At 36.6% G+C, this 72,089-nt stretch overlaps 1 protein-coding gene and 1 pseudogene across 3 annotated transcripts; one reads left to right on the top strand and one right to left on the bottom strand.

Annotated features, from left to right (window-relative positions):
• Window positions 1-20,127: 20,127 nt before the first annotated feature.
• LOC143673674 (centrosomal protein of 78 kDa-like) lies at window positions 20,128-71,471 on the bottom strand. Of its 3 annotated transcripts, XM_077148484.1 has the most exons (17): window positions 71,108-71,471; window positions 68,048-68,220; window positions 67,884-67,956; window positions 66,654-66,757; window positions 62,714-62,888; window positions 62,277-62,390; window positions 60,721-60,785; window positions 60,356-60,467; window positions 38,698-38,833; window positions 37,080-37,125; window positions 35,443-35,571; window positions 30,214-30,291; window positions 28,123-28,289; window positions 27,049-27,220; window positions 26,680-26,727; window positions 25,856-26,114; window positions 20,128-23,768 (listed from the first exon to the last, which is right to left on the bottom strand). In XM_077148484.1, the coding sequence occupies exons 1-17, from the start codon at window positions 71,358-71,360 to the stop codon at window positions 23,758-23,760; spliced, it is 2,115 nt and encodes a 704-aa protein (XP_077004599.1). In that variant the 5' UTR covers window positions 71,361-71,471; the 3' UTR covers window positions 20,128-23,757. The 3 variants fall into 3 exon arrangements, with proteins under 3 accessions (XP_077004599.1, XP_077004596.1, XP_077004597.1); XM_077148481.1 differs by lacking the exon at window positions 20,128-23,768 and having other exon boundaries at window positions 25,500-26,114; XM_077148482.1 differs by lacking the exons at window positions 20,128-23,768; window positions 26,680-26,727 and having other exon boundaries at window positions 25,500-26,114.
• On the top strand, window positions 55,377-58,494 carry LOC143675112 (suppressor of cytokine signaling 5-like; annotated as a pseudogene).
• Window positions 71,472-72,089: the final 618 nt, after the last annotated feature.

Genomic DNA, 72,089 nt, shown 5'->3' with positions numbered 1-72,089 from the left:
GTAGGGGTTATAGTTCCACAATTTTAGGTTTTTCCTTCTAGCTGCTCCAAGACACTGGAGGCTAAAAAGAAATATCAATATAATAATCCAGGAGTCATACTCATTTGTTAAATCCTATCTTTCCTGTTATAACTCCACCTTCTCCTTTGAGTCTTCTCCCAATCTTTAGGAGTATTTGGGCTATCCCCATTCTAACTTTTTCATGTTGGAAAGGAGTGTCATCAATAGGGGATTGGGGGATAGAACTAGTTGATATTCTTAGAGAGGCTGGCCCCTCTGGGTTTCAGGACTTACCCGGCCTAGAAACTCATCTGGAGGTTGTAGGTTTCTGCAAAGTAAACTTGGTGCATGGAACCCTTGTACAAACTCAGAGAACACTCAGAACTAGGTGTTCTTTAGGGTTGGCAAGAATGGTTTTGGTTGGGGTTTGGCAAACCGTGGTGTTCCAGTTTGCAAGCTGCCAGAATGCGATATACCAGAAATGGAATGGCTTTTAAAAGGGGGAATTTATTAAGTTGCAAGTTTATAGCTCTAAGTCAGTGAAAATGTCCAAATTAAAGCAAGGCTATAGAAATGTCCAACTGAAGGCATCCAGAAAAAGATAACTTGGTTCAAGATGGCAGATGATATTCAGGGTTTCTCTCTCAACTGGAAAGGCACATGGCAAACATGGCAACATCTGCTAGCTTTCTCTCTAGGGTTCTTGTTTCATGAAGCTCCTTCTTCAGCTCCAAAAGTCTCTGGCTGCATGGGCTCTCAAGGTTCTAAAGCTTTTTCCAAAATGGTTCCCTCTTAAAGGGCTCCAGTAAGCAACCCCACCTTGAATGGGTAGAGACATATCTCCATGGAAAGTATCTATTCAGAAGTTACCACCCACAATTGGATGGGTCACATCTCCATGGATAATCAAAAAGTTCTCAACTAGCAATATTGAATGAGGATTAAAGGATATGGCTTTTCTGGGGGATACCACAGATTCAAACTAGTACACATGGTAAATAGCAATATCTAGCTGAAGCCTTGTAAGAGTAGCCTCCAGAATTGCCTCTTGCACCTTGCCTGTTCTACAAAGGACTCTGAGGTCCCTAAAGAATTGAAGATGCTTTTATGTTCTCTAGATCTGCCCTGACTCAGGCCTACTGAGCTAAAGTCCCTGAGGAGGCCTCTGGCTGTGGAGACCAGCTTGCGGGGGCTAGTAAGTTACCACAGACATAGAAGGCCAAAGGCCAGACAGGTCAATGGTTTCTAGCCTAAAGTCAAAGATACTAGACTTTCCTTCAAGAAAGTATGAGTATGGAGAAGCAGTCAGGTGGAAAAAAATATTTTTATCTTAAAGAGGAATCATGGGTTTCAAGTTGACCAAATATAGAGAGATATCCTAAACGATTATAATCTCTCTTTGTAAATTGTGAAGAATTGCCGCAGGTTAGTGGGAAGTTTGACCCTAGTCCTCTCTGCAAAAGCAATCTCTTGAAAGAGGTGGCAAAATCATGAGCAATTGAGGGCTTTAGGCCTGAAGATCTATTTTAACATAAAATAAAGATTTAAAATGGTTAAGCCCAATTAAAAGATTTAGAGCAAATTTACCCTATCAGTGAGACGTAATATCACACTGTATCTTGTCAATTGTGTTCAAAATCTAGGCCTTAAAAGCTATGGAATTCACTCTGTTTAAGATGAGCAATTTCAGCAAAAAAAAAAAAAATTATTAAACAATTTCTCATATTGCATTTTTTAAAACACAAAAATAAATGGAAAACTATACTAAATTTCTTTGAGACCTTAGCCAATTTAAACTTAGTTATTATATTCATTAAACTGGGGCAATTATAGAAATTGATATAAGCCAAATTGTCCATAAAGAACAGAAAACCAAGAAAGAAATGTTCATAGCCTCTTATTTGCTGTTTTCTAGCCACCATCCTCTGGATAGAAACAGTGAGCAGTTGACAAGACTATGAAAAGCAACTCGTACCAGGGTATGACTTATTGCTGCAGCCTCTCTGATGCTTGCTTAGCTCCATTCCTTTGCTATAGTCAGTGACAATAAATATTTGTGGAATAAATATTTGTGCAGGAGGGAAGGCAAAAGGCCACACCACAGAGTGTAGGGAGAAAATGGGTTTGAAAGTAAAGAACTCCTACCCTTTATCTGATGCAAACTGAGCCATCTGAACAACTGGATTAACATCCCTTGGGCCTCATCTTTAAAACAAAGAAAAAATAAATAAAAAAAGTAAATAAAGAGAACGCCTTCTACCCCTTACAGGCTTGCAAGACTCAGAATAATGTATGAAAGCAACTTCTTTCAGGTATGCAACAAGGTCCTTGATTCTGAGGGCAGGCTTAGGTCAAATCTGACTTTGGGATAAGGAAATTAGAGCTGATTTTAGTGAATTGATTGAGGTGTTATCAAACTCTACTCAAATTTTATCATTGAGGATACTGAACTGGGATTCTCTAGTTTTAAGATTTTGTGGAGCTGGGGTTTTTGTTTGTTTGATTATTTGTGTTTAAGCCTCCTCCACCTTTCAGGGACTTTGAGGGCTGTCTTTGTAAGACTTTCAATAACCCAACGAATCCTTACTGGACATTGGGGAGCAAAGTTAATGATTGTTTAATCTATAGATGCCCCTATCTACTTCTAAACTACCTGATTTGTTTAGTTTTGTTTTTTAATCCACACTAGTTTAAAATTCACAAACTGGACCAAGAGGACATGGGCACAAGGTTGAGCCCTTTCAACTACTGCAGTACGTCATGTGCCTTTGTGAGCAGCCGAGCCTGCAGTCATTACCTTAAACCACAGGGATGGTAAACCAGGCCTTTTTTTTTTTTTTAAAAATCTTTGATCAACTTAAATCTTAAAATTCTCAGGTATTTGTGTCAGTTAGAAAACTCGGGCTTTCAGGGTAACAAAAGTGTTTTTAAAGGAGGGGAGGAGGAAATTTACTATAAACTACCTTAAGACCATTGCAGATTAAAGAGCTCAAAAACACTAGGCTTTAGAGGAGTTGTACAAATGGGAAAGGCTTGTATTCTATGACCCATAGCAGTTTTATCAGGAAGAAACAAAACAAATGTTTGAAAAATTTTCAAACAGTGGGATAACCCATTAGTGGATTATGAAACCTAACCAGTGGATTGCAAACAGGATTTTCTTTAAAGAAAATTAATAGACCGTATCAGAGTGAGTCACTGGAAGTACAGTAAGAACTATTCTATGAGACTTTTCATTCAACTCGTGTACCCATAGGTTATGTGTATGCCCATTCAATTACATCTACTTTGCATAAAGTATAATTTTTACTGTGGGTAGTGCTTCTTAAAAAAAGTTGGAATAGATCTGAAGTCTGTCTGAAGTAAACTCAAGCTTCAGACCCCCTGAGCCCGTCTGTGTCTTTCTTTCTTTCTTCCTTTCTTTTTTTCTCATCATTCCTTAATATCCTTCGAGCTCCGTTTCAATAGGAAGCAACATTTGGCGCCCAGCATGGGGCTAGAAGAAGAAGACTCCAAATCAATATTAAGGAACCAAGGAAAAGTCTCATTAGAGGCACGTGTGTCCAGCCGATAGAAGAGGACTCGAGTCATATTGGTAAAGTAAGCATTTTCCTTGGATCATCAGGGAAACGGGTAATCATAATAGGCGGCTGGAGGAGTATGTGTGTGTGTTAAAGCTACTGGGGTGCCTGTTAAAACATCTGAATTAGTAAGCTTATTTGAGCTCATTCAAAAACATTGTTGTTGATTTCAGCCTTAAGGCCATAATGTTTTAAATCTTAAGTAATGGAAATTCGTTATGAAGGCTTTGCAGTGAATATAAGACGGGGAAAATATTCCTGTTTCTATTTGGTTATTGTGTTCAGTCAGGCAATGAACTACCTGGCTCATGCTTTGTCTTAAACTCTAAGTTGTGTTTCTTCTCAATCTCCCACTACCACTTCTTACCCTGTTTCGACAGTTGCTTGAGCCGGACTCGGCAATTGGTGCCCAAACAGGGACCTAATAAGGGAACTCTTAAAGCATAAAGTGAGGAGATGCTCCAGGGACATCCACTACAAATACTACAGGCGGGCCTTTTTGAGTTGAGCAGTGGCCCTTATCTGTAGAGAGGTTTGAGGCTCTGACTCGGTTGATTTGGGAACAGTTTGGAGCAGGATGTTTAGAGGAGTCTCGTGGTTCTTGGAATTCTCCAATATTTATTGCAGGAGGGAGGTCAGGAGAATGGAGAATGTTGACTGATTTGATAAAAGTTGATACTGTGGTTCAGCCTATGGAGTCATTGCAGCCTGGCTTGCCCACACCAGTTGTAATTTCTAAGAACTGATTTATTATGATAGATTTTAAAAATTGCTTCTTTGCCTTGCCTTTGGCAGAGCAGGATAAAGAAAGATTGGTTTCTGGGCTTGTTCTTGATGGGCTGCCTTTATATAGGGATTCATGTACACGTGAGTCAGAAAGTATTCAGTGAGAAAGGTGCCATACCAAATGGGGGTCAGTGCTCATTGATGGTTCCTGTGGCAAGTTGGTCCCCAAGTGGGTATGCAGTTTGGGATTGTAGTTCTGACTCAAGGTATTCTGTTAGGTTACCTTTGTTTAGTTTGAATGATTATTCTATGAGATTTATACCAATGCAACAGGTAAAGTCTTGTGACGGAGAGTGGGAATGGTAGCCCCATCTTCTTTTGTTGGCTTAAATTCTTGATGGGCAGTGGTTTGGAAACTGGCCATGAGTTTAGCTCCTATTCATATTTTAAAAAGAAATATATTTTAAGAACTTTAAAACTAAAAATTCTTGTTAAAAACTATATATTGATAGTTAATGCATATTTGAAACATTAACTAAAGTATTTTAAGTATTTAACATTCTAACAAATTTAATTTTGATGGTAATTACATATGTGGTAAAATATTTGTTCAAAGTAATGATTTAAGTATGAAAAATATGAAAGATGTATTTTTATTAATAGGAAAACAGAATAGTTTTATCCTAAAATGAATAACTGTTACTAAGCGAGAAAAATATAGGACAAAGCCTAAACTAATATAATAAGTGCTGAGGGTTTGTAAAAATAGAAATTATGGTTAAAATCAAGAAAGATTTAATGAGTCTAAAATGACAATGTTTTCTTGGACTTTTAGCCTGTTCTAATGAAAAGATATAAAAAAAAAATGTTGGAATAAACTACCTAGACTATACCAACACCTCAGAGGAACACAGCTGTGAGAGGAAACCACATAGTGAAGCCTATTTCCATTAATATATATAAGAAAACAAAGATAGGCCTGTCACTGAGGAGTTAGGGTTTAAGGGATGATTATAACTACTGAATCATTATATAGATTTTCCTTTTTTCTTTCTGGTGGAGTAGACAGAGAAGAAATACCTGAAATCTCTGAATTGCAATCCAGTTGCCCTGATCCCTGAGAATGCTTATAAAAACCTTTATCTTGTACCTTTGTCCATTTTTTTTCTTTAGAAATTTCTAAGGGAAAATGCCCTAATGCTAATGAAGGAAACTGAGTCAGCCATTAACTGGTTCCAGCCCCAGTTTTACTTCCTTAGTTTGTAAATTGTTTCAGCCTATGCCTGCTACTGAAATGATTACCCTGTCTCTCTTCCTCTCTGCTTACGTAGTGAAATTGTAATGACTTCATCTGCCCTTGTTAGAATCCATAATAACCTTGAACCCCTAGACTTGGGGGGAGAGATTTTGGGGCTCCTAGGCCATCTGCTCTCCTGTTTCATACTTAGCAATAAACTCTTTCTCTCTTTGAACCCCTGGTGTCTCAGGAATTGGTCATTAGAGCCATTGGGCAGAGAATTCACTGCCTTGTGTGACTTTGGTGGGATCAAAAGGTCCTAAGAAGCAAGGAGTCCATCTGTCCAAGGTTCTTGGGCTCCGGAAGAACAGGTTAGAACAGTAACCAAACCTTTTGTGGCTACTAGACATTTTTTAGTCTAGAGGCTCATCAGTCAGATTTTTCTCTGTTCTGCAGGCACTCCAGACCGTTTCAGTGTCTTGAAAAGCTTCAAAGAGAGACATCATTTCCAATTTCAAGTCTAGACATCTTACTGGTGAGTGGGTCAACAAGGAGTAAAAGTGGATTGGGAAAGGGGGAAAAGAAGTGTAAAAAATAAGGTATCAGTGGCTGAGAGAATTCAAATAGAGTCAAGAAGGTACTCTGGAGGTCACTCTTAAGCAATCTTCAGTTAGACATTGCTACCTATCATAACTTGCTAAATCCCAACCAAAACCATTCCTGCCAATCCTAAAGAATACCTAGGGCATTAAAGAATACCTAGAGGTTCCATGCACTAGGGTGGCTTTCCAAAAACCTACAACCTCCAGATGGGTCACTGGACCACATAAGTCCTGCAACCTAGAGGGCCCAGCCTTTCCAGAACATCAGCGAGTTTCATCTCCCTACCCCTTACTACTGACAGCTCTTCCAACATGAAAAAGTTAGAATAGGCATAGCCCAAATATCTCTAAAGAGAGGGATACAAAGATCAAAGGTGGTGGTGCAGTTATACAGAGAAGGTCAGGTTAACAAATGAGTATGAAAGCTGAATCATTATACTGATATTTCTTTTAGCCTCCAGTACCTTAGAGTAGCTAAATATAAGAACCTAAAATTGTGGAATTGTAATCCATACATAACTGTGAAATCTGATCTACAACTAATTGTTGCGGTGTACTTTGAAATTTATTGCTTTTATGGGTATGTTATTTAAAGAGAGACGGAGGTGTATAATAGAGAAGATAGGATTTAACAAATGAGTATGACTGCTAAATCATCATATTGATATTTCCGTTGGTCTTCAGTTCTTGGAGCAGATAGAAGAAAAAATGAAAAATTGTGGAACTATAACCTATACCAAACTTTAGTTTGTCCTATAACTATTTGTTAAAATGTATTTGAAAATTTCTTGCTTTTTTGGTATATATGTTATATTTCACAATAAAAAAATGAAGAAAAAAGGCAGTCTATGCCATGGGAGACAGTATTTGGAAACCAAATTTCAGATGAGGGTTTAGTATCCAGAGTATATAGAGATTCTTCAACTTAACAACAAAAAGACAGCCCAATTGAAAAATGGGCAAAAGACACGAGCAGACACTTCTCAGAAGAGAAAATACAAATGGCTAAAAGGCACATGAAAAGATGTTCAACTTAACTGGCTATTAGGGAAAAGCAAATCAAAACCACAGTGACATATCAGCTGATACCCACTAGAATGGCCATTATAAAAAACAAAAACAAAAATAGAAAATGACAAGTGCTGGAGAGGATGTGGAAAAAGAGGCACACTTATTCACTGTTGGTAGGAATGTAAAATGGTACAATCTTTGTGTCAAATCATGTATTCATACAAAACTAAAGTTTAGTTTTCTCCCTGTTAAAATAATGTGGATTGTTAGTCTGCTTCTTTTTTTTTTATCCGCATGGGCAGGCACCAGGAATCAAACCCAGGTCTCCAGCATGGTAGGAGAGAACTCTGCCTGCTGAGTCACCGTGGCCCACCTGAGTCTGCTTTTAATGAAAAGTTTTACAAATTTTCCTTAATCATCTGAGTACATCCCAGAGTATGTTGGGCAAATAATTGAAAATATAGTCAAAACATCTGTCTAGTTTGCTAGCTGCTGGAATGCAATATACCAGAGACAGAATGGCTTTTTAAAAGGGGAATTTAATAAGTTGCTAGTTTACAGTTCTAAGGCCAAGAAAATGTCCCAATTAGAACAAGTCTATAGAAATGTCCAATCTAAGGCAGCCATCCAGGGAAAGATACCTTGGTTCAAGAAGGCCGATGAAGTTCAGGGTTTCTCTCTCATCCGAGAAGGCACATGGCAAACACAGAGTTTCTCTCTCATCTGTAAGAGTGCATGGCAAGCACAGCGTCATCTGTTAGCTTCTTCTCATGGCTTCCTGTTTCATGAAGCTCCCCGGGAGGCATGTTCCTTCTTCATCTCCAAAGGTCACTGAATGGTAGACTCTCTGCTTCTCGTGGCTATGTCGTTCTGCTCTGCTCTCTGAATCTCTCATTCTCCAAAATATTTCCTCTTTTATACGACTTCAGAACTAATCAAGACCCACCCAAATGGTTGGAGACATGTCATCACCTAATCCACTTTAACAACCACTCTCGATATATCACATCTCCAGGGAGATTATCTAATTGCAGTTTCAAACATACGATGCTGAATAGGGATTAGAAGAAATGGCTGCCTTTACAAAATGGGATTAGGATTAAAACATGGCTTTTCTAGCGTATATACATCATTTCAAACCAGCACAACATCTATTGTGGTATGTCCATATAAGACAACTGTCAAATATTTCTGAAATTGGCTTCATTTAAAAATGATTATTAGAAATTTAAGGCTTAAACTGTAAGCTCTTATAGCAGTTAATTCACTTCTAAACTTTAACTGTTATTTCTAAATCCTGAGGTGCTTTACTTTTTGTATAACCTGGCAATTCCCTGGAAATTTAAGTATCTGTGTGACACCTGAGACTCAAAATTAGCGTTCTCCTGCTCTGAGAGTTAGCATTACTCCATATGGCAACTGTTAAACTGAAAAAGAGATCAAACTTCAATTAAAAATGCAAATGAAGCTTATCTGTTAAGACTAAGGTAAATCAGAATACAGGGTAAAAGATAATATTGTCTGTATTTTAGAAGTTCAATATTGTGTGAGAAAAAAATGTTTATTTTGTCAGTTTATTTAAACAACCTAATTCAGCTTAACTTGATGTGGGACCTACAATAAGGAATAAAATTTTAATATTCCATACAAGTTAATGTTATACCCTGACGCATTTCAGAGTATGTGGGGCAGAAAATGAAAAAGTATTTGCAATCCCTTGAGGAACCTGAGAAAAGTAAAACTATTATACTTTCCCACCTGGTAAATTCTTTATATTCTCTTAAGCAATGAAGGCTTCCAATTTAATAAGCCAAGCCATTGATCTTGAAACTTGCCCTTATAAAATTTATTTCTGAAAGTTAAAGTGAGCATAGCCTGAATATCCCTAAAAATTGGGAGAAGAATGAAAGAAGGTGAATTTATAACAGAGAAGATAGGATTCAACAATCGAGTATGAGTGCTGAATCATTGCACTGACATTTCTTTTTAGTTTTCAGTGTCTTGGGCCAGCTAGAAGGAAAAACCTGAAAATGTGGAACTGTAACCCATATCAAATTTTGAAACTGTTCTTTAACTTTTTTGTATATATGTTATATTTCACAATAAAAAATGGTTTAGAAAACCTTATTTCTGAAATGCAAAGCTGAGCCTACTTATAATTAATGCCTATGAGTCATCCCCAGAGAGCATCTTTGGTTGCTCAAATGTGATCTCTCTCTCTAAGCCAAATTCTAACCTTCACCCTATGTGGCATGACTTCCAGGGGTGTAAGTCTCTCTGGCAATGTGGGACATAACTCCCAGGGAAGAGCCTGGCCCTGGCACCATGGGATTGGTTGACCAAAAGGGGGAAAAGAAAAAGTGTTTCAATGGCTAAGAGATTTCAAATTGTGTCAAGGAATTGGTAATTTGAGCTACAAGGCAGAAAATTCACAACCTTTGTCTGGTATCAGGCCTACTTTGAAAAAAAAATGGATACAAAGAATAGGGATAACACATTACACATTTGCATTTTCTATGATAAATAATTTCATAAGTTACCTTAAGTCATAGATGACAGCATCCTTATTAAAAAAATTCAATGCTCTCCCCTGAGCCTGCCCTTCCCCCTTTGTTGAGGGAAATAGGCATCTGGAGGAACAAGGGGACAGTGTGGGGGTGAGGAGGAGGCAGTGGGAGGAGCATTGTGGCTCAGCCACAGATACAAAAGTGGGGGAGGAGGAGAGAGCTGCCCACTCACCAGATGCACTACCCTGGGGTGGAAAGAGGCTCCTTGGCTGTTGGTCCCATGTTTGCTTAATCCCTTCACTTTTTCCTGTCACCTGTATAAGGAGGAAACCAGACCCAGTTTACTGAAATGCACCCAACCAGCCAGTGATGGAGTCAGGCTGAGGTGTTTGGTTCCTCATCCTGTGCCCTTTTGCCCATTCCACACTACCTCTGACATAAATGGAAAAGCCAGTTATCAAATTTATATAGAAGAGTAAGGTGGCATGTATAGCCAATGCCATCTTACAAAAGAACCAAGTTTGAGGACTCACACTTCCTGATCTAAAACTTATTGCAAAGCTATTGTAATCAAAAGAGCATATTATGGCATAAGGACAGACATATAAACCAATAGAATTGAGAGTTCAGAAATCAACCCTCCATTTATGGCCAACTGATTTTTGACAAGGGGTCAAAGATCACACAATTGGAAAAGAATAGTCTCTTCAACAAATGGTGCTGAGAAATCTGAATCTACATCTTCAAAGGAAAGGGGGGACCTATCTCACACCTTATAAAAAATTTAATTAAAAATGGTTCAGAGACCTAATATAAGAGCTAGAACTATCAAACACCTAGAAGAAAATATAGGGAAACTTCAGGACCTTGTGTTAGGCAATGGTTTCTTAGACTTTACACCCAGAGCACAACCAACAAAAGATAAAGTAAATAGGACCTTATCAAAATTAAAAACTTTTGTTCATCAAAGGACTTTATCATGAGTGTCAAATGACCTCCTACATATTGGGAAAAAATATTTGGAAACCACATGTGCTGGTTTGAAAGGATTATACACCCTCCAAAACCCATATTTTAATCCTGATCTTGTGGAGGCAGCTGTTTCTTTTAATCTTTATAATCAGTACTGTAGGTTGGAAACTTAGAGCTGTGACATGCCCAATGGTGGGTTAGTAACCTTTGATTAGAGGGAGATGTGACTCCACCTATTCCAGGTGGGTCCTGATTAGTTTAATGGAATCCTTTAAGAGAGGAACCATTTTGGAGAGAGCCATGAAAACCATGAGAGCCTACACAGCCAGAGACCTTTGGAGATGAAGAAGGAATATGCCCCTGAGGGAGCCTGGAGAGAAAGTTAGCAGATGTTGCCATGTTTGCCTTTCCAGTTGAGGGAGAAGCCCTGAATGTCACGGCCTTCTTGAACTAAGGTATCTTTCCCTGGACACCTTACATTGGACATTTCTATAGCCCTGCTTTAATTTGGACATTTTCACGGACTTAGAACTGTAAACTTGGAACTTAATAAATTCCCCTTTTTAAAAGCCATTCCATTTTTTGGTATATCACATTCCAGGAGCTAGTAAACTAGAATACCACATATCTGATAAAGACTTAATATCCAAAATATAAAAAGAAATCCTTCAACTTAATAAAGACAAACACAATTAAAACATGGGCAAAACTTGAATAAAAATCTCTCTAAAGAAAATATACAAATGGCCAAAAAGCACATGAAAAGATGCTCAACATAATTAGACATCAGAGAAATGCAAATCAGAACCACAGTGAGATGCAACTTTATACCCACTAGAATGACTACTGTTAAAAAACAGAAAATTACAAGTGTTGGAGAGGATATGGAGAAATAGGAACACTCATTCATTGATGGTGATGTTGTAAAATGGTGCTGCCATTGTGGGAGACAGTTTGGCAGTTCCTCAGAAAATTAAGTATAGAATTACCATATGACCTGGCAATCCTACTAGTAGGTATATACCACAAATAATTTGAAGGTAGGGACTCGAACACATATGTGCACACCAATGTTTAATGGACTATAGTCAAGATTACAATTATAAAAATGTGCTTTCAGGGGGTGCAAGTGTAGTTCAGTAGTAGCATTCTGACCTGCCATGTTTGACCCAGGTTTGATTCCCAGCCTGTGCACCTCCCTCCCACCCCCCAAAAAAGTATTCAACAAATGGTGCTGTAGTAACAAGATAGTCACATGAAAAAGAATGAAATGTGGCCCCCACCATACAACATACAAAAAAACATCAACAGTGCTTTCACCAATTTTAACAAATATACACCAATGCAAGGTGTTAATAATAGGGTGGTATATGGGAATTCTGTATTTTACACATGATTGTTTGTCAACCCACAACTTCTCTAATTAAAAAAAGATTAAAAAGAATTTAAATAACATAGAAGTAAATGGAGCAAAATGTGAAAAGCCTCCTTTCATTCCTCCTCTCCCAATCCCGCTGTCACGTGCAGAGCTAACCACTGTCAATAGCTTGAGGTTTATTATTATCACAGACTTTTTCTAGGTCACAGACACAGGTATACACTACACATATGTAAACAGGCTTTTAACTACTTAAACAGGTTTTGTGGGATAAGTATTACTGTGCAACTTGCTTTATTTTCATTTCAGTATATCTTAGAAATATTTTCATGTCCACACCATAAAGTTATTGTTTTTATTGTTGTAGCATATTACATGGTAGAAATTGTCATGTGCCAATTCAACAATTTCCTCATTTATGTCCAATCATATCGTTTCTAATATTTCATTATTTTAAAAAATGCCTCAATACATATTCTTGTGAATATGATTCTTTGGATACTCGAATTTAAGTCACTATATCAAAGGCTAGACACATTTTAATCATTGCCATATATTGCCAAAATGTTCATTCCTAAAGCCTTATCAACTTACACTTTTTTCAACAAATGACTGGAGCACTTATTTTCTCATATTATCCCCAGCACTAGCTACTACCAACCCTTTAATATTTGCCCATTTCAATGGATTGAAAAATAGCACCTTAGGCAGTGCAACAGTGGCTCAGTGGCAGAATTCTCGCCTGCCATGCCAGACACTGGGTTCAATTCCTGGTGCTTGCCCATGCAAAAAAAAAAAAAAAAAAAAAAAAACCCCAAAAACAGCACTTTGTGTCTGATGCTCCTTTTACCCAGGATATGGACAGATGAGTTTTGTTTTTTTTTTTTTTTTAAAAAGTATAATAAATACTAGGGGGAGATAAAGGATAAAAATTGGGTAGATTGAAATACTGAGTCAGTGAGCGGGAGGGATAAGGGGTAGGGGATGTATGAGTTCTATTTTTTTCTTTTTATTTCTTCAGTTTCTGGAGTGATGCAAGTGTTCTAAAAATGATGATGGTGAAGAATAAACAACATGTGAAGATATTGTGAGCCACTGATTATATAATGTGCTTGGACTGTATGTGTGTGGATATTTCTCAAAAATATTTTTTAAAATAGCATCTCAGTTTTCCTGATTGCTTATGAAGTTGAACATCTAACCCTTTTAGTGATTATTATTTCTTATTCCTTACAAAAATATTTTTATATCCTTTGTCCATTTTTTGTTTGGATTCTAGGTGCTCTTCATACTAGGGATATTAAACCTTTTGTCGTATTACTCATATTTTCCCAACCAATATTTCGGTTTTTATTTATGATACCTGATTCTTTGTACATAAGTTTTACATTTTTTAATGTAGTCAGACCTACCCCCCATTCCCAAGCATGGCTATTGGGTTTTGAGTGTTGTTGAGGAAAACCTTCTCCACGTCACATTTATTTTTTTAAAATTACAGTATTTTCTTCTAGTTCTTTTGACATTTCATGTTTAGTCCATCTGGATTTTATTGTCTATAGTATCCAAGTGGTCAATAATCTCAGCATCATTATTGAACAGTTCAATACTTCCCCCATTTGTAATGCCAACATTTGCAAATATTAAATTCAATTATATACATTGCTCTCTTCTTGAATTCTCTGTTCTGTGCCTTTGACCTACCTCCATGGATTGCTCTGATATCTAGTCAAAACTGTTTTGTGTATCTCCTCCAGATGGACTTTAAAATTAGGTTATTATATCCATTTAAAAATGGTTATGATTGTGTGAAATTAATCCAGTAGAAATGACATATTTATAATGTTGAGTCTTCTCATAAAGGAACATGGCATGCCTTTTCATTTTTGGGCCTTCTTTTATGCCCATCAGTAGTTTAATTATTCTATTCCTATAGTCTTTGCATGTCTCATTAACCTTATTTCTAGATAATAGTTATTTCTAGATAATAGTTAGTTCTTGTAGCTATTGTGAATGGGTATCTATTGTCCCTATACACTTTCTAATTGGTTACTGCTGGTATATGCAAAAGCATTTGATTTTGTTGCATTGTGGTTTACCCTGCTTTCCTTACTAAGATTTCTCAGTTGTAACAGTATACCAATAGATCATCATGGGTTTCTTTTTGTCCAAAACCAAAAACAAAACCGTTTACAGTCTTGTCTAACTTTCAATCACGTATACTTTTTAGTACCATTCCTTGTCTTCATTGTGAATTAACAAAAGTGCTTCAAACTTTTCACCAAGTTCGTATGCTTTTGATTTCTGATATGCCCACTTGATCAAGCTAAAGAAGCTAATCTAAGGAAGTTTCCTTCTATTTATAGATTAAAAGCACAGAGGATGTTGAATTTACCAAATGCTTTTTCGGCATATGAAGATGATTGTATAATTCTTTAACCAGTCAATAGATTTTCTTCTGTTGATAAAACTTGCATATTTTTGTATAAATCAATTTAAATATATATATGCTGAATTCAAATTTCTAGTTTTACTTTGGATTTTTCTATGTATGTTAAATGAGACTGGTCTGCAGTTTTGTTTTATTTGTACAGTTTGGGTATCAGGGTTAGGAATGAATTAGAAAGCTTTACATTTTTTTCTATACTCTGGAATGATTTACAAATAACAAACACATTCCTTGGAGGTATGACAGTATTTTTTTTTTTAAGAATTGCTTATATTACCCTTTTCAATTTCTCCTAAGATATTTGGTCTATTTACATTTCCAACTTTTTTTCAATTTTTGCTATTTATCTTATAGCTTTGTTGAGAAAATTCATGTATCATACAGTTCACCCATTTAAAGTATACAATTAAATGCTTTTAGAATATTTATAGATACGTGCAACCATGACCACTGTAAATTTTAGAACATTTTCATTACTTAAAAACAAACCCATACCCTTTGGCTAGTATCCTTTTACCCCCTACCCCCCACCCTCAGCCGTAAGCAACCACAAATGCATTTTCTGTCTCTATGGATTCCCATTTGGACTTTTCATAAAAGTGCAATCATAATTTGTGGTCTTTTGTGACTAGTTTCTTTCACTTAGCATGTCTGCAAGGTTCATTCATATTGAAGAATGAGTAAATACTGAATTCTCTTTTTTATGGCTGAATAAATTCCATTCACTGTATGGATATTCCACCTTCTTTTGTTTATATATTCATCAATTGCAATCTATTTTTTAAAGTCACAATATTCCATCTAGTCTTTCAAACTTGTTGGAATGAAATTATACAATCATAATGGATCAGAAATGTAAGGAGTATTTTCTGATAATTAAAGTCTACTATATTAGACTTTCTAACAATTATTTTTGGGTATCTTTCTAAAAATTATTCCCAATGCTGGTTAAATACATATATATATATATTTATACTTTTTAAATTGAAAAAATAATTATTAAACATCTACTTTGTGCCAAACACTGTTTTAGGCACCATCACTGTATGTGTTTCTCACAGCACAGTCATCTGTTCAGAAATTAAAAGGTACATTGCCGCAACCTACAAACGGGGGTGGGTGGCGGGGTGCCACAGTGGATGCATTTCCATGCCAGAAAATGCACACCTATTAGAAGCTTCTTTTCCTTCTCTGGACAAGTCTCTACTAAGTAGTTGTTTTAAAATCCTTCAACATTTATTGAGGAGTTGCTACCTTCATGCCCATATGGACTGGTGCCTGGAGGACATTCAAATACTCTGAATGCTATTCAAAAAACAAAGGAGCAAAACAGGCTGGTGTAAGGGATATTCACATTTGGATTAGAAGATACTTTATTCTGTTCCTATGGTTGCAACAGCCCTTAGGAAAGAGATAAATGTCCCTGCCCTGCCTGCATAAAAGTTTAAGGTAGGCCAAATTCTGGGAGGTAAAGAGAATGTGGTCTGTGTGATGTTTGTATTTTCTTTTTTTCCCTCATATAAATCTTTTTAATAAATGTTCCATAAATTTTCAAAATGTATGGGAACAAAATATATATTAGGCGATATCTTCCATATCTTTTTGTCTACTTGATCTATTCACTTACGGGGCTAACCTTAGTTTTTCAATTAAAAAAATTATTATACAGAAAGCACTGATGCAAGTCAAGGAATCCCAAGGAATACCAGCAGCTTGCACAAGTATGTTACAGACTTTAGGGAGAAGCATCACCTTGTTGACAGCTCAATTTGGACTTCTGTTAGCCTCAAAATCACCAATATGCCTTTGAACCACTAATAAAATATTTTCAAAGCTAAGCCAATTAAAAATAAACAAATCTAACATATTCCCAATGCAAACCATAATGTAATTGGATGTGTGAATCATCAGATTCTTCCATCAGAAAAGCTTTCTATGATATAAAAGACTAAAAGATTTGTCACAGTTAACTTAAAAGTATATGCTCACTGTTTTGTGGAGGTTGGCTTATGTGATGGCAAGATCAGAAGCACAGAAACCAGCTAAAACTTGACAGAATAAAATCTGTGGATCACACCCCAACCAAGATGGCAGAGTGAGAAGTTTCAGGGCTCCATATTACGACAGAAGCTTTGAACAACTAGTGAGAAATGGCAGAAACCTCTTTCTCAAGGTTCTAGAAAACAGTTAAAGAATTGCAATAAACAGGGCATGTGCTGAATCAAGAAAATGACCACTTAAAAGAGGTAGAACTTCCTGGTACCCTGGCTGGCTCCTCCCTTGTCCCTCATACGCTCAAACCTACACTTCCACTACAGGCACTTGGTCCTGATTCCAGAAGGAGAAAAGTAACCCTCATATACATATGCGGCATACAAATGTCTGGCCCAATCTCTCTGGTGGTGGTCTGTGGGGCTTGCTATCCCAGACTTGTCCTGCATTTAGAAGGTATTTCACAGAACTCACCTACAGAACACTGTAGAAAAGTAGTCATGTGGCTGCCTGAGGCAGAGGATTTCTGAATGTAAGACACACAGTGCAGTACCCAGAATCATGAGGAAACTATTTTCTAAGGAAGAGGGACATTCACATCCATGTAAATGGGGGAATTTCTCCGGCCAAAGGGGCCTGCCCAAAACAAGATATATGCACATTAAGGACAAGAAAAGCCCCTGTGCTTTGACCTGGAGGGATTCTCTAAATCATTTTATGGATGAGCACTTGCACAGGTTAATTTGCAAAGATTGGAAAAAGTGTTTTCTTTTCTTTTCTTTTTTTATAACACTAGCTGGATAAAAGTTTAAGAACAGATGCCTCAGAGTCTAAAGTTCAATAATAACAAAATACCAAAATGCCGAGGTTTCAACAAAATATTACAAAGCACACAGAGAAAGCAATGGCTCAGGCAAAGTAGAAGATTGAAGCATTAGAAACCATCAGTGAGGAGGATCAGACCTGGGACATTCTAAACAAAAACTTTAAAACAGTGGTCCAAAATTTGCTCAAAGAACTAAAGGAAAACAATGACAAAGAACTAAAGGAAATCGGGAAAACAAGAGATGAACTCAAATAATATCGATAGAAGGATGGAAATTATGAAAAGGAACCAGAGCTAAAGACTATAGTGACAGAAATTTTAAAATCCCTAGAGGGGTTCAATACATTAGACCTGGCAGTAGAAAGAATCAATGAACTTGAAGATAAGACAACTGAAGTCATCTAGTCTGAGAAGCAGAAAGAAGAATGAAAAAAAGCTAACCGAGCCTAAGGAACTTGTGAACACCAGTAAGCATACCAATATATGCATTCTGGGAGTCTTAGTAGGAGAAGAAAGAAAGAGACAGAAAGCATATTCAAAGAAATAATGGCTGGAAACTTCCCCAATGTAATAAATTACATGAATATACACATTCAAGATATTCAATGAACTCCAAACAGAATAAATCCAAAGAGACCCACATTGAACCATGTTATAATCAAATTGTCGAATGCCAAAGATAAAGGATGAATTCTGAAAGCTGCAAGAGAAGCAATGTGTCACATACAAAGGAAGCTGCAATAAGATTAATGCCAATTTATCATCAGAAACCATGGAGGCAAGAAGGCAGTGGGAAGATAAATTTAAGGTGCTAAAAGGAAAAACCTGTCAGTCAAGAATTACATATTCAGCAAGACTCTTTCAAAGAGGGAGGGCATAAAACATTCCCAGATAAAGAAATGCTGAGGAAGTTCATGCCACTAAGCCAGCTCTACGAGAAATGCTAAAGAGAGTTTTGCAGGTTGAAAGGACACAAGACAATCGACAGAAGCCACATGAAAAAATAAAAATCTCCGGTAAAGATAATGACATGGGTAAATTGTGACTCCACTTTTTACTTCCTACAAGATCTAAAAGGTAAACGCATAAAATGTAATGATAAATGGCTTTGGACTCATAATGTATAAATATGTAATTTGTGACAAGAACTACCTAAAGGTGGAACGATGCAGAGGTATAAGAACATAGCTTGTGTATACTATTGAAATTAAGTTGGTATCAAAGAAAGCAAGAGTGTTAAAATATTTATATGACAGTGTTACAGATTTAAGCCCCATAGCAACCAAAAAGAAAATATCAGAGACTATGAAAACTCTTAGGAACAGATAGTAGAGTACAGGTTACCAGGGGTTGGGGGGCAGGGGCAATGGAAAGTTAAAGGAAAATGAATATGGGGTTCCTGTTTGGGTTGAAGGGAAAGTTCTAGTAATGGGTGGTGGTGAGATGCTTCAACAATGTCAATGCAATTTTAATTCCACTAAATGTTATGTTTGCAAGGGATTGGGAGTGGAAGATTTATATTGTGTATGTTTCCATAATTTAAAAACAAAGAGAAGCTAAAGAGACAATGACATTTGAATGCAATATATGATCCTAGATGTGATCTAAGAATGGAGGAGAAAAGGACATTATTGGGATGTAAGAAAATATCTCTGAGTACCAGGTTATTCATATATAAAACAGCCTCTCAAAATCTGGAAATAATAATCGCCACTCCAGACAAAATGTGACTGCTACAAAAGCTTACAATCTAGGCCCCTATTTTATTATAAACATTTTCTAAATGAGACCATACAATATTAAATTTCTTTAATTCAATAACTGCACTTAAGATGATCACAAAAGTGAGTATCTCTATTTATAAGAGCTCTACATGGAAGCATTGTGTTCAAGGAGTATGATATATGCAATCTTTCATTAAATGTTCAGAAAATAAACATAGACAGAAAGACAGAAAGAAAAGGAGATACAGCAAATGTTGCAAATCGTTAAACTTGGTGGATCCGGGTATCTGTGGGTGGTGGTAGTATGCTGTCATTCTCTACATTGGGTTTATATTATTTTTGCAATTTTCCTGTAAGTTTGAAATTATTTAAAAATAAAAGGTTAAAAATCGTCATACAGTGAAACTGATGGGGTATAAAGTTCTATCAGTTCTGGGTGGGCCACGGTGGCTCAGCAGGCAAGAATGCTTGCCTGCCATGCCAGAGGACCCAGGTTTGGTTCCTGGTGCCTGCCCATGTAAAAAAAAAGAAAAAGAAAAGGTTCTATCAGTTCTAACACATGCATAGATTCATGTTACCATGATCACTATCAGAATCCAAAACAGTTCCAGCACCCCAAAAAACTCCCCTCATCCCTAACTCCTGACAACCATTGATCTCTTCTCTGTAGTTATAGTTTTGTCTTTTCAAGAATGTCATATAAATGGAATTATAAGATAGTAATCTTTTTGGACTAGCTTCTTTTCCTCAGCATAATAACTATGGAATTCGCTGAAGTTGTTACATGTATTTGTATTAATAATATGTCCCTTTTTATTGCTGAGTAGTATTCCTCTGTCTGGGCACAACACCACCATTTGTTTATCCATTCATCTACTGGAAGACATTTTGGTGATTAGGAATATAGCTGCTACAAATATCCATGTGTGCTGGTCTGAAAGGATGTATGTCCCCTAGAAAAGCCATGTTTTAATCTAAATCCCATTTCATAAAGGCAGAATAATCCTTATTCAATACTCTATGTTTGAATCTGTAGTTAGATCATCTCCCTGGAGATGTGATTAAATCAAGAGTGGTTGTTAAACTGGATTAGGTGACGACACGTCTCCACCCATTTGAGTATCTGGAGTCCTTATAAAAGAGGGAACATTTCGGAGAATGAAGGAGATTCAGAGAGAGCAGAGAACGCTGCAGCACCATGAAGTAGAGAGTCCACTAGCCAGTGCTTTGGAGATGAAGAAGGAAAACGCCTCCCAGGGAGCTTCATGAAACCAGAAGCCAGGAGAGAAAGCTAGCAGATGACACCATGTTCACCATGTGCCCTTCCAGCTGAGAAAGAAACCCTGTGTTCACCATGTGCCTTCTCACTTGAAAGAGAAATCCTGAACTTCATCCGTCTTCTTGAACCAAGGTATCTTTCCCTGGATGCCTTTGATTGGACATTTTTATAGACTTGTTTTAATTGGGACATTTTCTCAGCCTTAGAACTGTAAACTAGCAACTTATTAAATTCCCCTTTTTAAAAGCCATACCATTTCTGGTATATTGCATTCAGGCAGCTAGCAAACTAAAACACCATGTATAGGTTATTGTGTGAACATAAGTTTTCATTACTTTAGGGAAAAAACTCAGAAGTGGGATTACTGGGTCAATAATGTATGTCTGCTTAATGTCTAAAGAAACTGCCAAACTGTTGTGAGTGCTACATTTTGCATTCCCACCAGCAATCTATGAGAGTTCCAGTTGTTGTGCATTGCCGACAGCACTTGGTAGTGGTGTTTTTTTTTTTTTTTTAAACATGGGCAGGCACCGGGAATTGAACCCGGGTCCTTGGGCATGGCAGGCAAGCACTCTTACCTGCTGAGCCACCATGGCCCGCCCGTGGTGTTGTTTTTTAATTTAAATTGTAGCTATTTTAATAAAGACTTAGGAGTAGATCCACTGATTTTGAAGAAAGCTATGTTAATGCCTCTCATAATTGGTTTGTCCATTTTCCCCTGTATTTCTAAATTTTTGCTCTATTTATTTAGAAACCAAGTTTTTAGACTGAAGAAACATTAAAAAAATCTTTCTGCAAAATAGAAGCGCTTATTTATTGTTGGTGGGAATGTAAAATGGTGTAGCTGCTGTGGAAAACAGTTTGGTGGTTCCTCAGAAAGTTAAGTATAGAATTTCCATACGATCTGGCAATTTCACTTCTAGGTATAGATCCCAAATAACTGAAAGCAGGGAGTTGAACAGACTTTTCACACCAGTATTCATGGTGGCATTATTATTTTTAAAAATTTATTTATTAATTAAAAAATTAAGAAGCCAAATAAAACATCAACATACATAATCAGTAACTCACAATATCATCACTTAGTTGCATATTCATCATTTCTTAGAAAATTTGCATTAATTCAGAAAAAGAAACAAAAAGACAATAGAAAAAGAAAACGAACACAGAAAAGAAAAAAAAACATGGTGGCATTATTAACAGTTGCCAAAAGATGGAAGAAATCCAAGTGCTTATCAACGGATGAATGGATAAACAAAATGTGGTTTGTACATAGAATGGAAACTATTCTGCCACAGAAAGCAACTAAGTTCTGATACACATGACACTGTGGATAAACCCTGAAGACATCATATAGAAATAAGCCAGACGCAAAAAGAAAAATATTGTATGGTCTCACTGATGAAATAATTAGAATAAGCAAAAATTTATAGTCAGAAGCTAGAATACAAGTTACCAGGGGTTGGGATGGGGGTAGATATATGGGAACTGTATTTTATGCATGATCTTTCTGTACATTTACTTCTCTAGTTTAAAAACAAAGGCCTCAAAAAATCTTTCTGCAAAACTGTGCTTTTTTATAGGTGCTCCCCCCTCAATTTCATTCTTTGTCCTATTTAAGTGTTATTGCCTCGGGTTCTATTTAGTCTGAAGTCAACATAGCCACATCTATTTTTATTAGCATCTGCCTATATAAATTTGTCTATTAACTTATAATCTGAGAGTTTTTTAGTTTGTCTTTTAGAAATGGCATTTTAGGATTTTGTGTTTTTACACAAGATTTAAGAATCTTGGTGGTGGTGTTTTTTAATTTAAATTGTAGCTATTTCTTGTGAGAAAAGAATCCTGGTAGTGGTTTTTTTTTCCTATACAGCTTGTTTATTTTTACTTTCCGGCCTTTTTATTGGATTTTCCAATTCCATCTTCCATTTCACAGTAGTCTGATAGTTGATAAAGCTGTTCACATGTTTGGTTTTCTCTCTCCTTCTCTTGACATGTGGTAAATCTGCACTTCCCTGCTCTATGGAACTCAGGCACAGCCATGCATCTTTCTTTGGCCAATGAAATGTGAGCAGAAGTTTTACATCTCAGTATATGCTACATTACACTCTCTTTTCCCTTGAGCACTGCAACTAGCAATGTTCCAAATAGTAATACTCCATCAGTCAGCTCCCAGGTTGAATGTAAAATGGAGAACTCTACTCAACCTGCCAAAGGTATAGAGCATGAACACAAATATAGTGATGTTGTGGTAAGCCACAAAGATTTTGGAGTTATTAGAGTATCACGTAATCTATTCTTACTAATAAACCCTTAATTTTAAAATATTTTTCTATCATCAGTCCTGTCTCTATTCATGCCCAAAACTAGAATTTTAGTTTCAGACTGTCTTATTTTTCACATTATGCATTGATACTCATTTAGATTTATATGTTTTTCTGGCATCTTGGTTAAGCACGGTTTCTTTGATTTAAATTCTTCTTTTAGGGATTCATGGCTCAATTTGCTTTAGTAATTTTAGAGAAAGACTTTTATAGGTAATTTAGTTATTGATGTGAAGTTTACTACTAATCTGATATTTGTGTTGTCTCATTAAAAAATTATGTGCACTTACTATATATGCCAAGTAGTGTTCTCCTAAGAGTTCTCTTTCTCGTTAAGTTTGATCTTGTTTTTTTTTGCAGTACATGTTGCGATGCCTTGATTGAATGCTTCATTTCACATATTTGTGAACTAAGTCCACTAGTTATCTAGCCCATCTAATGAGCCTTTTATTTTTCACAACCATATTTTTAATTTCCAGAAACTTTAAATATTTCTTTTCATAGCATCCATCCTATTATGGATGCATATCCTTGTGAATCTCATAAGATCTTAATTTTATTAATTAAAAATTTTTTTTTCTAGTAACTATTTTCTTAAAGAGGTTAGTTAATTTGTTTTGTTTTAATTTGGTGCTCCCTTTTGTTTCTGGTTTTCTTCAAATTTCATGATTCTTGGCTGCCTATTCACATTTACAGATGAGGGGCTAAGATTAAAGTTTTGTGAACTGAAATGCTTCTCCTCAGCCAAATGAGAATTCTGGTTCACTTTCAATGAACACATGTTCTGATTATAGGCATCTCTGGTAATTATAAAGGGGAGTGACAGGTCCTACAGCCAGAGAAAAACGTATGGGCAACTTATCTTTGGTTCCTCCTTCTGGCCATTTTGGATAATGCCCTTTTTCTTCAATCCCAGTGTTTCCTGTGTCATAACTCCCACTTCAGAGAGCCATTTTCTTAGCCTTAGCCTGGTGGCAAACTCCAGAATAAGATGTTCCAAAGGTGAGTGGAATGACTCAGTTGTTCCATTCTAACTAATTATCTGGTCCATCAATAATCTGTGTAATATCTTCTAGGAATTCCACATTGTCCGTTTTCTGGCTTTCCAACTCTGCTATAATTTATTTTTATTCTAATATTTCTTCAGTCATTTCAATGGGATTCTGGAAGAGTAAAAGAATGTGTTCAGTCATCCACATTACTCTGCAATTAGTATTTAAAAAAACCAACCATCTATCTTGCTCATCTTCTGAGAAGCGTTATTAAGATTAGGGGTTATTCTAATCTTAATCAATGCTAGCTGGTTATTGGATATAGAACTGGTAGGCAAGCAATAGCAATTTTTGGCCACTACTAAATACGATAGGTGACAAGCCCTTTGCTGTACTATCACTTCTAACAGCTGACAGATAAAAAAAAAATTAGACTTAATATGTTTCAATTAACAATCAGTCAAGTATATATGCTCATCATTCTCTAACTCAAGTGAAAATACTTTATTTTTAACTGAGTGCTATTGTCTCAGGTATGTGGTGTTGAAAGTATAACAATCATTCAAAGGACTAAAATTGCAAACATTAAGCAGTAAAGTATCTATATTTATAATGCTTAATGGAATAGTTTCAAGTGATTCATAAAGCATAAAATATGGCAGAATATTTTAAACTATAATTGTGTGCATGTGTCCTTTGAAAATTCCATAGTCAAAGAAAACTGACCCTATAAGGTATATATTCATGTAACTTCTAAATCCATCCACCCTTATTTCCATTCAAATTTACCAATATCTATCAAATTCTTTCAGAACACAATCATTCTTATATATTTTGGGATGTTAAGTCTATCCCTGATTTTTTCTTTTCCATATTTTTATGATTTCCCTGGTTCTCTAAATTACTTATCTAATCACTCCACACTTCATGTATAAAGCACCTCAAACTCACTAAGAAATCAAACAATCTACATCCCCATCTGTTCAGACTTCTTTCTTCCTGCCATGTATCGCACACTCCCACTGAGATCCTGCTGTGTAACTGAGCCCTTCATTCTATAGCATCTTCAGTCTCTCCTTTTCTTTTTCAGCCTATAAACATTCTGATCTTACCTCTTAAATCTGGTTGTACTACCAAAGGATTATCTATGCACCTTTTACCAGAGAGGGATAATTTAGTCTATAGATGTGAACTCTTACATCTCTTAAAAATTCTACCCAGATATGGGGGGCAGGTAGGGGTGTTTTTTTTATACACCTACTCTTTTAGTCATCTCGTATTCATTGATATTTTTCTCCTTGTTCTCTGTATCAAGGATATAGGATTAGATAATGATTTGGAGTACGGGCTCTGGTTCAAATCCCAGATCTACCATTTATTTTTGGCTGTATAACTTCGGCCAATTCACAGAATCTGTCTCTTCACATTCCTTATCTATAAAATGGGAAAAATAATAGTTTCCTACTTCACAGGATTACTGTAATCCATAAACTAAAATATATGTAAGCATCTCAGTAAATGTTTGCTGTGCTGGTTATTATTAAAAAGGACAAATCAATGATTTCTGGCCATGTGATTTTTAATGTCTTCACATTTAATCAAATGACAAAACTATTTCTTTTATTCACTCCCATACCTTTCTACTACCCTTACCCTGCTTCACTGGTTATTTTTTCTCCCTCCAGTGTTAGTTCAGAAGGGTAGATGCTTTGTTTTGTTCATTGTTGAAAGCCATAGCACCGAGAATATATTGTATATATTAGGCCTTCAAAATAGTTTCTTGTTGAATGAATGGTGCAAAATGTCAAAAGGAAATATATACTGAAAATTTCATTATAATAAAAAGTAGAAATAAATCTTTCTCTAATGACTTCCTATATTTTAAAACACCATTTACCATAATGAAAACAAGAAAATTTATTAAAATTTGAAGGCAAAAACATAATTTAAAAAGATTTAGACCTATGTCTGGTGTGATAGTACATGGATGCTTTCTTCAAATTCAAAATCAGATCCAAGAGTATCACTTTCAGAATGTTCTAGTGGGCTGAGTTTAATTTTATTTGTTTCAGATGATACAGTCACTATTCCACTTTCTTTCTTGGCAGAAATGTGTTTTTTCAAAGATTCACTTTTAATTGGTTCACTGGTCAAAGAACTATTTTCCCTGATTCCTTTGTTCCTCCGGTTTATTGCAGAATAGGAATGTGGATCCTTTCCAGTTTGTCTCTTAGCAGAGTATTTTTTAGTATATTCACCTGTTTTGGTCACCTTCTCTGAAGATCTGCTACTTCTGGACAACTCCTCCTCTTTTCTTTGACTTCCAGTCCTAGAAAGCACATTTGCTGAAGGAGAACATGCTCTAGTAATAAATTCTTCAAAAGGCTCCTGCCGCTGCTCAGTGACGGGAACTCCCAGGTTGACTTTGGAAGTTACTAAGGCCTCCTGAGTAGAAGCCGGGGCATGGAAGGTATCAAGAGGCAAAGGAATTGTAGCATCACCTGTAATTTTCTGAAACTGGAAGGAAAAAACAAAAGTAAAGCAAAAACTCAGCAATTAACAAAGCCAACTATTAAAAAGTAAAGCAGAGTAGAAAACATCAATGTTGCCCTGTGATTTTATTATTAAGATACTCAAATGATTATTTAAAAGGCTTGTTTTTTTCCTAATCATATCTTGGAAATGATTCCCAACTTGACTCAGCTATATCCAAGGTTAAGGCTACCACATTTTCAGACTTGTTATATGTAATTATTATCCATTTCCCTTTCCCTCACGAAGAAATAATATCCTATTCCCTAAGAAAATTATTTTATTTTCTATTCTCTAAGCCACATAAACAGAATTATCAAATGAGACTAGACAAGGTCTTCAAATTTTTAGTTCCCTGAGGCAAGTGTGAGATGGGTTGGGATGGGAGATGGGGGTTCCAAGTAAGGCTAGAGAAAAAGCAGAGAGGGACTCCTGTGGCAGACAGGTTCCTCACCCCCATTTCCATAACTGGGGATTACCTATAATATACTGCCTATTAAATATGTATGGATTACTTATATTAAAAAATTATCTGTATAAGTACTTGTACCTTCATTAGTGTTCCTTCATTGTAAGCTGACTGCATACAAATAGAAACCTAGGTGAAATATGAATAGAATAGAGATTTACAAAATTTAAAATTTGGAATATCTTCTCTAATCTTACATTTCTTTACTGAGGATAGTTGGCTTTAGATCATACCTTTTCAAAAGAACTTCCTTTTTTTAAAAATTTACAATACAATATCATGAAATGGGCATAAAATTACTTATCTCAGACTTAGAAAGGACCCAAAAGAGGCTTCTGGACTACAGACATGTGAACTGTTAGAGACACATTATTATTTTCTCTCTGATTTGGTAATTCCCATTTTGCTAATCACTCCTATAATCATTAAGCTGTGTTCTGTCCCACTTACTTGGATATTCTGCATTTGTCCTAGTGAATTCTGCTTTGATTCTGATTTTTCTTCTTCAAGTGCCTTTTTTTCTTCTTTAGGTGGACTACTAATAGTAGAATTCATCTGGGGACGACCTAGCAAATGAAAATCTGACTGATCTATACCAGCCATTGTAGCAAGCTGCCCAAGCCTAGACAAAGGAAGAAAGAAGGAAAAAGCAAGGGTTATAATCATATAAGAATAGCTTAGATTTCCCTATAACTGCCATCAAGAATTATTTGTAAAATCTTAAAAGTCCATATCCAACTCCTGACCAAATTCCACCCCACCATCTTTCCCAATTTCTCAGATCTTCCTATATTTATGTCCTGGAACCTCATTAGATAATTTAATTCTTTAAGCAAGCCCTCCTCCCCATGACAATGCATTAAATTCCACCTGACTTTACTTTCTTACCTGTCACCTATTTTAAATAGCATCTCACTAGAAGCTTCAACTTCCACCATGCATCTAGTCCATTCCTTCTCCCCTCCATCCCCACACATCTTTACTCACCTTCCTTCTAGTCTCCAAGAACATGGTTTCTCTCCTTCTTTTCTAATTCAACACATACAATCTCACTCCATCAATTACCTACTTCCAAATTCTTTCAGCAAAATTGTTCCTACATTGAGAACCACTGATCTATACCTGCTCTTCAGATTAATAAAAATAACATTTTTTATGTCTAGGACAAAAATAACTCTAATTCAAACTTATTTAACAAGCAAAGTGAGTAAAAGGTATAGAAATTCCTAGATACTCCTGAATATTTTCAACTGAAATTACCTTCAATTTAGTCTTCACTAAGTTATACCTAGCAATTACTCTATTTACAGATTACTCTTTGATTATGGGCTCTCTACCTTACCCAAGGCAGGTTTGCCATTTGTACTTTTTTTAAAATTAATTCCCCATTTAAAAAAAAGTCAAGTATATTCTTATAGTTATATATCAGGTATGGCTAATGAAAGTGATGAAAACTGCTCAGGTTCCTCAGCAAACTACCACTAAGTTTACAGAAGACAGAAAGCCACAGAGAAATTAACTTACCCAGCATCTTTAAGGAGATCCAAGAAAGCATGGAACTTCTGAAAAGAATTCTCAATGCTGCCTAAAACACCTTCATCATCCAGGATCATGCTTGTCAATGAATGTGCATGAAGGGCTTCAGACAAAGAGAAATTTATATTTCTTAACTGGGCATTTTCATGTTCTAGCTATAAAAGAAAATTTTAAACATAATATTCACTTGTCATTAAAACAGTTTTTAAGTCACAAAACTAAAATTAAATACTTAAAAGGTAATTAGTTTGTTATTATTCTGAGTCTCCACCAATGGAGACAGAGACCATATCACATAATCACAACCCAGAGAACTTGATAAAGTTTCCTCCATAACACTTAGAGGATATACTGTATAGATAAACCAAAATAGTTTTATTAATGAGTTTTTTCAAAAAGATCACATTTCTTTTCCACTTTTTAAAATTGTGAAATAAAACATGCATACAAAAAAGCAATAAATTTCCAAGTACATTTTAACAAGTAGTTATAGAACAACTTTAAAGCTTGGTATGGGTTACAGTTACATGATTTTTTGTTTTTTTTCTTCTGGCTGTCCCAAGACACTGGAGACCATAGAAATAGCAATGTAATGATTCAGCAGCCATGGCCATTTGTTAAATCCTATCTTCTCTGTTATACTACTCCTTCAAGAACACATTTCTAACTGGTTAAATTCAACATTATGAAATCAGTTGCATAAGGTTTTCTTTAAATTACAAAATGAAACATAGAGCGACATATAGCAAAACTTATCCCAATTCTGCCGAATGTTATGGATTAACTTTTGTGAGTAAAATTTTTTACGTTTTATACATTCTTTTATTTGCTATATGGTGGGGGTCACATTTCATTCTTTTCCATGCACCATTTGATGAAAAAAAATTTTTTTTTGATTGCATGGGCTGGAAATAGAACCCCAGTCTCCCCAGGTGCAAAGTATACATTTAAAAGTCCTAAATCACAACCAATTTATTAAATGTACAGTTACCACTACTCCCATGGGTTTCTTGAAAATATTTACTTCCCACTCTCCTGTCATCTTTTCATCTGAAATCACGTATAAGCCCAATGCTAGTATTTCTCAGAAAGATCACGTTGTTCATGAAGTACTTTTTGTTTTATTTAAGTAGGTGCTCAACATTTATTGAATGAGTTTACTAAGTATTCTCCAATTAAATTCAGACCCTTTCAAAAATTCCTTCCTAAATGCAACTTGTAATAAGAAATATTTACATATATCTTTCTAACTTATGCCCTTTCATGCAACTACCTAATTTAATCCTCATGGTATAGATTTTTATCTTTCACTGAATTCTTAGCAGTTTTCCATTACCTTAACTTATAATTTACTGTCAGTAATCTCTCATTTCATTGTATACACAGATGAGCCTATTTAGTAAATTTGCAAATTGAAGCAACATGAATAGAAAATAAGCTGAAATCATAAAAGCACAGAAAAAAAAAACCCTAAAATTTTTACATTTTTAAAAGCATGCTTTCTGGGATAAATCATATGACCACTAAATGTAATTAATATAAAGGCTAATATGGTACAGACATTTGCACTATACTAGTTTCTTACTTTAAAATTTACAAAGTGTATATGTATATTAAAATCAAATAAAAACAAACAAAACAAAACAAAACCCAAAAGTTTTGGTAATAGATGGTGGTGAGGGTAGCATAACACTGTGACTGTGATGTATACCACTGAATTCTATATTTGACTGTGGTTAAATGGGCAAATTTTAGGTTGTTTATATGTTAAAAGAACAAAAATTGAAAAAAAAATCCACAGGACTTTACCACACAAATAGTGAACCCTAATGTAAACTATGGCCCACAGTTAACAGTATCATTATAGCAATAGTGTTTCATCAATTGTAATAAAAGTACCATAATAATGCTAAGTGTTAATAATAGGGAAAACGATGTAATGATGCATGTGTGTGGGGAGTAGAATATGAGAACTCCATATCATGCATGATTTTTCTATAAAACTACACATGTTTAATAAAAATAAACAAATAACCAAGCCCAAAACTCTCAAAAGTATAAGAAAAATCTTTTACTTACCTCAGTGACTCTTTTATCAGCCTTAAGCCTTATTACTCTTTCCTCCTTTAACTGCTTTAGGCATTCATCCAGTTTCTCCTAGCACAAGGAAATAAGAATAAATATTATACCTAATTCACATTTTGAGCCTCTAAAGCCCATCTACAAGCTCAAAAGATGGCACCAACTATAAGAAGAAGAGCCAGAAGTAAACTCACATTTCAAGATTATAGTCCACTACTTGTAATGTAACACCAAGCTAGTAAAATTAACAAAATATATCAATCTAGCATACTTATTTAGCACATTTATTTAAATCCCATTCTTTCCAAAACATATTCATGGTGAAAGTAGCTCACCATAAAAGGCATATACATGTCATCAGTCAGAAATAAAAAATTATGCTATGAAAGGAAAATTCTATTCTTATTTGTGGGTACTGTTTCTAATAGGAAGCCCTAATAACAACCTTACCATACCTGACTTATGTAATTTTAGATTAAAATTCATTTTTTGAACTTTTTAAAATATTTTTATTGTAAACAACAAACATACATTCTTGACATGGTTCACAATATCAACCATAGTTGTGCATTCATCACCATGATCATTTTTTTTTTGAATATTTGCATCTCTCCAGCAAAAGAAATAAAAAAGAAAACACTCAAACATGCCATACCCCTTACCTTCCCTCTCATTGACTGAGTATTTCAATCTACTCAATTTACTTTAACCTTTGTTGCCCCTTTTATTTTTATCCATATTTTTTACTCATCTGTCCATACTGTAGATAAAAGGAACATTTCAGACACAAGGTTTTCACAATCACACAGTCATACTGCAAAAACTATATCATTATAAAATCACTTTCAAGAAACATGGCTACTGGAACACAGCTCTAGAGTTTCAAGTACTTCCCTCTAGCCACTCTAATATACCATAAACTAAAAAGGGGATATCTATATGATGTGTAAGAATAACCTCCAGGATAACCTCTCAACTCTTTTTGAAATCTCTCAGCCACTGACACTTTATTTCATCTCATTTCTCTCTTCCCCCTTTTGTCAAGGTTTTCTCAATCCCTTGATGCTGAGTTCCAGCTCATCCTAGGATTTCTGCCCCACACTGCCAGGGAGGTTTACAGCCCTGGGAGTCATGCCCCACATAGAGGTGGGTTGGGCAGTGAGTTCTCTTGCCATGTCGGCTGAGAGAGAAGCCACATCTGAGTAACAAAAGAGGTTCTCTGGGGGTGACTCTTAGCCTAATTTTAAGTAGGTTTACCTTACCCTTTGCAGGGATAAGTTTCATAGGAGCAAAGCTTGGCCTATTGATTTGGCTGTTCCCATTTTTAAAACTTTTTTTTAATGTATACTATAACATATATACAAAGCAAAGAAAGAAAAAAGCAATAGTTTACAAAGCACTCAACAAGTACTTACAGGACAGATCCTAGAGTTTGTCATGGGCTACCATAGCATCATCTCAGAATTTTCCTTCTAGCTGCTCCAGAACACTGGAGGCTAGAAGGAATATATATTTTATCATCACTTTTTTTCTTTTGTTGTGAAAAACAACATATATACAAAAAAGCAATAAATTTCAATGCACAGGACAACAATTAGTTGTAGAACAGATTTTGAGCTTGGTGTGGGTTCCAATTCAACAATTTTAGGTTTTTACTTCTAGCTGCTCTAATACACTGGAAACTAAAAGAAATATCAATATAATGATTCAGCAGTCATATTCGTTTGTTAAACCCTACCTTCTCTGTATAACTTCACCATCACCTTTGTATCTCTCTCTTTAGGGATATTTGGGCTATGTGCATTCTAACTTTTTCATGTTGGGAGGGCTGTCAATAATAAGGGTAGGGAGATGAAACTAGCTGATGTTCAGGAGAGGCTGGGTCGTCTAAGTTGCAGGACTTATCTGGTCCAGTGACCCATCTGGATTGTAGGTTTTTGGAAAGTTACCCTAGTGCATGGAACCTTCGTAGAGTCTTATATACTGCCCTACATGTTCTTTAGGATTGGCAGGAATGGTTTCGGTTGGGGTTTGGCAAGTTATGATAGGTAGCAATGTCTCACTGAAGTTTGCATAAAAGTGACCTCCAGAGTAGCCTCTTGACTCTATTTGAACTCTCAGCTACTGATACATTATTTGTAACATCTCTTTTCCCCCTTTTGGTCAGGATGGCATTGTTGAGCTGAAAGCAATGACAGAAACAGACATTTGTACACTGATGTTCTTAGCAGCATTATTCACAATTGCCAAAAGAAGGAAACAATCCAAGTGCCCATCAATGGTTGAGTGGATTAACAAAATGTGGTATATACATGAAATAGAATATTATGCAGCAGCAAGATGAAATGACATCCTAACACACATGACAAGATGGATGAGCCTTGAGGACACAATGCTGAGTGAAATAAGCCAGACACAATACGTACTCTATTTGACTCTACTTTTATGACCATGGTATAGGTAAAATCAGAGGCTTATAATACATGATATAGGGGATTTAAAGATACATAGGAGCTAGAGATGGATGAACAATTAGCTAATGAGGTTGAACTCTAATGTAAGGGAATAGATAGACGTGAAGGTGGTTCACTAATAGGTCTATGAATGATGTTACCATATTGAAGGTAAAAATGATTGAAAGTCTGGAGACTCAGGTTCAATTTCTGATGCCTGCCCACGGTGCCAGGGCCAATCTCATCCCTGGGAGTCATCTCTCACATGGCCAGGAAGATATTCACCCCTGGATGTCATGTCCCATGTAGTGGAGAGGCAATAATTTCACTTGCAGAGTTGGGCTTAGAGAGAGAGAGTCCACATCTAAGTAACAAAAGAGGTCCTCCAGAGGTGTGACTCTTAGGCACACCTACAGGTAGGCTAAGCTTTTCCACTATATACATAAGCTTCACAAGAGTAAACCTCAAGGTCAAGGACTTGGCCTATTGATTTGATGGCCCTAATGTCTGACACAGTTATCAGGGATTTCCATGGTGGTAAAGTTTCATAGTTCCCTATTTTTCCCCCATCCTTCAAGGAACTTTGAGAATACTTTTTGATTATCTGCTTAATACATTCTGGGATATATCCAGGTATTACATTAAGCTATACAGGATTAAAGGACCTCATTCTTGTTCTGGGCTCCCCGTGTTCCTATTGTTAAATGAGCTATCTAGACAGGTTGAGTTAGATTATGTGCTACAGAAAATTTAGGTTCTGGACAAAATAAATCTTTCTTCCTTGGGTCTCAAAGAACAGATGAGGTTCTAAAATACAGACAATGTCTTCCTTACCCCTGTGTTCTGAATTACCTTAATCCTGACCTGATCGCCTTCTTTCTTATCTCTGAGTACCAGGTTATTCATATATAAAACAGCCTCTCAAAATCTGGAAATAATAATCGCCACTCCAGACAAAATGTGACTGCTACAAAAGCTTACAATCTAGGCCCCTATTTTATTATAAACATTTTCTAAATGAGACCATACAATAATTGCTCTTTTATTTCTGGCTTATTTTGCCTCACCAAATGTTCCATAGGTTCATTCACAATGTTGCATGCTTCACAACTTTGTTCTTTTTTGTAGCAGCACAATATTTGAGCATATGTATATACCTTTCTTTGCCAATTTACTTCTCATTCAGTGCATCCTCCAGCCACCCGCATTCATTAGGCATCATGTGTAATGTCCAAAGTCCACAGTCCAACAACACTCTCAATTTTAGATAATTTCATTGTTCCCAAGAGAAAGATAATCAATAAACACACCTTCACCAAATAGGAAATCTAAACTTCCCCTTTTCCCTTGTTCCTCCTCCCATTATTTACCCCTGGTGTTGCTGTGGTTCTAATGATGTTTTCCTGTGGTACTAATGATGTTTTCCTGTTAAACATATCCCATAGCACGCAATAGCAATTTTCCCTATACCCTGAACTTAAACACTCTTTGTACAAGAATTAAACTTTTGGAGTAGTTCATGCAAGAACTTATTTATATATGTAGTGTTAATCAGTGGGACCCATAGATCTACTCAACCCCTTTCAATCAGTTTTCATATCATGGTCTCTATATTTGAAACTTATTTCACAGAAATTATAAACAAACAAAAACACCTCACAACTGGAGAAAGACCAGAGTTAAATATCACTATCATTTTCCTGGTAGTGATTTCCTTTATATATGTGCATCTCTAACAATTTAGCTCAATTTTGCCTATTTTTAACTTTATGTAGATTGAATCATAATGTATGCAGTCTTTTGTATTCTTTCTCTACATCAGTATCATTTTATCATGAATTTTTATTAAAAATTGAAAATCTGGGGCTGGCCACGGTGGCTCAGTGGCAGAGTTCTGGCCTGCCATGCCTGAGACCCAGGTTTGATTCCCAGGGCCTGCCCATGTAAAAAAAAAAAAAAACTTGAGAATCTGGCTTTTTGTTTTGAGAATCAAATAAGTTTCCCATGCTTATTTCTATATTCTATAAGTTTCATACTAAAGCAAAATATCAAATACATTTTAAAATTTAAATATGAACTTTGTATTATAAGAAAAGCAAATCCTCCCCACAATATTTCCCCCTTATTTACTATAAATTATGAGCTCTACATTAAAATAGAAATAAAACATAGTATTACAGTATCTTTGAGATACAAAATTGTTATAAGAGTCTATTTTTTCTTTCTGTCCATCAGAAACAGAAATATGCAATGGCATTAGATGTCAGATATTTTATAGGTTTGTTTACTAATGTAACCTAATTTAATGAAATTTTTTATTTAATTGAAGGAGAATGCCATTTGTAAAACTTACAATTATTTTTTACAACTTTCCTTCATTAAAATCAAAGTTATATTTTCTTCTTATAAAAAGGTCATTAGAACTGCCGATTTCCTGCTTTGTAAAATGGGAGCACTGAATAGCTGATTATATTCATTCAATGCTCATTTCTTTGAATTTATCTTAGGATTATTAAGGTACTCTCTAGATCTAACATTCTATAATTCTAAGAAAAGAAAAATACATTACTGATGACATGTTTTGATTTTTATTTCTTAGGAGTTTAAAAGTCCTTCTTTCCCCTTGGTCTAAGCTAAGGAACTAATTCAAGCAGATGTGAGATAGAAGGGGGGGAAAACGGAATCAGTGTTGATGCACCATCAAGCTTCCCACCAAATACTAAACACAGTTTGAAAGTATCTTCCCTATAGCTTTAAGATGATAACTTTGTACCTGTAACGCTTCCTGCTTTAATCTGATTTTCTCAGGCTCTTCATGAACACTTTCTGAAGAATCATCAACCTCTTCGATTTCTGAGGATGAAGGACTCTCTACTGTCACAGTGACAGGAAACTCTGATTGCTTAAAGAAAGAGGACAAGATTTAATGCGAAATCAAACAGTAGATATTAAAGGACATCTAATCCAAAGTGATCTTACTGAAGTGTCAAGTCAGTATTTATTAATGTCTTTTACTGCTCCTTACCTAAAACAATCAATAACAAAGTAAATGACAATAATTTATTCTTGCTGTGGTATTGTATAGAATTTTATAATATATACATTATGCTCTATTATTAAGTTTCTTTCACAAGAACCAAGAGAGGAGCCAAGAGATAGGGTAAACATTTTTTTTTTCTGATCAACATTATGCTGTAGAAGAAAAAATTATTCCTCACCATCAGACACAAAGAGTATGGAAGAAAATGTAATTTTTAGAAAGATATCTCATCAGTAGAGGACTGACAATTAGAAAAGCCAAAATATAACAATTGTGAATAACAAACACTAAAATGATTTTTTAAATTTCTCTCTCTCTTACACACACACACACATATACACAAAACTAAAATGAATCCATCAAAAATCTCATCTTATCCTTAAGTCAAGACTAGTGTGATAATACTATTCTCTGGTCAGATTCACTGCCACTGGAATGTTATTCAATGTGACATTTCCACATACTTAAAAACTTACTTGGTCACAATCTCATTACAATTCTTCAGATCAGTGTGTACTGGGATGACAATTGTACAGAAGACAAGTTACCGGAATATAATTTCTACCACAAGCAGCAACCCTTGAAGTATATGAAAAACTCCTAAAGGTCATGCAGGGGACAATACAGACACATAGGGGACTCATCTTTCAATCTCACTTGTGGTATCTTTTACAGAAAAATAAGCTATAGAGTCTCCCAGGGCAACTGAAAAGGAGACCCTGATACTGGGCCAGGATTAGCTTGTTTCAAAGCCATGAGGTAGTAAGTATGACAGGGAATATGTGGAATGCTGGTGAGGGAAGGTAAAGTGCTCTGAGAAAGTACAGCCTTTGGGATTTGTTACTTTAGTCTGGCTTTAGGGTCCAGAATTTGTACATATAGCTCAAAAACTGTATTTCTTGAAATCATAAAAATGTTTTTGAGTATGATAACTCTATATTATAATCAGGTCAGAAATGGAAGTCATATTTGTTTTACCCGGGAATGGCTAATTTGTGTACTGGAGAAATGGCTTTCTTGTTTACAAATGAAACTATAATGCCCCGGAATGTGTCATACCCACACCACTATACAGTGGCACTGGAGACTGACCTGGAAAGTTTTTAATGGATTTACATGTTTCTTGTAAGGCTCTGTTCGTTTTTTTTTTTTTTTTAAATGCTGTGTGAGGTTTCTTGTTGTTGGTTGGTTTGATTTTGGGGGGTGCATGGGCAGGGAATTGAACCCAGGTGTCCTGCACAGCAGCTGAGAATTCTACCACTGAACTACCCATGCACCCTAGGCTCTATTCAGTTTAAAAGAAAAAAAAAAAGATTTTCCACCTTCCCCAACTCACCCCCTTACATATTATAAATACAATAACTACATACCTTCAACTGATTGGATATGCCATGAGTTTTGATTAATGGAAAATCCCTAAAGAGATAACAAAAAGTTAAGTTATATTTTGATGTAAATATAGTAGATTCATAATTTAGATCAGTACCTCATAAACTGCCACAAAAATGCATTTTCAGGTATCTATTCTTTCATACCTTTAAAAGTGCTAAAGTTATTCCTTTATCATTCTGATTGGAAATCATCTTACCTTCTGAAACAAACGGAATCATCACTCTTTCTTATCCACTAAGATACCATTAAGAACATCAATTATTATACAAAAGGGAGCAATTATTACCCCTCCTGGGTTTCCAAGTTTTAGAGTGTTTTATTCCTACAATAAAAGCTCCCAGAAGCTTTCATAGTCTTTGAGATTTTATGAGTCCTTTTTACTTTTTCTGATGTTTCTTTCATAGTCAGGATGCCAATGCATTGACTCTAATAACATCTTTGCCATTTTCAGCTTGCTGCTTTCCACTAACAACTTAAAAACCTATTAACAAAACTTGTATTATGTATACTATCCATATAGAACTATATATAAAAATAAATAAGCTCAAAAGAACTTGGAAGACCCTGCTAGCAAATTTAACAGAATTTAGCAGAATGGCTTTGTGATAACTCTCTGAACTGCTCAGAGGCACCTTCAGTTCCTATGTTCAGGATGGTTGAAATTTCCAGTCTAACTGGTCACATTCATCATTCTCTAATTTACAACTCCTTGTAACCAGAATGTACTTGAGATCACTAAGTCTCATGAAGGAGATATAAAACCAGAAAACTATAAAACTAAAGTGTAAAGTTTTTGACTGTTAGCACTATAGCTTATACAATAATAATTCATACTACCATTTGCAAAAAAGTAACCATTCAGTTGCCCACTGAAGAATGTGGATATCAAAGTAATGTGAGCAACTGAACAGTTATTTTATATATTACCCTTTCAAACTCTATGTAAAATCAATTTTCTGCTTTCTTAAGCAATTGTTAATCCCCAATTTCTTGAATATTACCAAGTCATTTGAAAATAATCTATAGCAATCTAATTCACTTAAGCTTAAAATTACAATACAATTTTAAAAGAATTTATACCTCTTTGACAAAAATTACTGTGACAACCTATCCCTTGGGTAAGTAATCAGTTAAAAATACATAAATCCAGTAACTGCTTTGATACATTAAAATCAGTTAGGCCAGTTGATTGAATTAGATTAAGTCTAATTTATACTTTTCAACCATTCTGCACTAAAATATTCCCCATGCCTAAAATGCTTTTCTCCCCCTTCCTAAATATCCAAATTCCTATTCCTTTACTATAGGACCCAACTCATTACACATGTCTTCAGTGCAACCTTTCCTTACTGCCCAAAAGGAGATCATATCATCCTCCTCTACATTCCACTAGGTTCCCCTCATTGTGACACAAAATCACGTGAAACTCCCAACAGCAATTATTTTTTGCTTATCTTCCCTAAGGGATTCATTAGGCAGAAGCTATGGGTAAGTCATCTTTTCTCCCCTATAGAAATCTCAGAGACTTCCCACATAATAGAAGCTGCAAATTAAATACTCTGGAATAGCTACAGATAGGGAATAAAAATGTTTTACCTGTTTCTTTTTGCACGTTCTGCAGTACGCCATGGCAGGAAACCAGACACACCAGGCGGCAGAGGTTTAGGAGCATAATATTCTTTATCAAAGGCATGTTTCCTTCCATTACTTACTGGTTTCTTTGTACCCAATCCTATGTTTGAGGAAATGTTAGAAATAATTAAGAATTACCACATACACACACTCCTACAAGATACAAATATACACTTGACAATGAGGCCAAGGCCATCGAAAACAGAATTGCTTTGGAAAAATGTCGATAGGTCAGTAAAGTTTCAAAAATATACATTCTCAACAAAGACAAGTTATAAATATAAGCTGAGTACATGAGGTATGCAGAACATGTAAAAGTAAATTTAAAAAATATCCTAAGAATAAAAGATAGTACTGATAAGTTTCATTATGTGTCATGCAGATTTATTTGGTATTTCTGAATCCCAAAAACAGATAAACACAGATAACCCCCTGACTCCTGGTAAACGGAATCTTCTGAATTAGACCAAAATTTCAATTTAAGATTAACTTTCCTAAGTAAAAATTATCAAAAGTGTAAAATGGAAGTTTGCTGGATAGCAGCTGAGTCAATCTTACCATCCTATAAGTTTGTTGATCTTTAACCCATTGAATTCATATAGAAAATATAAAAAAACAAAACCTATTGCATAAAGAGTGAAATGTGGAAAATTATCCCACATTTTAACACTAAAGAGTCAAGCATCTTCATATGATATGTTTGGTGACAAAAGCTAGACCTACATGTTAGTACTTTAGGTTTGTCCTAAAGTATTTAGGACAAACCTAAAGTATTAACATATATTAAATTTCACATTCACATATTTCATTTTCTCTAATCTCAGTAAGAATAAATAATACAAAATTAATTAAATGATTATATTTATCCTTTAAGTCTATATTACTATACAAGATCTATTTTAGCAATGCTAGGTTGGCGAGTAAAAAATAGTGTATGTGGTAACAGAAGATGAATATTTATAGTGTAACACTATAAATAATCATCATACAGTCCTGGCAATTTCTATGAATAAATTTATATGCCTCTAAAAGTATATAGGTGCTTGGTTCATCTTGTACTATTTTATTTTTGTTTTAAACTTAATTACCTTCATAAAAAGAATGTGTGTATGTGGTCTGAGTATGTGTTATACCTTTTCCTGTACTTTCAGAAACTAATGCAAATACATTTTTAATTAAAACCAATAACTTACATTTACCTTGTTAGAAGATGGGGGAAAAAAACTAATAAAGCTCCTGTCTTCTTTGTGCACACTTAATAACAATATGAATGTGACACAATTCACATAAAATATTTAACCTTTAACTGAACAATATCTAACTATGCAGTCAGATACTAACTGGGCTTAAATCTATGTCTTCAAATAACTGGAGCAAAAAAAAAAAAAATCCACGAAAAAAATTACTCTTAAAATCATTCAGTGAGCGTGTAAACTTAAGTTACATTTCCATTTTAACCATACTAAGAAAAATTTTTAATTGTTTTTATTCTCATCCCACAATGATACCCTATTATATACCACCAGATATTATAATTACATAATCTCTAACATGTATATTTCTAATAATATTGAAATACACTGATTTCTTTTTAAAAATTTTATTTGTTGAAATACACTTACTTTTAAGAATGCTTTACACATGATAAACATTTAATAGTAATACATCATTAGTGTAATATCGCAAATCTCAATTACTTCCTTGTAGTTATTATTTGGTTACCTACTAAAACAACACTGCTTTGTTTTTGTTTTGTTTTTGCATGGGCAGGCACCTGGAATCGAACCCAGGTCTCTGGCATGGCAGGCAAGAATTCTGCCACTGAGCCACCATTGTACTACCCTAAAATAGCACTGTTTTGAAATAAAAACTTGTAGACAAATCCTAAAATTTTTTTAAATTTAATGCTCTTAACAATTACTGTTTAACACATTACTGACCAAACAAGTTGATTAATGGTAAATCAAAAGCACAAAAATTTTAGTAGAAAAGAAATTGTATTCAGCAGCATTTAAAAATGTTTGATATTTTTTCCAACTTTTCACCAATTTAAAAAATTTTCTTATTAACTCAAAAAATCTTATATATTCATTAGATATGAGTCCTACAAACTGTTTTTAATACAATATGAAGGAAAAAAAAGAACGCTGAATTATGCTTAAGCTATATGAAAATGATGCTTATAGACAACCATGAGAAGGAAGAGAAAGGGAAAATGTTAACTACTGCTTGAGAGGATGATGGAAATGGAGGTGGTTTCTACTTTTATTTTTATTGTTATTGCTAATACAATACCTTTTAAAGCCTAAATAAAAATCTTCACACAACATATTAAAAAACAATTTCAGAAGGGGAAATCAAGAGGAGTAAAACGCTCGTGGGCTTTGTCCCTCCAATAGATGCTAAATGCAACAAGCAAGAATGGCAAAACCATCTTTCTGAAAACTCGACAAAGTAAAGGGTTGTAACAATAGGACGTGCGCTAAATCAAGAAAAATGCAAAAATGGTAGAAAAATATTGTGGCACCCTTTTTGGCCTTCCCCCATCCCCTCGCTAACTTGACATGGAGTCAGCCTGCACACCTGGTGTGTGTTCCTGGTCCCAGGTCCAGAGGAAGCAGGGTGAACCTTGTGCACATGTTAGGGAGCATGTATGTCTGTGCCAATCTGTCTGGTGGCAGCCTGAAGGACTAAACCTCTTGTAGCAGTCTAAGTTAAGCAGACTTAACAAGGGCACTTGTGGCAGGTTCACCAGTTCAAAACGTGCCCTGTACACAGATTCACTTTGTGGACAGCTAAATAAGTATATGTGCACATCAGGCTAAGACTCATGCTCAGAAAAGACCAAGGAGGATCCATGCTTTCACACTGGTGCTCTCTAAATCAGTGCTAGGAAGATGAAGCTCTGAAGGGAAGGACTCACACAAACAAATCTGAACTGGGAAAAGTGCTTTCTTTCTTTCCTTTTTTTTTTTTTTTTTTTTTTTTTTTTAGTATTTTCAACACTCCAAAAAATAAAAATAAAAGTAAGAAAGAACACCCTATATATCCCATACCCCCTGTCATGGTCAGGTTCATGTGTCAACTTGGCCAGGTGGTGGTGCCTGATTGTCTGGTTGGGCAAGCTCTGACCAGTCTGTGGCTATGAGGACATTTCATAGGGGAGTGTTTTCTGCAATGAGTGATGCTTAATCACCAGAAGGCTTTTAAGGGGGACTCAGACGAGACAATCACTCTTCCTTCTTCAGCCAGTCAGCTTCTCCTGAGAGTCTGTAGAGGACCTTCACTGGAGCTGCAAGCTTGTGACCTGTCGTACAGACCTTGAACTCTACAACCCCAAGGTTATGTGAGACTTTTTTTGAGGGGTGCACAGTCCGGGAATTGAACCTGGGTCTTCCACACGAAAGGCAAACATTCCACCACTGAACCACCCATGCACCCATGAGACTATTTTATAAATTTTATATTTCAGATTATCTCCTGCTGATTTAGTTTCTCTAGAGAACACTAGCTAATACACCACCACCCCCAAACTCCTATATCATTTCTTTCTTTTCTTTTTTTTCTTACTCATCCATACATACACTGGGTAAAAGGAGTGTCAGCCACAAAGTTTTCACAATCTCACAGACAAACCTTAAAAGCTCTATAGTTATTCAATTATGTTCAAAGATCAAGGCTATTGGATTACAGTTCAACAGTTTCAGGTATTTCCCTCTACTTACTCCAATATACCAGAAACTGAAAAGGGCATCTACATAATGCATAAGAATAACCTCCAAAATTACCTCTCAACTCTATCTGAAATCTTTCAGCCACTGAAACTTTATCTAATTTCTCCTTCTCCTTTTGGACAAAAGGGTTTCTCACTCCCATATTGTCAGGGCTAGGCTCTGACAGGAGTCATGTCCTACACTGCAGAGGAGATTAATACCCATGAGGGTCATACCTCATGTAGGGGGCAGGCAGTGAGTTCATCTGCAGAAATGCCTTAGGGAGAGAGGTCACATCTGAGCAACAAAAGAGATTTTTTTACTTTACTTTTTATTTATTTTTATTTTTACTTTTTATTAGCTCCTGGCATCCTAGAAATCTCTGTCACAAACTAGCTAGATACAATCTTAGGAAAAGATGCCTCAGCATCTCAATTCCAGAGATAACACAATAAAATAACAAGTTCAGGTTGCAACAAAAGATTACAAAACATACAAAGAAACAGGAAATGAACTACATAAAGGAGCCAAATAAAGCATTAGAAACATTAATGAAGAAGACCTGACCTTGGACATAGCAGACAAAGACTTAAAAAAAAAATCATAAATATGTTCAAACAGTAAGAAAAACAAAGGATAAATAACTAAAGAAAATCAGGAAAATGGTAGAAGAAAATAAAGAGAACATCAACAGAAATGGAAATGATGAAAAAGAAACAGAGCTGAACGTCATAGATGAAAAAAGAAACACAGCTGAAGAGAAATTAAAAATTCTAGAGGTGTTCAAGAGCAGATTAGAGCTGGCAGAAGAAAGAATCAGTGAACTTGAAGACAAATGAAAATATTCGGTCTAAGGAGCAGTAAGAAAAAAGAATGAAGAAAGGTGAACATGGCCTGAGAGACCCCACCATCAAGCATACTGACATAAGCTCTATGGGAATCCCAGAGGGAAAAGAAAGAGAGAAACATTAAGAAAGAATATTCAAAGAAATAATGGCTCAAAATAACCCCAATTTAACAAGATATAAATATATACACTCAAGAAGTTCAATGAACTCCAAACAGAATGAGCCCAAGAAGATAATGGAATGACAAAATTAAAGCGCTAAAAGCAAAAAGCTACCAACCGAGGATCCAAGATGGCGGCTTAGTAAGGTACATGCGTCTTAGTTCCTCCGACTCCAAATCAACTAATAGGTGAACAGAAACAGTACAGAACAGCTCCCGGGGCTACAGCAGGGAATGGACACACAGCGTAACCCAATCTGGACTGGCTAGTCTGACTGCGAAACTCGGCTGCGGTGAGATCCCCGAGCGGCGCGTGATTTCCCGAGCAGCTGCAGCTGCAGCGGTTCGAGCTAATCCCTCCCTCCTTCCCGGGCTGGCTGAGAGACTCGGAGAGGCAAGCTTCCTAGCCAAGCCGGCCGGCGCCACACTTTTGCGGGCGGCTTCGAGTCTCGGCCTTGAGTCCGCGGCTACAAGTCTCAGATCAGAGGGCTATCCAAAGTCTGGGCTGGCTAGTCTGACTGCGAGACTCGGCTGCGGTGAGACTCCCGGCGGCGCGCGATTTCCCGAGCAGCCACAGCTGCGGCGGTCCGAGCTACTCCCTCCCTCCTTCCCGGGCCAGCTGAGAGTATTGGAGAAGCAAGTTTCCCAAGCCGACGCAGGCAGCGCCCTTCTTTTGCGGTCGGCTTCGACTTTCGGCTTTGAGTCCACGGCTACGAATCTCCGAACAGAGGGCTATCCAAACTCTGGGCTGACTAGTCTGACTGCGAGACTCGGCTGCGGTGAGACCCCCGAGCGGCGCGCGATTTCCCGATCAGCGGCAGCTGCGGCAGTCCGAGCTTCTCCCTCCCTCCTTTCCGGGCCGGCTGAGAGTATTGGAGAAGCAAGTTTCCCAGGCCGAGGCAGGCGGCACCCCTCTTTTGCGGGCGGCTTCGAGTCTCGGCTTTGAGTCCGTGGCTACGAATCTCGGATCAGAGGGCTATCCAAAGTCTGGGCTGGCTAGTATGACTGCGAGACTCGGCTGCGGTGAGACCCCCGGCGGCGCACGATTTCCCGAGCAGCGGCAGCTGCGGCAGTCCGAGCTACTCCCTCCCTCCTTCCCAGGCCGGCTGAGAGTCTCGGAGAGGCAAGTTTCCCAAGCCGTGACGGCCGGCACCCCTCTTTTGCGGGTGGCTTCGAGTCTCGGCTTCGAGTCCGCAGATACGAGTCTCGGATCGCAGGGCTATCCAAGCCGCGGTGGCCCCCTCCACGCGGGAGGCTTCCTGGTCCGGTGGGGAATCTCCCAGGCCCGCTGTGGCCCGCGACCAGCCACAGGGTCCCCTCAAGCCGCGGCAGCTGACGCCCCCACCACGCACGGCCCCTGAACCAACGGAGAGAATTGGATCCGAAATCCCCAGGCCACGGAGATCGGTGACTGGGGGAGACCCATTCCAAACACTTGAGACAAACGTGTGCCACGTGCGCCACCTACTGGGCAAGATAAGAAAAACAGATCCCAGAGTTTTCACAGAAAAATCTTACAACCTTGCTGGGTCCGACACCCAGAGAAAGCTGAATAAATGCCCAGATGCCAGCAGCAGAAGATAACTGTCCACACTCAAAAGATTGAGAATATGGCCCAGTCAAAGGAACAAACCAATAGCTCAAATGAGATACAAGAGCTGAGACAACTAATGCTGAATATACGAACAGAAATGGAAAACCTCTTCAAAAATGAAATCGATAAATTGAGGGAGGACATGAAGAGGACATGGGCTGAACATAAAGAAGAAATAGAAAAACTGAAAAAACAAATCGCAGAACTTATGGAAGTGAAGGATAAAGTAGCAAACATAGAAAAAATAATGGATACCTACAATGATAGATTTAAAGAGACAGAAGATAGAATTAGTGATTTGGAGGATGGAACATCTGAATTCCAAAAAGAAAAAGAAACTATCGGGAAAAGAATGGAAAATTTTGAACAGGGTATCAGGGAACTGAATGACAATATGAACCGCACAAATATATGTGTTGTGGGTGTTCCAGAAGGAGAAGAGAAGGGAAAAGGAGGAGAAAAACTAATGGAAGAAATTATCACTGAAAATTTCCCAACTCTTATGAAAGACCTAAAATTACAGATCCAAGAAGTGCAGCGCACCCCAAAGAGATTAGACCCAAATAGGCGTTCTCCAAGACACTTACTAGTTAGAATGTCAGAGGTCAAAGAGAAAGAGAGGATCTTGAAAGCAGCAAGAGAAAAACAATCCATCACATACAAGGGAAACCCAATAAGACTATGTGTAGATTTCTCAGCAGAAACCATGGAGGCTAGAAGACAGTGGGATGATATATTTAAAATACTAAAAGAGAAAAACTGCCAACCAAGACTCCTATATCCAGCAAAATTATCCTTCAAAAATGAGGGAGAAATTAAAACATTCTCAGACAAAAAGTCACTGAGAGAATTTGTGACCAAGAGACCAGCTCTGCAAGAAATACTAAAGGGAGCACTAGAGTCAGATACAAAAAGACAGAAGAGAGAGATATGGAAAAGAGTGTAGAAAGAAGGAAAATCAGATATGATATATATTATACAAAAGGCAGAATGTTAGAGGAAAATATTATCCAAACAGTAATAACACTAAATGTCAATGGACTGAATTCCCCAATCAAAAGACATAGATTGGCAGAATGGATTAAAAAACAGGATCCTTCTATATGCTGCCTACAGGAAACACATCTTAGACCCAAAGATAAACATAGGTTGAAAGTGAAAGGTTGGGAAAAGATATTTCATGCAAATAACAACCAGAAAAGAGCAGGAGTAGCTATACGAATATCCAACAAATTAGACTTCAAATGTAAAACAGTTAAAAGAGACAAAGAAGGACACTATATACTAATAAAAGGAACAATTAAACAAGAAGACATAACAATCATAAATATTTATGCACTGAACCAGAATGCCCCAAAATACGTGAGGAATACACTGCAAACACTGAAAAGGGAAATAGACTCATATACCATAACAGCTGGAGACTTCAATTCACCACTCTCATCAATGGACAGAACATCTAGACAGAGGATCAACAAAGAAATAGAGAATCTGAATATTACTATAAATGAACTAGACTTAATAGACATTTATAGGACATTACATCCCACAACAGCAGGATACACCTTTTTCTCAAGTGCTCATGGATCATTCTCAAAGATAGACCATATGCTGGGTCACAAAGCAAGTCTTAACAAATTTAAAAAGATTGAAATCTTACACAACACTTTCTCGGACCATAAAGGAATGAAGTTGGAAATCAATAATAGGCAGAGTGCCAGAAAATTCACAAATACGTGGAGGCTCAACAACACACTCCTAAACAACGAGTGGGTCAAAGAAGAAATTGCTAGAGAAATTAGCTAATACCTCGAGGCGAATGAAAATGAAAACACAACATATCAAAACTTATGGGACGCAGCAAAGGCAATGCTAAGAGGGAAATTTATTGCTCTAAATGCCTATATCAGAAAAGAAGAAAAGGCAAAAATTCAGGAATTAACTATCCATTTGGAAGAACTGGAGAAAGAACAGCAAGCTAACCCCAAAGCAAGCAAAAGGAAAGAAATAACAAAGATTAGAGCAGAAATAAATGAAATTGAAAACATGAAAACCATAGAGAAAATCAATAAGGCCAGAAGTTGGTTCTATGAGAAAATCAATAAGATTGATGGGCCCTTAGCAAGATTGACAAAAAGAAGAAGAGAGAGGACACAAATAAATAAGATCAGAAATGGAAGAGGAGACATAAGTACTGACCTCACAGAAATAAAGGAGGTAATAACAGGATACTATGAACAACTTTACGCTAATAAATACAACAATTTAGAGGAAATGGACGGGTTCCTGGAAAGACATGAACAACCAACTTTGACTCAAGAAGACATAGATGACCTCAACAAACCAATCACAAGTAAAGAAATTGAATCAGTCATTCAAAAGCTTCCTAAAAAGAAAAGTCCAGGACCAGACGGCTTCACATGTGAATTCTACCAAACATTCCAGAAAGAATTAGTACCAACTCTGTTCAAACTTTTCAAAAAAACTGAAGTGGAGGGAAAGCTACCTAATTCATTCTATGAAGCCAACATCACCCTCATACCAAAACCAGGCAAAGATATTACAAGAAAAGAAAACTACAGGCCGATCTCTCTAATGAATATAGATGCAAAAATCCTCAATAAAATTCTAGCAAATCGTATCCAACAACACATTAAAAGAATTATTCATCATGACCAAGTAGGATTCATCCCAGGTATGCAAGGATGGTTCAACATAAGAAAATCAATTAATGTAATACACCATATCAACAAATCAAAGCAGAATAATCACATGATCATCTCAATTGATGCAGAGAAGGCATATGACAAGATTCAACATCCTTTCGTGTTGAAAACACTTCAAAGGATAGGAATACAAGGGAACTTCCTTAAAATGATAGAGGGAATATATGAAAAACCCACAGCTAATATCATCCTCAATGGGGAAAAATTGAAAACTTTCCCCCTAAGATCAGGAACAAGACAAGGATGTCCACTATCACCACTATTATTCAACATTGTGTTGGAGGTTCTAGCCAGAGCAATTAGACAAGAAAAAGAAATACAAGGCATCAAAATTGGAAAGGAAGAAGTAAAACTATCACTGTTTGCAGACGATATGATACTATACGTTGAAAACCCGGAAAAATCCACAACAAAACTACTAGAGCTATGAGTACAGCAAAGTAGCACGTTACAAGATCAACATTCAAAAATCTGTAGCATTTCTATATACTAGCAATGAACAAGCGGAGGGGGAAATCAAGAAACGAATCCCATTTACAATTGCAACTAAAAGAATAAAATACCTAGGAATAAATTTAACTAAAGAGACAAAAAACCTATATAAAGAAAACTACAAAAAACTGCTAAAAGAAATCACAGAAGACCTAAACAGATGGAAGGGCATACCGTGTTCATGGATTGGAAGACTAAATATAGTTAAGATGTCAATCCTACCTAAATTGATTTACAGATTCAATGCAATACCAATCAAAATCCCAACAACTTATTTTTCAGAAATAGAAAAACCAATAAGCAAATTTATCTGGAAGGGCAGGTTGCCCCGAATTGCTAAAAACATCTTGAGGAAAAAAAACGAAGCTGGAGGTCTTGCACTGCCTGACTTTAAGGCATATTATGAAGCCACAGTGGTCAAAACAGCATGGTACTGGCATAAAGATAGATATATCGACCAATGGAATCGAATAGAGTGCTCAGATATAGACCCTCTCATCTATGGACATTTGATCTTTGATAAGGCAGTCAAGCCAACTCACCTGGGACAGAACAGTCTCTTCAATAAATGGTGCCTAGAGAACTGGATATCCATATGCAAAAAAATGAAAGAAGACCCATATCTCACACCCTACTCAAAAGTTAATTCAAAATGGATCAAAGATCTAAACATTAGGTCTAAGACCATAGAACAGTTAGAGGAAAATGTAGGGAGATATCTTATGAATCTTACAATTGGAGGCGGTTTTATGGACCTTACACCTAAAGCAAGAGCACTGAAGAAGGAATAAACAAATGGGAGCTCCTCAAAATTAAACACTTTTGTGCATCAAAGAACTTCATCAAGAAAGTAGAAAGACAGCCTACACAATGGGAATCAATATTTGGAAACGACATATCAGATAAAGGTCTAGTATCCAGAATTTATAATGAGATTGTTCAACTCAACAACAAAAAGACAGCCAACTCAATTACAAAATGGGAAAAAGTCTTGAATAGACACCTCTCAGAGGAGGAAATACAAATGGCCAAAAGGCACATGAAGAGATGCTCAACGTCCCTGGCCATTAGAGAAATGCAAATCAAAACCACAATGAGATATCATCTCACACCCACCAGAATGGCCATTATCAACAAAACAGAAAATGACAAGTGCTGGAGAGGATGCGGAGAAAGAGGCACACTTATCCACTGTTGGTGGGAATGTCAAATGGTGCAACCACTGTGGAAGGCAGTTTGGCGGTTCCTCAAAAAGCTGAATATAGAATTGCCATACGACCCAGCAATACCATTGCTGGGAATCTACTCAAAGGACTTAAGGGCAAAGACACAAACGGACATTTGCACACCAATGTTTATAGCAGCGTTATTTACAATTGCAAAGAGATGGAAACAGCCAAAATGTCCATCAACAGACGAGTGGCTAAACAAACTGTGGTATATACATACGATGGAATATTATGCAGCTTTAAGGCAGGATAAACTTATGAAGCATGTAATAACATGGATGGACCTAGAGAACATTATGCTGAGTGAGTCTAGCCAAAAACTAAAAGACAAATACTGTATGGTCCCAATGATGTGAATCGACACTTGAGAATAAACTTGGAATATGTCATAGGTAACAGAGTTCATCAGGAGTTAGAAACAGGGTAAGATAATGGGTAATTGGAGCTGATGGAATACAGACTGTGCAATAGGACTAGATACAAAAACTCAAAAATGGACAGCACAATAATACCTAATTGTAAAGTAATCATGTTAAAATACTGAATGAAGCTGCATCCGAGCTATAGGTTTTTATTTTGTTTTGTTTTGCTTGTTTTGTTCTTATTATTATTACTTTTATTTTTTTTCTCTATATCAACATTCTATATCTTTTTCGGTTATATTGCTAGTTCTTCTAAACCGATGCAAATGTACTAAGAAACGATGATCATGCATCTATGTGATGATGTTAAGAATTACTGATTGCATATGTAGAATGGTATGGTTTCTAAAAAAAAAGGTCAGCACAATACTGCCTAATTGTAATGTAATTATGTTGGAACGTTGAATGAAGCTGCATCTGAGCTATAGTTTTTTTTTTGTTTTTTTTTTCTCATATATTTTTGTACTTTTTATTTTTAGTTTTGTTTTCTCTCTGTGTTATCACTTTATTTCTTTTTCTGCTGTCGTGCTATTTCTTTCTCTAAATCGATGCATATGTACTGAGAAATGATGACCATACACCTATGTGATGATATTAAGAATTACTGATTGCATATGTAGAACGGAATGATTTCTAAATGTTGTGTTAGTTAATTTTTTTTAATTAATAAAAAAATTAAAAAAAAAAAAAAAAAAGCTACCAACCAAGAATTCTATATCTGGCAAAATGCCTTTCAAAATTGAGGGAGAAATTAAGACATTCAAAAATAAACAAACACTCCATGAGTTCTTCATCACTAGATTGTCCATATATTAGATGTAAGAGAATTCTGCAAGTCAAAAGGACAGTAGATCAAAACTACACGAAAAAATAAAATTCTCCAGTAAAGGTAATGACGTGGATACATAGAAATGTTAGTACTATAGTATTTTTGGTTTATAACTCCACATTTTACTTCCTACAAGATCTAAAGGGCAAATGTATAAAGTAACAAATCAAGAGTTGGGGACTCATAATATATAAACATGTAATTTGTGGGAAAAAAAAACCCCACATAAAGGTTTGGGGACAGAGGAGTATAAGAACAGTTTGTTTATACTACTGAAGTTAAATTGGTGCTAAAGCAAACAAGATATTTGATTCAGGATGTAAAATTTAAGCCCCATGGTAAGCACAAAGAAAATACTGGAAAAATACACACAGAAGGAAATGAGAAGGAATTCTCAAGAATTCACTATAAAAGATCAACAAAATATAAAAATAAGCACTAATGGAAAAATTAAGGGACAAAAAAGGTGTAAGACTTACAAAAGCCAAAGAGCAAAATGGCAGTAAGTCCTGCATAATCAAGAGAAAGTCATTCTAAATTTAGAGACACAAAGAGATTGAAAGTGAAAGATTGGAAAAAATATTCCGTGCAATTATTAACCAAAAGAGGGTGGGAGTGGCTATATAATATTAAAAAAATGGACTTAAGTAAAAAAAACTGTTAGAAGAAAATCAATTCTACACTAATAGAATGAAAGGAAAAACACATGATCATTTCAATTGACACACAAAAAAAGCATGTGACAAAATCTAGCACCCTTTCTCAGTAAAAATCTTTCAGAAAAATAGGAATAGTTGGTAGCTGGAACTTCCTTGAAATGATGAAGGGCATATATGAAACACCCAAAACTAACATCATACTAAATGGTGAAAGAGTGAAAGCTTTCCCCTTAAGATCAAGAACAAGTCAATATTACCTGCGACTACCATACCTACTAAAATTTTTACTCCAATTGCCAACCAGTAATTTTTAGTCAAAAAAAAAAGAAAAAGAAATAAAAGACATCCAAATTGGAAAGGAAGAAGCAAAGCTATCCTAATTCAAAGATGACATGATCCTATATATATAGAAAATCCTGAAGAATCCACAACAAAGCTAGTAAAACTAATAAATGATTTCAGGAAAGTGGTGAGTACAAGACCAACACACAAAAACAGTGGTGTGGGGTGCAGGGGTGGTTCAGTGTAGAACGCTCACCTTCCATGTGGGAGACCCGGGTTCAATTCCCGGATGATGCATCCTAAAAACTAAAAAAAAAAACAAAAAAAAACAGTGGTGTGTCTATAAGGAACAATCAAAAAAGGAAATCAAGAAAAAAGTTCCACCTGCAATATCAACAAAAAGAATCAAATATGTTGGAATAAACTTAATTAACGGTATAAAGGACTCCAGGATGGAAACTACAGATCACTACTGAAGGAAATCAAAGAGGACCTATATAAATGGAAAGATAGTCCATGCTCCTGGATTGGAAGATATAATATTAAGATGTTAAGGCTACTGTGCCAGTTTGAAGCTATTATGTACCCCAGAAAAGCCATGTCCTTTAATCCTCATTCAGTTATTTGCTGGGTGGGACCTCTCTGATTGTTTCCATGGAGTTGTGTCTCTACCCATTCAAAGTGGGCTTGCTTACTGGAGTCCTTTAAGAGGGAACCATTTTGGAAGAAGCTTTAGAGCCACCAGAACCAACAGAGCCAACAGAATGGACACAGCCCCGGGGAAGCCACTGAAGATTCCTGGAGAGAAGGCTAGAGAAGTCACCATATGCCTTTCCAGCTGAGAGAGAAACCCCAAACATCATCGGTCTTTTTTAACTAACACATCTTTTCCTGGATGCCTTAATTTGGACATTAAAAAAAAATTATTTATTAATTTAAAAAATTAACAAATGAAATAAAAATTAACATAGATAATCAGTAATTCACAATATCATCACTTAGTTGCATATTCATCATTTCTTAGAACATTTGCATCCATTCAGAAAAAGAAATAAAGACACAATAGAAAAAGAAATAAAATGAAAACAGAAAAAAAAGATTATGCCTACCATACCCCTTACCCCTCACTTTCACTGATCACTAGCATTTCAAACTAAACTTATTTTAACATTTGTTCCCCCTATTATTTATTTTTATTCCATATATTCTACTCGTCTGTTGACATGGTAGATTAAAGGAGCATCAGACACAAGGTTTTCACAGTCACACAGTCACATTGTGAAAGCTATATCATTATTCAATCATCTTCAAGAAACATGGCTACTGGAGCACAGCTCTACATTTTCAGGCAGTTCCTTCCAGCCTCTCCCTTACATCTAATAACAACGTGATATCTACTCATTGTGTAAGAATAACCTCCAGGATAACCTCCCGACTCTGTTTGGAATCTCTCAGCCATTGACACTTTGTCTCATTTCACTCTTCCCCCTTTTGGTCGAGAAGGTTTTCTCAATCCCTTGATGCTCAGTTCCAGCTCATTCTAGGGTTTTTCTCAATCCCTTGATGCTGAGTCTCAGCTCATTCTAGGATTTCTGTCCCACGTTGCCAGGAAGGTCCACACCCCTGGGAGTCATGTCCCACGTAGACAGGGGGAGGGTGGTGAGATTGCTTGTTGTGTTGGCGGGAGAGAGAGGCCACATCTGAGCAGCAAAAGAGGCTCTCTTGGGGGGTACTCTTAGGCCTAAATTTTAAGTAGACTTGACCTATCCTTTGTGGGGTTAAGTTTCATATGAACAAACCCCAAGACTGGGGGCTCAGCCTATAGTTTTGGTTGTCCACACTGCTTGTGAGAATATCAACAATTCAACTTGGGGAAGTTGAATTTCTCCCCATTCTCGCCATTCCTCAAAGGGGGCTTTGCAAATACTTTTCCACTCACTGATCAAATTGCTCTGGGATTCATCGGGGCATCACTCTGGGCAAACCAACAAAATCTCATGTCCTACCTGAGATTCCAAATACTTAGGATGTTCAATCAAACTATCTACATAAGTTATATTAGGAAATGCACTAGTCAAAATATAAATTTTGTACCATAATTTGGACATTTTATAGTCTTACCTTAATTTGGACATTTTCAAGGCCTTAGAACTATAAACTTGCAACTTAATAAATTTCCTCTTTTAAAAGCCATTCTGTTTCTGGTATATTGCATCCTGGCAGCTTACAAACTAAAACAGCTACCTAAAACTGATTTACAGATTCAATGCAATACTAATCAAAATTCAAACAGACCTTACAGAAATAGGAAAGCTAATCATCAAATTCATATGGTAGATCAAGGGACCCCAAATAGCCAAACCTATCTAGAAAAAGTAGAACAAAGAGGACTCACACTGCTTCATTTCAAAACTTATTACAAAGCTACAGCAATTGAAGCAGTGTGGTACTGGCACAAAGACAGACATATAGATTAATGGAATACAATTGAAAGCACAGAAATAAACCCTATGGCCAAGGGATTTTTGACAAGGGTGCAAAGTCTATTCAATGAAGAAAGAATAATCTCTTCAACAAATGGCGCTAGGAAAACTGTTTACATGCAAAACAAGAAAATAGACCCCTATCTCACACCATATACAAAAATTAACTCAAAATGGATGATCAGTAACCTAAATATGAGTGAAAACAATAAGATTATTACGAAAAAACACAGAGAAATGTCTTCAGGACCTTGGGTTAGGCCATTTTTTCTTAGATTTTACACCAAAAGCATAAGCAACAAAAGAAAAAATAGATAAATTAAGTTTCATCAAATTAAGAAATTTTTTTGTATCAAAGGACATTATCAAGAAAATGAAAAGACAACCAACAGAATGAGAGAAAGTATTTGAAAACCATATATTTAATAGGGTTTAATATCCTGAATATATAAGAACTACTACTACTCAATAATAAAATGACAGTTTAAAAATGGGTAAAAGGACTTGAATAGACATTACTCCAAAGAAGATAAATAAATGGCTAATAAACAAATAAAAAGATGCTAAATATCATTAGCCATTAGAGAAAAGAAAATCAAAACCAGAATGAGACACCATTTCACACCCTTAGGATGGCTAATATTAAAGAAATGAAAAACAAAATAAAAAATGTTGGTGAGGATTTGGAGAAATAGGAACTTGGTACACTGCTGGTGGAAAGGTAAAATGGTGCAATTACTGCAGAAAACAGTAGGTGGTTCCCCAAAAAGTTAAGGATAGAATTACAGTATGACCCAGCAATTCCATTTCTAGATATATATATCCAAAAATAGAACTGAAAGTAGGGATTTGGACAGATTTATGGACACAATACACAACAGCCTTATTCAAATAGCCAGAAGATGACTGCAATCCAAATTTCTATCAACAAATGCGTAGCTCAACAAAATGTGGTATTCATATATACAGCAGAATATTAGTCATCCTTAAGAAGGAATGAAGTTCTGGTTCATGCTACAACATGGCTGAACCTTGAAAATACCATGTTGAGTGAAATAAGTGAGACACAAAGGGATAGATAATGTATGATTTCACTTTTATGAAATAACTAGAATATGCAAATTCACAGACATGATGCAGAGTACAGGTTACCAGGGTGGGGAGAGGAGGGTGATGGGTATTACAGAGTTAGTGCATAATGGGTGAATGGTTCCTGTTTGGAGTGGTGAAATTGATCTGGTAATAGATGGCACAATACAGTGAATGTGATTACTTTCACTGCCCTGTATGCTTAAGAGTGATTGAGATGGAAAAATTTATGTTGTACTTATGTTTCCACAAGTAAAAAAAAAAAGGGAGTGAGAGACTAAAGAGACAATGGCAATTAAATGTGATACATGATCCTGGGCTAGATCTAATAATGGAGGAGAAAATGTTCAAAAGGACATTATTGGGACATATGAAAAAAATACACAATCTATTGTCAAATGCTGAGAAGACAAACAGAGAGATGGATGGATGGATAGATGGAAGTTATTCTAGAAAATAAAAGTAAGGTTTCTTAAGAAACAATACAAAAAAAATCAAAAGAACCAGATTATACCAAATTTACATATCAGATGAAGGTGAAATTGATGCTGCTGATTATTAAAGGGTATAAAACCCTTTAAATAAGATTTAAAAAAAAAATTAAACTTGGCCACAAAATTATAGGATTAATTTTAAAACTTGAATTAATTTAGCAAACATTTAGAAAATGTTTTTGAAAATGTTCTACCTAGGGTCAATAAATCTATTTACAGAATTCTTTTGTAAGAATTATATATATTTAAAAGTTTTTTCATCATTGAAAGAAGAAGATGGTATCTGATTCAAAAACTGGTTAAGAATTTGCAAGGAAGAATGAAATAAGGGGAAATAATGAAACTTTTTTTTTCTTACAGCATGAATGCATAATTCATTCAAAAAATTAGTTCTTAAAAGTAGTACTGAGGGGAGACAAAAAGGGTGAAGAGGAGGAGGTGGCAGGGAAGGGGGTGGCGGCCTGGTGGGGGTATCCAGCATAGGTGGGGTCCCTGGGCCCAGACAGGAGGAAGTGGGACTGTGCTTGCTCGGACAGCTGGGAGAATTCTCCCTCTCGGTGACTACACTATTTGGCCCATCGGGTCTGGCCATAGGTACCCCTGGATGAGGCCAGCCTGGACACTATAAGTGATATTATAATCAATGGATAAAGTGGGGGAAAATGTGGAATAACTTCAAATACAGGTATTGGAATCTCTTCGGTCATGAGGGAGGAAGCTGTAGTGAAAATGTGGACATGAACTCAAACAGATGTCTGTTTGTCAAAGAGAAGAACATCTCTATAGGATACTCGACTCCTTAATAGTAAAGTAGTCCCTTTGGAGAAAATGTTGCCTTACAACTGGGATTAAGTTTTTCAAAGAATTCTTCAAGGAGAAACCAAAACTGTGCTACATGAAATCACTCAGATTGCTGAAATAAGCACTGAAAAGGATAACAATTCGTGTGTCAGCCCAGGAACAAGACTTGCATGAAGAGACTCATATTCTCAACATGCTTTATGGGGTGGGATGTAAAAACATTCCTGTTCTAAAAGGCACAGAGTCCATTTGATACTAACAAAAAGTTTGGTGGAACTTGAAGTGAACTTCAAAGGAGAGAAAGGTGATAAAGGCAGAAGCTCTGTACACGATATAGATGGTGTTTCCAACAGAACCATAGGAAGTCACTCTGAGATAATGGTCGGAAGGTACTGTTGGGTTGTGTTTTCCCAAGAGAACTTAACAACAAGCAGTCAAAACTCTTCTATCTAATAAGATAAAAACAGATCTTTCTGAATTAATGCTTGAGAAATGCCCTTTACCTGCTGGCTCAGATTTAGCCAAAATGGCATATGATTAAACAGCATTTAGCTCCTGTGAGCTCTCATTCAACATTTTTAGATATACCTGATCCATCATTGGTTTCTACAGAAGATGAAGAACATAAATTTAGAGAGAGAAGACAACAGTATTGAAGAAGGAGTTGACTCCTCCCAAAGCCCAAATGCATACATTTGAAGCTACACCCCCAGGTTAATCCGTTATGTAAACTTAAACCAAAGTTAGCTACTGAAATGACTGAAATAAGTGGAGACAATTCTGCAATTTCACAAGCTAATTGTGACCCAGAAGAGGATACCACCACTCTATGTATTCTAGTTTGCTAGCTGCTGGAACATAATATACCAGAAGTGGAACAGCTTCTAAAAAGGGGAATTTATTAAGGTGCAAGTTAATAGTTCTAAAGTCCACGAAAATGTCCCAATTGAAGCAAGACTATAAGAATGTCCAAATTAGGGCACCAACAAGAGGTTACCTTTACTCAAGAAAGGTCAATGAAGTTCAGGTTTCTCTCTTAACTGGAAAAGCACATGGTGAACATGGCAACGTCTGCTTGCTTTCTCTCCAGGCTTCATGTTTCATGAAACTCCCGGGGACGTCTTCATCTCCAAAGGTCTCTGGTGGTGTGGGCTCTCGTGGTTCTCATGGCTCTGAAAGGTACTCTCTCCAAAATGTTTCCTCTTTTAAAGGATTCCAGTAACTAATCAAGACCCACCTGGAATGGGTAGAATCACATCTCCCTCTAATCCAAGGTTAATACCCACGATTGGGCAATTCACATATCAATGGAGATAATCTAATCAAAAGATTGCAAACTACATTACTGAACATGGTTTTTCTAGGGCATATAATCCTTTCAAACTAGCTCACTGTTTGCAGTCACATAGGGAGAAACAAACCCAGGCATCTGGAAACAGCTATGCCCATGTTAGCAGACAGGAAGCTTGGAAAGTCCATACACAGGATCAATGACATACACTGCCTTGTGCCTGATTTGCTTCAGATTATAGGTAATCCCTACTACTTGGGAGTGATGAACTCTTATAAAGCAGAAGACCTTCTTGACAGGAAACCTGAAGGTATGTTTTTGCTCAGGCACTCTGCACAAGAGGACTACCTCTTCTCTGTGAGCTTCTGTTGCCACAACAAATCCTGCATATACAAACCAAACAGAGGAATCATGATTTTAGTTTTGATGCCCACAGTCCATTTATAGTTCACTGTTCCACTGTAAAAGGATTTCTGGAACATTACAAGGTTTCAGTTCTTGCACATTTTTTGACCCACTGCTTACTATATCACTAAATTGGACTTTTTCTTTTAGCCCACAATATATCTGCCATGCAGTAATCTGCAGATGCAATACATATAATGGAATTGTTGGGTTCCCTTCACCATCAATGTTATAGGATTTTTAAAGAGTATTACTCTAAACAAAAGTTAGGGTATGCTGGTTAGAATGAGAATCAGGCAAGGCAAAGTCAAGTCTCCTATCCCCAAAGGGCATTAACTAGAGCTGCTTTTATGTGCATCAGACAGCACACCTATAGGAAGCATATAGTTTTAGGTTTTTTCAGTATGGTATGTAAGCTTAGTGTTATTACCAGTCAGGTGTGATATGCTGTTACTTACTCGGATAAACCTGGTGCCTACTGAAACAACAGAGGATAGAGCCTCAGGTGTTCAGTAAGGCCTACAAAAACATTTTGCCAATTTAGCTAAAGGTTTGGTTTTTAATGGCTATGGTAACTGAGTTAAAACAATTCTGGGGCATTTGCTATGAAGAATCCCATTTCTTACTGAAGAACAAATTACTAATATTGGATGAGTATTTCAACAGTATGATTGCTAGAAATTATTACTTTTTTCTATAACCTTCCAAAAAGTAGTGATATTTGTAGTTATTACAATTTAAGCTTTGGAAGTCCAAAACATTAAGACTGCCTTTCCTTTAGAAGAAATGCAACTTTCTGGCTACAAGGACGTAGTGAGTTCACTTAAATGTGATCTAGTTTATAGTCAATGTCCTTTTCTCATCTGCAAAAGGTACTGTTAAGTAAACCAACTTCTCTGTATATAAAATTTTCAGACTTTTATAGTTACTAACTTAGAAAGTTAGTAGCAGAAATTTATTCAAAGGCCCTAAGTATTAATTTTTTAATGAGTGCTTTAACTTAAAACAGGCCATTGGAATAGCTCCTGTAACACAGTCCTGAGTGTGATTTTTTTTTAACTTGATGCGCAGTTTAAATGATGATTCATTAAAGCTGGATCTTTTCCTATGCCTGTGATGAATCTGTGAACCACGGAGAAAATGAGAACAGATGATGCCCAAATGAGCCAGATAATATTATAGTAGTTGCTGATGTTGAGACTGTTCAAGTGTAATTAATAATTTGGACAACAGTGTTTATCACTGTCATAAACTCTAGGAGCTGAATTGCTGAAGTATAACTTGTACAATTTCAGTAAATTTTAATAGAAAATATGAAACTAAGTTACAGATTTAAAGGTACTGCACAACCATAAATAAATAACCTTACTTAGCACCATTTATCACTTAAAATAGTATGTAATACTACTTGAGTGAGCTCTTTCTTGGAAGAAATACCAAGTATTCGTTTTTTTAGTATTGAGCTGAATTTACAGTTCTGTCCTAGACATTTTGCACTGAAGTAGTTGACTCTATTCTTGTGTCTTTTGTTAACTTGGTCTGTATCACTGGTGAGTGCTCCTTAGTTTCCTTACCCACTACTACAGAATGTTTTTTTTATATCCCTTATGGCTCTTGCCAACGCCACAAAAAAGAAAAGCTGCATTTGTCTGCAATCCTAACCCTCCAACTGCTAATGTATGTTTTTGCTTGCTGTGCCTTGTTATGGCCGCTTTTCTGTGCAAGTAAGTATGTTTGGTTTTCAAAATAAATAAATAAATAAGCATTACTGCTAAAATTATCACCAAGCACACCCCAAATTTCAATTATAAACTATGAAAAATAATCATCAACTAGGGAAGTTATTCAAAATGATGAACATTTTATGAAAAAATAAACAATAAAGATGGCTAATAAAAAAATGAAAAGAGTAGCATCCATTTCCTAATAATTAATTTACTATTCCTATATTCTATAAATTCTCTTAATCTGTGTCAGAACAGTTATAGAGATCATTACATCCATGCACTCAATATTAGTTAATTCCTATATCACAAAATGGGAACTTACACATATAAGGGGTGTAAATTCTAGTAGGATTACAAAGCCAAGATAGAAATGGTTACCTATTCTAATAGTAGCTTTTCCTTTCCGACCACTTCCCAGAATTATAGTCCTCTTTTTCTGTCGAGCAGTTCTGGATGGTTCCTTTACTGATGGAGAAGTTATCCAATGGTACTGAAAAAGAGATAATAAATACTTAAGTTTCAGTAACAGGAAATTCATGAAGATATTTTAAGGGACTAAGAGGTTTACAGTCTGCATCTGGGACTCCAAATTAAAGAACCACACATTTCCAAAACCAGAAAAGCCAACTGATTTGACTGGAAACTGAATTTAAGATAGCAGAAAATTTTTCATTTCATAAAAAAGAGAAGAAACACAGGTAACTAAAAAGAAATTCTTCCTAGAAGACTAAAACACAAAATACCTCTGACTTAGCACTCCTTCCATTCTGGAGAACTTTTTTGATAACTGCTTTCATCACAGAATGATCTAAAGTAAAATAAAAATTGAAAATGTAGTAACTGTTTTAAGTGAGCGACTATTCCCATTTAAAACAAAAGCCAACTAATTTTTGCTTTTCCCATAAGATTAAAACATCTACTTTACATTAATTATATATGTATTTTCTTCTTTGAATATTCTAACTTCTTCTTCAAAAACAGGAGAAAGTATATCACCTTGCAAATTGCCCGTTTTGGTTGTAGTAAAGATCAAATCTGCACACTTTGGCTCTAAAGTGGCTTCAGATGCCAGTGGATAGAAAGCCGAGGACCAAGGTACCGCCCAGACACTTAGTTACCTAATGGGGATCTCAAATTTAATTTAGCCAAACCAAAGTACTGATACTCCCTCAAAGCGGCTCCCTCTCCCTTTTCAGTAAATGTTACTACCCAGTTGCATGCATAATCATGTAGGACTTGTTATTTTATTACTATTCCTTTGTATCCCACATCTAATCCATCTGCAAGTCTTATCAATTGCATCCTCAAATCATAATCTGAATTCAACAACTTCTCACTGCCTCCAAACCTCCAACTCTAATCTAAGTCACAACCATCTTCATTTGGATCACTGCGATGGAGTCCAAACTGGTCTCCCCGTTTTCCTTTTATCCCCCCTACAGTCTATTTTCCCTATCAGGATCATATTTTTGAAATCCTACTTGGAGTGTGCCTTTTGCAGCTCACTTAGAATAACCCAGTCCATTACCTGGCCTTTGAGGCCCCTGGCTAGTTTTTCTGGCCCCATCACCTACTGTGCTCTTCCTTACTCATACTCCAGCCACAATGGCTTCCTTGCTTTTCCTTGAATACTCTACCCACTCAGCCACCTATGTGCATGTGTACTCAGTGGTTCCTCAACCTAGAATGTACTTCGCCCAGATCATTCCCTCTTTTCAGGTCTCTGCTCAAGAGTCATTTCTCCAGTGAAGCTGTCCCGACAAACCTATTTAATAGAGTCTCACTGGCCTCCCTTCATCTCCTTATTTTGTGGCTTTTTGTACTTTCTACTATCTAAAGTTACATTACTTATTTGTTTACTCATTTATATTTGAACACCACCACTAGAATATAAGCTCCATGACAGCAAGGTTTGTCTGTTTTCACTGTTATATTCCTAATGTCTAAACCAATGTCTAGCACATAGAAAGTACTTTAAAAAATTTATTGTCAAATTAATGAATGAAATGCATTTTCTAAGAATTCAGAGATTCTCCGAGAAGGAGCTAATGCTCTTGGTGGTAGCAGGCTTATTATCCAGGCTTCCCTCTATTCAGAGTAGTAACCAAAAACAATTCACAAGTATAACTCATTTCAATCAGTAAATTATCTGCTGACAACATAAGGGGAAGTGTAAAATTAGAAAAGCATAAGATTAGAAGAGTAAACACACTAAGTTTTAAAATTTACCAATATATGATCAAATTCTTTTTGTTTTGCCATTTGTTAATTAATGAAAAAAAAAATGTGGTTAACATACCGACTAGTGGATTTTTTCTTATATCCAGAACAACCAGAGTTCTATTGGTTTCAAGGGCCTCCAATAAAGCATTTGCTCCTTCATTGGTGAGGCCACACTGCTGCAGGTCGAGTGCTTGTAAGGAAAGACACACAGTCACTGGCTAGCATCATGCAAATTTAGTAGAGACAACTCTCACTTACACACATGTGGAAGATTCCTGCCCAAGACTAGTCATGGCAAATTGAAAAAATAAAAGCATATGCATACACACAATTCAACAGTCAATAAAAAGCTCTTTTTGGTTGTACCATGAATACTCTCCCTTTAGTACCAACAATCACCCAAGATGTAACTTTTATAAGGCTAAAAACCAATAAAAGCTATTGAGAAAAAAACAGAATTATTTTCTATTAAAATAGATATAGAATCTCTTTAATTTTAGAAATTTAACTTACCTCTAAGCCATAAATCTTCACTAAGGCATTCTGCAAAAGCACTTGCACCTAGGTCGCCAATGAGTGTGTTGCAATTGAAAGTGACACGCCTTAAGCCTGCCATACAGTCAAGATCAGGTCTCCTATAACGAAGACTCTCAGCCCAGGTTTCTTCATGCCTTCGCATGGTCTGATACTTCAAAAATTAAACAGTATGAAATTGAGATGCTTGAAAAAGGAGACGGTATACTTACTGTGTACAGTTTTATTATGGCAGAGATTTACACACACATAACAAAAACATAATGCCAGAAGAGTCAACATGAAAGATTAAAAAGTATATTCTTGGCTTAGGAGTGAAGTGACTCAGATGTCACTGATTACTGGTATGTCCCCAGTCACTGGATGACCTGTAGCTTATGAGTTAAGAAAACTCTGGCAGCTCAATTACCTTCTATGATTTTATTTTCCTTTTCTGCCAAGTCAGGGGACTGGCTCTAAATCTGACAACTGCTAACATTCTAAATTCTATTGTTCCTTCTTCCAGTGGTATCCACAAATTTTTGATTAGACATTGTTCTAGTTTGCTAGCTGCCGGAATGCAACACACCAGAGATGGATTGGCTTTCAATAAAAGGGGATTTATTTAGTTAATGAATAGTTCTTCAGAGGAAAGGCAGCTAACTTTCAACTGAGGTTCTTTCTTACGTGGGAAGGCACAGGGTGATCTCCAGGCCCCTGGGTTCCAACAGCTTTCCCCGGAGTGATTTCTTTCTGCATCTCCAAAGGCCTGGGCTGTGCCGTTGAGCTCTCTCATTTAAGCACCAGCCAGTTAAATCAAGCATCATTCACTGCAGCAGGCATGCCTCCTAGCTAATTGCAGATGTAATTAGCAACAGATGAGGTTCACATGCCATCAGCTCATGTCCACTGCAATATAACTAGGCACCTTCACCTGGCCAAGTTGACACCTGACTCTAACTACCACAGACATGCCTCTAAGTGAACAGTTTTTAAACATACACCTGATTTATTCATAAATCATATACATGAAGTTCTGTATGGTATTTTATGTACATTATAAATTATATAGAAATGATATTCTAAAATAATACAAAGATAAATATAAACAGATATTTTCTTCACCTATCCCAATGGACCTTGTGTACTTCCCAAGGTATACATGCCAAGTTTAGAGGCCTGCAATATGCAAATTCAGTTTGATATACCTTAGGGAATTTATGGTTTGATTTTTAACACCTGGCATTGTTTTAAAAACATGTTATAATCCATTATCATTATTCATAAGGTAAATTTTGATAATAGGGAAAATTGACTTTAAAACAAAATAATTCTATTATATTCTTGAGCCATAAGACTCAAAGTACCTATGACATTCTAAAATGAATATTTGTAAGAATAAACATCTAAAAGCAAAAAGCAGAAATAACAGTAAACACTTATATAGTACTTATGTGGAAGGCACTATTTTTTGCAAATTAGTTCATTTCATTCTGATAATGATCAATGAAGTAGGTTTCCTTATTATACATATTTTACAGATGAGAAAACTGAGATGCAAAGAGGTTAATTAGTTTGACCATGGTCACAAGTTACTTAGTGGGAGAGCTGCAATTTGAACGGAGGCATCTGACTCTAGAATCCATGCTTTTGACACTACCTATACGAGGAGTCAAGGGACTTGCTCTGTAAAGGCCCAGATAGTAAATATTTTCAGTTTTGCAAGCCATACAATTTCTTTTGCTAGTAATGAACTCTGTTCATTTAGTACAAAAGCAGCTGTACTTACTATGGAAACAAATGAGTAGGAAAATGTTCTAATAGAACTTTATTTATAAAAACAGGGGGTGAGCTGAATTTTGCTCTATAGACCACAGGTTGTCTATCCCTAATTTGTAACATTAAACTATTCAAAAATGCTTCATGCCCTTTCTCTCACTCTGCAACTCTGAAATCCTTTCAAAGGGTCTGATCTATGGTGGATTTTCCCTATGCCAACTTACTGTAAAAAGCAAAGGCACGCTTCCAATGGCATCCTAATTGACAGACACTGGTGGCAGTCATTAAGTAGACAGCTCCATATGTGGCCATTGTGCTGCAAGACTCGGAACCCAATAACTCTATAAATGTTTGGCTCTCTTCAATGGCATCTATTTCTATTTTCATGACCAAGGGTTTCATGGTTAGCAACTTAAAGGGGGAAGACAAAATCTTAGGTCTTAAGGCACTAACCTGCTTCTCCCTATATGTATATATCTTTACACTAAAATGATGCAAACAACCCAATTGTCTGCTTTCCATCAAGTCACTGAATCAAATAGTGCATTGACCTACTCAAAAAATGTTACGGGCCATCATGTGCAATTCAATTTAGCTTTTTGATGGTATAGAGAGCATAATTACATCCTATGAATATATTATACAGTGTAGAAAAGACAGGAAAACATATAATAACAGTTGGTATCATTGAGTGGTAGAACTATAAGTCTTTTTTGTAACGTTCTTTTAAACACCTTTTTTTGGAAAAATAAATGTTCTAAACCCATCATTGGGTAATTTGGGGTGCAGGAGAAAACTGTATGCTGTTCCTAATTATTTCTTATTCTTAGAGTCAGATTCTAGGTTTGAAATTAAATATGTCAATGTTTTATGTATTGCAAATGTTATGATTACGACTCTTCCCAGCCAATTCCGTTTTGTCACACACTTGTGGCACTATAGCATATTATCTGTCTTTTTAGATTAAATTTGTAATAGACCAAAAAAATGCCTCATGTTAAATTATTAAGTAAATTTAGGGCTAAAGATAGTAGTCATAACCACGGTAAAGCTATTGTTAGGCATCATTTAAAATTATAATGTTATCAATCTATATCTTTTCCAAAATGTCTTAAAAATATATATAAAAATATTAGTTTAGAGATTTTTATTAGTTTATAAATTGTGGCAGTTAACAATAAATATTTAAATCAAATGAGGACTGTAATATCATGAGTATTCCTCACAGTGCTATAATAAAAAATGTCCATAACTAAAAATATGTAAAGTATTATTAATCATGCACTACATATTAAATCTCTAAGATTAAATTATTAATTTACTAAATGGTAGAAACCTAAACTTAAAACTGGTCACATTCTTTTATCAGAACTAAAACTGCAATCACTATATACATCAAAAGACAAAAATAACTGCCATGTTTTTTTTTCTTTTTTTAATTTTTATTAATAAAACCAATCAACATACAATATGAACATTCTTTTTTCATCACATAGTTGTATATTCATCATCATGATCATTTCTTAGAACATTTGCATCAATTCAGAAAAAGAAATAAAAAGAAAACAGAAAAACATTCATATATACCATACCCCTCACCCCTCCTTTTCACTGATCACTAGCATTTCAATCTACTAAATATATTTTAACATTTGTTCCCCCTATTCTTTCTTTCTTTCTTTTTTTTTCAGGGTGCATGGTCCAGGAATCCAACCCATGTCTCCCACATGAAAGGCGGGCATTCTAACCACTAAACTACCCATGCACCCTCTTTATTTATTTTAATCCATATGTTTTACTCATCCGTCCATAAGGTAGATAAAAGAAGCATCAGACACAAGGTTTTCACAATCACACAGTCACATTGCAAAAGTAATATCATTATACAATCATCTTCCAGAAATATGAACACGGCTCTACATTTGCAGGCAGTTCCCTCTAGCCTCTCTGTTACGCCTTAACTAGAAAGGTAATAGCTATTTAATGCATAAGAATAACCTCCAGGATAACCTCTTGACTCTGTTTGGAATCTCTCAGTCACTGACACTTTATTTTGTCTCATTTCTCTCTTCTCACTTTCGGTCAATAACTGCCATCTTGTATAAAAATACTAATAAGCTTCAATCAATAGGTTATCATGAAAGTTCAAACACATAATCACCTTTAAGATCTTGGCCATGTGATCTGCTCCCTGCCACGTCAGATTACAGCCCATGAAGTTTACAGTCTTAAGAGTGACAGAGTTCTTTATACCTTGACAAATAACTAAAACGAAAAACACACACCCACAAATTAAGATGAAAAGTCTATACAACCAGGTCAATTTGATTTATTCACTCTCCTCATGTTTACTTTTCAATTTATAGCTGTATTCTATCTATAAATCCTGCCAGGTAATTGATGGATTGATGCATTCTAAAATATGCCACTATTAGACTATTTTAGATATATAGGCCTACATATAATAGGCCGAAGGGCTATTCCAGTTTACAACAATAGGGTAATTCCATTCAGACACTAAAATGGAATACTCTGAATATTACAAACTTTATTCCCAACCAATCAGTTAAGGATCCTATACCTTCTAAGATAAATGAAAGAATAAAAATCCTAAAAAGCATATTTCTAATGACATATCTTAATATCTATTATTAATCAACAATTTAAGTGTCTACTATAAACCCAGAATTTTATTAGGTGCTATGAAATATACTGGAGCAATATAAGAAAGAGGACCTCAAACTCTTCATTATTTCGAATTGAAATGCAGGGTTCCTACCCCTCCTTTCCACTATTCCACTCAGTAAAAACACTTGCATCAAAATACTAATGTGCTTCAATCACATAATATGTTTTCATGAAAGTTTAAATATATAATCAGGATCTGGATCAAGGGTCACCTTCTGTGACTGCTTCCATGACTCCGCAAAAGCTTGCTGGCTTTTGATATGCTCCCACAGCACTTTGCAAATATTTTCTATTTTAGCACATAGCACAGTGCATTATAAGTATGCTTGCATATATGTGCATTTTCATAAGAAGTTTTAACAATTGAAGGATACTGATGATTTTCTTTATATGTTCTTACTGCCTCCTCGCATAAATATTTGCTCAAAGAGGATATTAACAGTAAAAGCAAACACAAATTTCAGAGACTACCAATTAGTATATATTTGTGTGATATGCAGCTTAACACAATCTTAAGCAAAATCAGTTCAGAGTATTCAGAATGAAAATCTTGCATGGTACAACCGAAACTTGACCAAGGTTTAGACAGGCACAGGAGCCAGCCAGAAGCAACAACAAGAAAAAGGGACAGATGAGAAGTAACAGTGTAGAGAATTATGAGACCAGTCTGATGGGACAAGAATTAAACAAGATTTAAACTCACTTTCTAAACCTCCATCTCCAATTGGGCAATTTGCAAGAGACAGGTGTACCAAAGAGGACGATCTATTCAATCCCTACAATGGGCAAAAAAGTTAAAATTTTATTGAGTTTTTTTTGCCCCCAAAGCAACTCACAAATGCTATCAGGACACTTCAAAAAGCTTACCTTGGTTAAGGTAGTTAAATCTCTCTCTCTCAGCAGTAGTCCATTTAATTCCAAGTTCATCAAAACACCCGATGCACTTAAACAGCTTTTAAGAGCTTTACATAACTGGAAGGTAACATCTTTGGATCTTATTGCAGGAATACGACTTCTGCAAACTTTATTTCTGTCAGAACCTAAAGCAAAATATCTTTGTAAAATTAGTGACTTCTTTATATACTTATTCATTTATTCAGTATTAAGAAGCATCTGCCCTGTGCTAGCCATAGCATGCCTTAAAGTCCTCTGATAAGGAAGGACTCCTGTAACTCAAAACTTCCAGCAAGAAGACTTGTAAACATAAACTGCCTATGTAGAGATTTTTATGGAAGCAAAGTTGTTAACTTCAAGCAATGACTTCAAGATAAGGCTGAATTTGAGTCTGGAAAGATGAGGATGACTATGTGGAGTAGGAGAGGAGGCTGCTTTAACAAGAGATCAGTGCATGCCAAGGAACCCAGGCCTGTCACATGCACCCAGGCACTGTAAATAGTGCAGCTGGGTATGGCTAAAGCCACAGTTGTGAGTTAGGAAACAGCCGGAATTATGTTAAGAGGTAGGCCAAAGCTAGAGGGAGGCTGGCTTTTATCTAACAAGTGACAAGGTTCAGGAGTGCCACTGGCCTGTTCGAAAAAGGTGCCAGACCAATTCAAACAAAGAACAAGTAGAAAAAGGCACCTACTTCAGACAGATCAATTAGAAAAGGCACCTCTTCCTCAGCAGAGAGGCCCCACAAAGCTTGACCACACAACTTAGATTTTAGCTCCCATCTGCATCCCTGAGTGCAGAGCACACACTACACCATCAATACACAATGGTCCTTATAAGGACAAATCATTTTGAGTACACTAGGCTTTTATTTTAGAAAGATCACTCCGGCTGAGGTAGGCAGATGAACTATGAGAAACAGCTTGGGATAGCTAAATGAGTCAGAAGCTTTTACAATAGTCCAGGCAAAACCTACTTAAGGATGAACAAATGATATACAGGAGGTGAAAATCTACATCCCACATGCAGTGCATGTGGGAGACAAGATTCAGTTAAGGAAATTTGAAGAGTAATGGTCCCTGTAATGCATTTTTCTTACATTCAATGTAAACTTAAAATATTAGACAAGATTACAAACACTAGCATGACTAATAATTTTAAACTCTGCAGTGTGATTGTGAGCAAGTCACTGAAATCTATGCATCTGCTACCTCTGAAAATAAAAGGTGACAGAAATTGTTGCAAAGGTCCTTCCAACTTTAAATTTTTTTTTATTTCTAAGTTATTACTTTGGTGAAGTCCTTTCAGAGGTAAAGAACAGTTCCTACACCAGAATGAGATGCAGTGCATAATCTGACTTCTCTTGAGCAGAGAATGTGCTTAACTGTCCTTGATGTTGAGATAATACATGGCACTACCCCAGAGCCTACATGAGGGCCAAGAACATGGCAGGTGTTCAGTGCTTGTTGAATAAATTAACAATATTTTTCTGTTCTAGATCTTCATACCGTTCCTCTTGGCCAACTCCTTCTTCTCAGCTTATAAATGTACTCAAGCCCATACACTTCACATCTACAATTTTCAGGACCTTCTTTGTAGGTAGCCTTAGTCATTCCCAAACCTTCAAACACTTGACTTTCATAAAACCCAAATCTGTATCTTAGGCCAAGACCCCCTTCAAGCTACAGGTTTCCTAACAGGCATGTATGCACGCTCCTCAGACTGGTGAACTAAGATCCTCTCCCATCCCCAATCCATTTTTGTTGTGGCCTGTATCTCGGTGAAAGGTGCTGCTCTGAACTATCACCTAAGCAGGTCACCTGGGAATTCTTCTGCCTCGTGTCTCTTAATGACCTCTCTCTTCTAACTGGTCATCAGGATCTATCCATTCTCTTTGATTTCTGAAATACAATCCTTCTGGCCAACCCCATACTTTATAATTAGAACCTCTAGATGCCAGGATTCAATTTGCTTTCAATACACTGCCCTCCACAGGAGAATGGAGTGAGGTCCTGAATCTGAGGCCAATCTCATCACTCCATCAACTTAATGCCTCAGGGATTCCTCATAGATATCAAGGAAAAATTCTAAATCCATGACAGGGCAAACAATGTCCCTTGCTTCGGATTTTAACATTCAAATTTTGGCTCGTCTCAAACTTTAAGTTCTAGTTCAGTTCCTCACTTTTGCCATATTGTCTCATATTCCCAAGACTTTTACAGAAGTTGCTCTCTCTTGCCATCAGACTACCTTCTACACAGTCTTCAAAAATAGATCAGATAGCACCTCCCTCCTCCAATTTCTGGGGCTCACTCTACACAGCACTGACCAAGAACTGTGTTTACCTGCTGCCTCCCCCAAGTGAAGGAGAGATTCTTTTAGGTCAGGGGTTGTATCTCCAGTGCAGTGCTTGGTGAGCCCATTCTAGTGCCAGAATGCTTCATACAATCTTTAATCTTAAAACCCTCCATGGAAAGAGCTGTTTTTCATGCCATTTTACGAATGCAGGAATTGTAGTTCAAAGAGTACATAACTCGTCAAGGTCATATAGAATATAAATCCTCGAATTCAAAATAGCCTGTCTCCAACACCTGTGCTCCTTCTATTTCACGCTACTAATAAAAACAAAAAATTTTTTTAACATAAATGGCTTAATAGAAAAAAAATCAAGAAAGAAGCTGGAACGTATCATTTTCTAAACCGCTTTGTTCTTTGTGAGGCAAGGTCATCAGCAAAATAGGTTAGTATTTGTCCAAGGCTTACTGATGTTCCAAATTCTGTGCAACATGCTGTACAAGCATGAACTCAGTTGGTGAATCCCTGAGTTCTGTCACCCAGCCACGTTAGAGGAGAAAACGGAGGCTCGGACATCTAGATCGCCAGGGTCCCCCAGCTGGAAAGGGTTCTAGGCTGCAGAACCGTCTACTGCACACACGCCCCGCGCTCGACACCCACAGCTCCCACCCGTTTCGCGGCTAGTCCAGAGGGAGGCACGCCGCACCGACACCAGGGGCACTGGCAGCGGGAGCTACAAACCTGTTTCCCCAAGCCACGGTTGGAAGTAGCTCTTTATAGAGACCAAGGGCAGATCTTTATTAACCTTGAGGGAGCTCAGGAGGGGCGCCCAGTCCACCACGCGGAGGCGGTCGGCGTTGAAGTCCAGCACGCCCTCCTGGAGGCAGGCGCGCACGGCGGGCAGCGGCACCGAGTCCTGCAGCGCGCACAGGTACTCGTAGTGCGAGAAGAAGTCGGCCGTGCTGTCGCGGCGCAGCTTCACCGAGTCGATCATGGCGAGAGGAGCGGGGTCCTGAGGAAGACCCGCCGCGGAGACAACGCCCGCACCCACCGAGGAGTTCCGGGCTCGCCGTCCGCCACCCTCGGGTGTCCTCGGCTCGGCAGCTGCGGCGCGACGCCTTTCTCAGGAGGGCTGCTGGGCCCGAAGACGCAGGCCCTGGGTCCAGGCTAGAATGGCCCCTCGATGCCGCGCTCCCGCGCCACCTCCCGCCTCGCTGCCGAGGCCGTTGGCACCCGCCTCATCGTCTACCTCGCGCGGATACGGTTCCAGCCGGCGGGAGAAGCCAGCGGCGGTCAGCGCAAGCAGACGTCAGCACGCTCGCCATTGCGTCCGCACGCAGGCCACGCCCCCTTTTAATGGGCGGGCCGGGAGAAGGCGCCAGGGCGCGCAAGACAAAGAAGGGAGGTGGTTGTATGAATCTGGGGTTTGCAAAAAGCGCTAACATATCAGGATAGAAGTGAGATATGAACGTAACTGTGGTGTCTTTAGTCTAAACTTCGAAAATTGTATTCTTGTGTTTGCAGCTCTTGGACAGAGTACAATCAATAAATAAGGGATATATGAACGATTGCTTCAGTGTTCACTGTTGTCCATTAAATGTCTTTTTAAAAAAAAGTTTTTTAAACTTTGTCCGAGTTAATTCCTGCAAATTATTCTGTTTCTAGCTAACTTCCACCGTTGCTGCCGAATTAAAAAGTGTTCTCTGAATTGCGGACATTATTG

Source organism: Tamandua tetradactyla, chromosome 2 (genome assembly GCF_023851605.1).
Source record: "Tamandua tetradactyla isolate mTamTet1 chromosome 2, mTamTet1.pri, whole genome shotgun sequence".
Taxonomy (NCBI): domain Eukaryota; kingdom Metazoa; phylum Chordata; class Mammalia; order Pilosa; family Myrmecophagidae; genus Tamandua; species Tamandua tetradactyla.
Note: the sequence above shows the minus strand (reverse complement) of the source record. Positions and strands in the feature narration are given on the sequence as shown.

What these genes read in the sequence shown, in the direction of transcription:
- LOC143673674 (XM_077148481.1), bottom strand. Translation starts at nt 71,360, where the DNA reads ATGATCGACTCGGTGAAGCTGCGCCGCGACAGCACGGCCGACTTCTTC. An exon ending in AAAAGCTACTATTAGAATAG is followed by an intron (nt 38,834 to 60,355) that starts GTAACCATTTCT and finishes CCTCAAACATAG; the next exon opens with GATTGGGTACAAAGAAACCA. An exon ending in GCATATCCAATCAGTTGAAG is followed by an intron (nt 35,572 to 37,079) that starts GTATGTAGTTAT and finishes TCTTTCTTTAAG; the next exon opens with CAATCAGAGTTTCCTGTCAC.